General features: G+C 38.8%; 2 long non-coding RNA genes, 2 other non-coding genes and 2 pseudogenes across 4 annotated transcripts; 2 read left to right on the forward strand and 4 right to left on the reverse strand.

Annotated features, from left to right (window-relative positions):
* Positions 1-16,445: 16,445 nt before the first annotated feature.
* Positions 16,446-16,536, reverse strand: LOC142170855 (small nucleolar RNA snoR109). The gene has a single exon (XR_012700468.1). It is a non-coding gene; the product is annotated as a small nucleolar RNA snoR109 (small nucleolar RNA).
* Positions 16,537-17,003: 467 nt separating this feature from the next.
* On the reverse strand, positions 17,004-17,081 carry LOC142170857 (small nucleolar RNA snoR109; annotated as a pseudogene).
* A 98-nt stretch (positions 17,082-17,179) lies between these two features.
* Positions 17,180-18,933, reverse strand: LOC107827805 (large ribosomal subunit protein eL6-like; annotated as a pseudogene).
* Positions 17,776-17,869, reverse strand: LOC142170856 (small nucleolar RNA snoR109). The gene has a single exon (XR_012700469.1). It is a non-coding gene; the product is annotated as a small nucleolar RNA snoR109 (small nucleolar RNA).
* Positions 18,934-19,097: 164 nt separating the features above from the next.
* Positions 19,098-22,816, forward strand: LOC107827806 (uncharacterized). Its single transcript, XR_001657613.2, has 4 exons — positions 19,098-19,224; positions 21,317-21,364; positions 21,678-21,761; positions 22,420-22,816. It is a non-coding gene; the product is annotated as an uncharacterized LOC107827806 (long non-coding RNA).
* Positions 22,817-61,490: 38,674 nt separating this feature from the next.
* Positions 61,491-62,085, forward strand: LOC142170807 (uncharacterized). Its single transcript, XR_012700395.1, has 2 exons — positions 61,491-61,738; positions 61,866-62,085. It is a non-coding gene; the product is annotated as an uncharacterized LOC142170807 (long non-coding RNA).
* Positions 62,086-72,089: the final 10,004 nt, after the last annotated feature.

The raw sequence follows: 72,089 nt of genomic DNA on the forward strand, positions 1-72,089 counted from the left end.
TGGGCCATCTTATTCACATGTTACTACCTAGTTACATTATACTAAGCATGTTCTCAGTTTGTCAAATTAAAAAAAAAACTTAGCAATCTAATTTTAATCCTCGATCATTTACATGCTGAAATTAACCAATATTATTTAACTAAACAATATTCCTACCAAGTTCCTAAATGGCCTATTCGTTTGAATTTTTAACTAGACAGAATTACTACACCATTTATTTATTTTTAGGCAATATATAGATAGTTCATCCGTTAAGCTATCGTCGGATGTTCCACTATATATATTAAATAGCTACATGATTCTGATTTTTGCAAGCTAAATAATTTATACATACAAATAAAATTCAGAATATAATTAAATTAAATTTAGAATTTCAACTCTTCATTTTCGTATTCATGCTTCATATTTCGGTTTACAATAATCAGTGTGTCAGTTGTGTACCTGATATTGGAAGCAAAAGAAAAGGAAGATGAGAATCAGCAGCAGTAATAACAATACAGCACAACAACAACAATCCAACAACAGTAACAACCCAGGAACAGACCAGTGGAGTAGTAATCCTAAAACAAAAGCTTCAAGCTTTTATGAAACAACAACAATTAATGCTGATTTCAAACAATGAAAGAAAGCATTAGATTTTTTTTTTGTTTTTTTTATTTGAAAGTTTAAATATTTTTCGGAGTTTTTCTTTCTCTCTTAAATATTCAGCTCTTTTTTTTTCTCTCTTATTCTCTCTATTCTTCTCTGTCCGTTCTTTTTCTTCTTCTTCTCTGTATCTTTTTCTTATTCTCCTCAAATCTGATTCCAGACCTCTTATTTATATCCCCAACCCTTTAATCAATTAAAATCAACCACTTTCTCCTCCCAAACTCATTATCTTCCCACTCATCCCCATTTTAATCCCACTAAATTAAATAAATATATTAACCACAACCCATTACATCTTGTCCCTCATGCTTATCATAAACAATTACCATATTCCCCTCCACTACATTATGTCTTGTCCCCCATTATATTAAACAATTATATCACCTACACCCCAATACATTTTGTCCCCCATGCTTAATTACTTTAATATTATCTTAATTTTAATGGAAAGAACATTCAAAATAAATAATTATTCAGAAATTAAATTCCAAAAATACCCCTCTGCCCTTACTGAAATTACCAAACTACCCCTGAACGTACTGCAATTACCAAACTACCCCCATCAGCTATAAACAACTTCACTTAATCAATTTCAACCAAAATATAACAAATATGACCAATTTCTAACAGTGTTCATCAACAAATTCAACCTAAATGATGAACAACAAAGAAACAACTAAAATTATATTGATTGAACAACATCTTTAACAACAAACAAACCTAATTTCAGATTCAACACCAACAAACATGTATATTCAGATTTCTAAATTCAATAATCATTTGAACTTAAAATTAAATCTAACAACATTACAACCAACAATTTCTATATTAAAACTAAAAAAAATCATGAAGCATGCTGAAGAAATAATCATAAATGATAAACAATAAACAAGAAATCAAACTATACAAATTTCGGATTCAAGATCAACCAAACAAAGTATGAACATGAATGAAAATATTCAATAACAATAACAAACAAACTTTATTCAAACTTCGAATTAAACTTAAACAAAACAAATAAACATATTCAAATCACTAATCTTCAAATAATCAACTAATCTTTCTTAAATTAAATCCAACAAAACTTATAACAAAGATACATGATCCAAAAATTAAAACCAAAACATAACTTCGCATTAAATTACTAAATTAAAAACGAACTTCAATCAAAGATGAACATGAATTAAATCTATTTTTAAACAACAAAACATGACGGATTCACATGATTTAAACTAAATCTAACAATATTGAACAAACTAAAAATTTAACAAAAACGATGAACAACGAACAAAACAAGAATCAAACATTTAATGATTTTAACTTCGAGAAATATAAAAACGAAATATGGACAAAAATAAAACTCAAAACCAACTAACCGGAGATGAACAACGACGAACTCGATTGTATGGACTGTTTCGACAAACCTCAACCAAAGCTCGAACAAACGAGATGGTTTGAGTCTCATTTTCGGACTGGACTGAAGCAGTAGCGATACACAGTCGAGCTTGGACGTGACGAAGAAGAAAGCAGAAGCAACTGCGTGAGCAGCAGCAGCAGAACGGAGGGGAACGTGCAACCACACATCAGTGAAGCAGTAGCATCCGCTACTGCTGGACATTGGAGCTTGAACTGAAGCAGAAACCCGTCGATGCAGCAGCGACCATAGGGTCATCCATGGACGTCGAGCTCGAACTTGAGCTTGACGCAGAATGACGAAGATGAAGCAGAAGCAGCTGGCGATGATGCTGCCATGGCCAGCAGATTAACTCCCAGAAATGTGAGCAGCAGCAGCAGTTCGTCGAGGAGGAAGACGGGGAGAAGAAAGCTGAAGCAGAAGCAGCGGGGAGCAAAAACGGAAGCACGGAGGAGTTGGAGGTCGACGAACCATTCGTCGTCGATGACTGGATGTAGCAGCTGGTCGTTTGGACATGAGGTTGAGGGTAAAGGGAAGCTGCCATGGTTGTGTGTGTTCTCAAGTTTGGAGAAGAAGAAGCAAAATGAGGGGGGGGGATACCTTAGCTTTTTTTAGGGTTTTCTTTTTATTTGTTTTGTAAAAAATGAAAAAATGAAAATGAATAGGGGGAATTGGGTTGTTGGTACTGGGTCGACCCGATTTGGAATGGACCGGGTCGTGGGGAAGGTTGGGCAATTATTTGGGCTTGTGGTTTGAAATTGAAGAAGAGGCCCAATTTCGATTTTTTTTTGTATTTTTGCTCTCTTTTCTTCTTTTATTTTTCTAAAACTAAATTCTAAAAATCCTTAAATTATTATTAAGAACTAAAGTAAGTTATAAAAGCGCAAATTAACTCCCAATAACAATTAACGCACAATTAAGTAATAATTAAGCATAAAATTGTATATTTGGACATTAAATGCTAAAAATGCAAAAGATGCCTATTTTTGTAATTTTCATTTTTTTGTAAAACAAACTTGATTACTAACAATTGTAGAATTAAATCCTACATGTAAAATGCGACATATTTTTGTATTTTTATTAATTTAACAAATAAACATGCACAGACAAATACAAATAATTATCCAAAAATATCACAAAATTGCACACCAAGGAAAATCATTTTATTTTTGAATTTTTTGGGAGTAATTCTCATATAGGGCAAAAATCACGTGCTTACAGATATCCCTCTTCTTTTGTGGCATAGCTCGGAAACTGGCATTTCCCCGACCTTTTAGTCTCATATGAATTTCCCAAATCATGCCTATTGCTCTCCGCGTTATTCTTTCTTGATTTGTCCACGGGCCTTGGCCTTGAGGTCTATAACCTTTGATTTCGGCGAGGATATCCCTCTTGACACTCGTCCATCCTTTTGTCAATTCCCTCTAGCTGGGGGATATCTTTCTTGACACTGGCCTCGCGCTTGTTCCTTGCTGACTATACCACTTGGATATACTAGTCAAATTTCGTCTTGCATAATTAGAAAGCTGATGGCAGATTTTGAAGTCATTTCTCACTTGTTCTGACCAAACAGACTCTACTGGGGAATTTTTCTATGAAAGGAGAAAGATAAAAAGGAACAGAATAAAAGACAAAGGAAAGAGATGACTCTCTAATGAGGAAACTATAAAACAAAAACCTATCAAATGTGGATACCAACTCTAATGGTCATGGCATGCACATATGGCCTATCCTCCGTCGTTAATCGCCTTTCACAACTTTTGTCTGGTGATTTCCATCTGATTCTCAATCTTTATTCGGCTTGTAGTGCCCGAAGGGTTTTCACTGTCAAGCCTCTCTCATTTTGGTTTTTCTCTCAGCTTTTATCGCCTTATGGTGCCCGTGAAGATTTTCACCGATAAGACTCTCTCATTTGTATCACTTTCCAGCTGGGGATTGGGGTGTTACCGCTAGACTCTCTCATATTTCTTTTCTGCTGGGATCAAAGTCTTTTCTGCTGGAGATCAGAGTGTTCACCGGTAAGACTCTCTCATTTGTCTAACTTGGCATTTTTTGAAGACTGATCAGAAGGTCTTTCTTTGGACTGTAATGTAGGATTTTGGATAAGGCTAGAAAGAAACGGTATTAGCGGCTCAAAAACGAATCAATTTTGGTTCAAAATTTACAACCTTCAGAACCAGATTTCTTTACATCAAACACAACTTCTGCCCTAGTTTCTTGCTTGGGGATTTTTATTTTTGTTATACTATGTTACACTATGCACACTATGCACACTATGTACACTATGACCGAGCCGTGAGGCGCCTACGTATCCTCTTTGAGGAATCAGGTCAAACGTAGTTCCCAATTCCTCTTTTTTTTTTCTTCTTTTTTTTCATTTAATTATTATTTTCTTTTCTTTTCTTTCTCTTTCTCATTTCTCCTTTTCTCCTTTTCTCTTTTGTTGTTTCTGTTGTTTTCTTTTTTTTTCTTTTTCTTTTTCTTTATCTTCCATGTTTATGTTTTCTAGTCTTTGATACTGATTCCGAACAAGGGGTACGAAAGAAAATCAATAAGGTTCAAAAGGGGTAACGAAAGATAAAGTGTTTAGGTAGCAGAACAACTTCGTCATTCCAGTCTTCAAAACATGCCAAGTGCAAACAACACAATTAAACAAAGATTTGTAGCCTCTTCTGATGGTGCTGGACTTGACAATTATATTCACACATTTGCTTTTTCATTTGTCATTTCTAAAGCACCGTTGGGCAACACCCTCACTCTCATTATCATGAATGACCCTCATGTCAATTTGGCGGATCTTGCCTTTAACGGTTTTCTTTATGTTTTACTTGCCCCAGTTCCACATGACTCGAGCTCCGAATAATCTCAAACTGTCCTTATTTCTTTTAAATGTTCCGATCACCTCTCAATGGTTTTATTATTAATTTTTAAGACTAGGCCCAAACTGTGTGCACATGTCATGTCACTAAAATTGGCGCTGAACAAAATGATAAAAGAGCTAAACAAAAAGATGACTGGAAATAATAAAAGACCGGATTTTGCATTAAACTAACGGTGAAATGGTTTGATTAACAAAACAAACAAAAACAACTGGGGTACAACCTAGGAACAAACCTAAAACGAACCTAGACAATACTAAACAAACCATTATGACAAAAATGGAAGGATAAGGGGGTTTGACACAAGACAATATCCGGATTACAACCCTGCAAATAACCCGGACAATAGAAATGATAACAAAATAAACCACCAAAACTCCTCCCTGACTAACCAAGAAAGGAGTGTCTTTCCAATTGCCAAGCTCGGCATCTTAGCCACTGAATTCGGCATCAACATTACTGGGACCTCCACCAGCTTCCATCTCGTTGTTCTTAACAAATTGCTTTTGGGTTCCCTTCGCAAGCTCGTTCTTAAGAGCCACCTTTGATGGCACTGAGAACTCTGCAACGCGCGAACCTTCGAGGATCTCAGAAGACTTCTCATATTCCTTTTCAAAACAAGTCATATTCGACATATGCATCTCATTACGACTAGGCGACGGACTTTGACTACTGTCTATTCATCTGGATTTTTCATAACAATGTCACCTGCATCAATAAGCTTCTGAATTGCTTTCTTTAGCTTCCAACACTTCTCTGTGTCATGCCTCGGGGCATTTGAGCAATATGAGCACCTTTGAGAAAAATCAAGCTTCTTTGACAGAGGGTTTGGCATTTTTATCTGAATCGGCTTCAACATGTCCAATTGCTTCAACTTTTGGAACAAACCGGCATATGATCCTCCAACAGGGGTGAAAGCCTTTTCTTTTTTCAGCAACCTCTCCTTCTTAAATGCTTGATTGGGCCGAAAACCTGATCCAGAGGGCTTTCGGTAGGCTCGTGAGGGTGGATAAGCATTTTGTAGAGCTGGGTACTGGGAAAGTGAAACATGTTTTTGGGAGTCCCGTGTAGAGAAGTAGTGTTGGGGAGGGGAGTAGCGTTGACGAGTGATGGAGCTACTCGGGTGGCTGGGAAAGCTATCATAAGTGGGTTGAGATGGAGAGTATGGGGGATCATCTGTTATGGTGTTGGGTGCTTGGGTAAGGACAGAGTTCAAGAAGCTAGGCGGTGGCGGGGGTGGTGCTCTCCCAGTCATCCATGCCTGATACATGTTTGCCACATGCTGTCTCAACATTTTTACCTCTTCTACCAACCCATAGTCCTGTTCAACCAACCGCTTTCGGGCATCGGTACCAACCCACTTAGCTCTGTTGTTCTCTGCCATTGTCTTTTGCCTTTGTGTTTGCAGGGAAGCGTTACTTTCAGAACCACAACCAACCACCTTTCTAAAGATTGAAAAGGGAACAAAAATGAGAGAAACCGGTTAGCGTTAGGGTTTTCAACAGATAGGAAAAACACACATTGAGGATGCAAGGCAACTAGGCAGTTAACCCTCTTTCTAATTGTGCTCTCTTTTTTTCTCTTTTTTTTAATGGTGGTCGAATCTTATGTTGATTGCCTACGTATCATGTCCCCGCATGAATCAGACCTTGCATAGTTCGGACCAAAAAAGATAAACAACAATAATTTTTTATTTTTTTTTGGAATTTTCAATTTTCATAATAAAATAAACATGATTACAACGGTTTAAAAACTGACCATACTAACAGATTTTGACGAAAAGACGACCCACAGACTTAAAAATCAAAACATACCACACCCTAATCAAAAGAATTACAAACTCAAAAACAAACGGCCAGATTCCTTTCCCTATTTGGTAATTTTAACCAAATGGTTGTTTTTGCAAACGTGGCCCCTTCCTAATTTCACATGAATTTTGAAGCCGTGGAGGATTATTTTATGACACTACAAACTGGTCCGTTCTTTTACGAAAATAGCCTTTCGACAACTGAAAGATACTCTAAGGCTACCTAGGCAAGAACGGTTTAATACATCTCTGAAGCTGGAATGGCTTATTTTGACTAAAAATCTAAGCGGTATTTACTTGACCACTGACTCTTTTTTTTTTCAAATTAAAATAAAAAAGGTATGGTTTTGCAAAGACGGCCTTTTAGCACCTTGGCGGCGAAGATTTTAAGGTTGTGTAGGTCAACTGGCCAAAATCTAAAAAAAAATAACCCAAAGGTGGCTGTTTATGCAAAGTCAGCCTTCCGGCACCACTTTCGGGAACATTCGGCTATATTTGACAAACAGCGGCATCACCCGACTTATTTATGACAAAAATTAAAATTTTGACACATTTTTTTGTTGCTATTTTTGCAAAAAGGGAGGTTGGACCCGATGAGGGCTGCCTACGTATCTCACATCCTGTAAGAATCAAACCGGCGTAGTTCGGGCCGATCAGGAATAAATGAAATAAACTAACTTTTTTTTTTCCGAATAAAATACTTACAAAGAAGAGAGAAAATATTTTTGGATTTCGATTTGTTTTTTTTTTGTTTTTGTTGTTTTTTTTTTGAAAAGAAACGACGACTAAAGAAATATTTTTTGAATTTTAACTTCTTTTCCCTTTTTTTTTTGGAAATTTCGAAAAAACTTCTAAAGAAGAAAGGAAATATATTTTGGACTATTACTCTGAATTTATGAAAGAAATACTACAAAAGAAAAGAAAAATATTTTTGAATTTTGAATTTTTTTTTGAATTTTTAAACAAATATTTTTGGATTTTGAGAGAGATTAGAAGGAAATATTTTTGTATTATATTTTTTTTAAATTGAGGTTTAAAAGAAAGACTTTCTAAAGAAGCGAATAATGGAAAATATTTTTTGGATTTTTTTGAATATGGTGGGCTGGAACCGAAGAGGTTTGCCTACGTATCTCACATCCGGTGAGGATCAGACCCGTGTAGTTCGGGCCACGACAATAAACTAATTCTGACAACAAACTTGTTTAAACAAATTATACTAAAAAAAAACATTTTTGTTTTCACAAAATTTTGGCAGAGTTCGTCGGTAACTCAGAATTATCTTTCTACACTGCTATTTTTTCTCTTTTTCACAATTTTTTCAAAAATTCCCGATTTCAGAAGCCGGTCAGCATGCAGATCTGAAGCAAATAAATGTGCAAAACAAACATGATGCAGGAGGATGGTCTTTTTCATTTTAAGTTGCTTGTCCTAGACGAACCCAGCCCCTATGTTGAGTCCCCTAAGTAAAATGCAACATGATGCAAATAAGCGTTCCTACTAGGATCCGGCATGAGGTTTTGTTATACTAGGTTTATCCTGTGTGTTTGTTCTAGACCTGGCTTACCCGAGCGGACAACTCGAGCCGAGGATGGGAACTGCGTACCGGTAACCAAAAGATCATCCGATTTTACAACTCCTCCGAATCCTCGTTCTATTTTGGAATAGAACACTAACAGAAAGAAGTCACGACCAGCGTGCACTCCTCAAGAGAGAGAAGATAGGGATTTCGTAGCAGTTTATATATACAGTTTAGATAATATCAAAGCGGTAAGAGTAACATTTTGCATATTTAGGCTAAAACATGTAATAAAATCAGATAATAAATGAAGCCAAATAATAACAATTATTTTAAGCTCGAATTTTTGAACCCTGAACCAGTGGTTCTGGGTTTTCTCCCTAGCAGAGTCGTCAGAGCAGTCACACCTCCTTTTTTGCTCGCGCCGCCCGCAAAGGGGCGCGGAAGGGAGTTTTTTCCAATTAAAGGACAATCGAAACGGGATTTATTTATTTATTTCAGAGTCGCCACTTGGGAGATTTATGGTGTCCCAAGTCACCGTTTGAATCCCGAATCGAGGAAAAGAATGACTCTGTTTAACAGTCTGCGCACTAGAAATACGGATAAGGAATTCTGTTAACCCGGGAGAAGGTGTTAGGCATTCCCGAGTTTCGTGGTTCTAGCACGGTCGCTCAACTATCATATTCGGCTTGATTATATGATTTTATACAATTATGAACTTATGTGCAAACCTTGATTATCTGATTTTATACAATTGTGAACTTATGTGCAAACTTTAAACTCTTTACCGCTTTTATTATTATTATTATTTTAACAGAGAACTACAACATTGTGAAAAACGTATCTCGAACCACGTCACATCAATGTACCCGTGGTTATTGACACATTTCAACTCTGTTGAGATTTGGATTTGGGTCACATAAATGTGCACCCGAGTTTAAGAAAGTAAATTGTTAAAGGCGCGCCTAAAGCGACTAGCGTATCATTATTTTGGGTAAGGCCGTGAAATTTGCTAAACGACCGATCCCGAAGTCTATACAATTATTAACCATTTATTGAGGGCCCCGCAACTTGTGCGTTTTATTGGGCGAGGCTCATCTCATTTATTTTAAAAGGATAATCCTAAAGTGCCTACATTTTTCTATTAAATTTGTCTCTAAAAAATGAGAGAGCAAAGATCCTAATTTATTTACATGCTTACGAGTTGTTACAGTCGGGTTCCGAACGCAATTTGTTAAATCAGAATGTAAGCACAATATGGACAACCCATTGGCCAACGTGGACCCATGCCCAACGTGTATGGCACAAAACTGGACCTGGGTCATCTCATTCACATGTTACTACCTAGTTACATTATACTAGGCATGCTCACAGTTTGTCAAATTAAAAAAGAACTTGGCAATCTAATTTTAATCCTAAACCATTTACATGCTGAAGTTAACCAATAGTATCTAGCTAAACAATATTCCTACAAGTTCCGAAACGGTCTATTCGTTTAATGAGCTAACTGTTGAATGTTTAAGAATAATCTAAATCAGCTAACATGCTTTTTTTGAGACATGATAATCATCAAACAATAACGAACTATCTGAACAGAGTTACTACACCATTGTTTTTAGCAATACATAGACAGTTCGTCCACTAAGCTACTGTCATATGTTCCATTATATATTAAACAACTACATGATTCTGATTAGAGGAAACTAAATAATGTATATACACAACTAAAATTCAGAATATAACTAAGATAAATTCAGAACTTCAACTCTTCATTTCATATTCATGCTTCATGTTTCAGCTTACAGTAACCAGTGTGTCAGTTGTGTACCTGATATTGGAAGTAAAAGAAGAGGAAGATCAGCAGAAATGCAGTAGCATATAACAACAGCAACACCCCGCAACCAGTAACAACCAGCAACGAGAAACCAGTGACAGATTTGAAAATCAAACAAAAATCCAGCAATAACCAGTGAAGTAGTAGAAATAACCAACCAAACTCAAGGAAACAAATCAAATGAAAATCCAAAAACACCAACAACAATCAACGGGCAGAAACAAAGTGAATCTTTTTTAGATTGAAAGACCAGTTAATGTTTAACCCTTAATTCTCTCTTAATGTTCAGAAAATTCTTTCTTTTAAACTCTCTTCAAATTCGAATCCTCAAAAATCTTTCAATATTTCCGAATTCTTCTCCTAATATTCAGCTAATCCCTCCCCCTATTTGTGTCCAGCTCCTCCCTATTTATTTACAAACTTCAAGCCTTTAAACTAAATCCCACTATCTTCTACCCATTCCCCTTTTGAATCCCACTACCTAATGTTTTGTTTCCCACTATATTAAACAATGTATTAATTCCCACTAACGCATATCTTTCTCTTATTTAATTCACTTATTGCCCCACTACCGCATGCTTTGTCCCCCACTATATTAAACAATGTATTAATTTCCCACCATTATGTCTTGTCCCCCACTACATATTATTTTATGCACTATTTTAATATATTAGCGCTTAGTGGACAGAGCACTCATTAATTATTTTTAAGACTCATTTAAAATCCAAAAATACGTCTATGAAATTACTGAAATTACCATTTTATCCCTGAAAATACTGCAATTTACCGTTCTACCCCCATCAGCTATAACCAATTCACCTAATCAATTCTACCCAAAATACAGCAGCTATAACCAATTCCTAATCAAATTTCATCAACAAATTTAGGCTAGAAACTCAATATTTTTGACTGAACAATATTTTTAACAACAAACATACTTTTAGATTCAATAACAGTAATAAATTGAACATAACAAATAAGTAGATTCAAATCACTAAACTCAATAATCAATTGAACTTCAAATTAAATCTAACAACATTACAACCAACAACTTCTATATTAAACTAAACAAGAACATAAAACAAACTAAAGAAATAATCAAAAAAATGATAAACAACGAACAAGAAAAGAATCAAACATATACTGATTTCAAATCCGAGAATATCAAACAAAATACGGACAGAAATGAAACTTAAACCAACTAACCGGAAATGAACAACGACGAACTCGAACGGAAAATAATCTGCCCGGAAACTTTGAAACCAAAATAACTCGAATCTGCCCAAAATTTTTTGTATGTTTTCCGGTTGATTTCAGGCGATGAAGCTGGTCGACGAAGACGACCACGAACACCACTGTTTGGGATGAGGAGATGAGGAGATGAAGCAGCAGCAATGGCTATGTGTTTGGACGTGAGGCTGGAGGTCGTTTGGACTGGCTGGAGTTATGGTTGTCGAGCAGCAGCAGCGATAGTTGGACTGCTGTTCGCTGGACGTTGCAGAAACCGATGGGGTTCGTTTGGACGTGAGGCTGTTTAGCAGATGGTCGTTTGGGACTTATGGGGACGAAGAAGAAGAAACAACAGCGATGGTGGTTTGGGTGGACGATGCAGGCAGCCGTGGGAGGTGAAGCAGCAGCCATGGTGGCTGACTGGAGCTCGACGCAGCTGAGATGAAGAAGAAGAAGCAGCAGGGGTGGTCGACGAGAGGGCAGCTATGGTTGTTTGGACGTTGGGTTTCAATGGCAGACGGGGAGGGTCGTTGGTGGCGATGGACTGGTTGAACGGAGGGGGGCTGTTTGGACGTGAGGATGGAGATGACGAGGGGGTGGTTTGCTGGGTTGGGGTCAGCCATGGGAGCTTGGGATGAGGGGAAGGGCAGAAGCAGCGGGGGAAGCCATGAGAGCTGGGTTTGGAAGGAGAAGAAGAGAGGGGCGGGCATATTTTTTAGGGTTTTTTAGGGTAATGAAAAAAATGAAAAATGGGGGTTGGGATTAGTTTGGGTTATGGGGCGGACTGGGTCGGGTTGACCCGGTGGGGTTATTTGGTTTGGGCCATGGTTGATTTAAATTAGAAGGTGGCCCAATCCGATTTTCTTCCTCTTTTATTGCTTCTTTTTTTCTTCTTTTATTTTTCTTAAACTGAAACTAAATTCTAAAAATCCTAAATTATCATATAGAACTAAATTAATTTATAAAAGCGCAAATTAACTCTCAATAACAATTAACACATAATTAAATAGCAATTACGATAAACTCACACAATTTGGACATTAAATGCTAAAAATGCAACGTACATTATTTTTATGATGATTTTTTTTTGTTCTTGTAAAACAAACTTAATTGCTCCTAATTGTAGAATTAAATCCTAAATGCAAATGCGACATATTTTTGTATTTTTAATTAATTTAACAAATAAACATGCATGGACAAATACAAATAATTATCAAAAAATGCCACAAAATCCTCAAAATTGCACACAAAGGAAAATTATTTTATTTTGAATTTTTGGGAGTAATTCTCATATAGGACAAAAATCACGTGTTTACAATAATTACCAAATCAAACCAATTGTGTCGGGTTATTAAATCTAAAGACCAAACCAAACCAATAAAACTCGGGTTTTTCACTCTCGATTTTTCTCGGGTTTTCGGGGTTTTTCGGGGTTTTTTTCCGGTAAAATATTCATAGAACAAAATATATAAATTGTGCTCAAAATATTTCTTTAATCCTAGTAAGATACAACTATATAAAGTATTCTCCAAGAAAATAATACAAAATATGAGATATGTCATGATATTATCCTAAAATATTCAACAATAAAGACAATAAAATTATGTAATATAAATATTGCTAATTAAAAAGCCATAATAAAAATAAACATAATTTAAAAGTACTAAGTCATGCTAAAATAAGTAGACTAATAAGGGAGTATTAATTACATGACTAAACGTTACAGAAAAAAATAAAAATAGGTTATGCATTTTTATCTAAACTATTGCAAAACAAAAAATAGATATTCAATACATTCCCGTTCGTAGTATTGAATTTAATGTCTTTTGTTAGCATTAGTATTGATTTGATTTTGGTTTGGGCTTTTGTTAGCATTATTTAATTTACTAATGTTAATGGCTACAAAGCTTATTGGAACATTCAAAAGTTCTAAGTCCAACCTTGAAATAATACCTAAAAAGATAAACTTATGAAATTTTTTAAGAAATATTTATAAATTATATCACTATAAGTATATTTATATATGAAATATATCTAAAATTTCTATATATGTAATGTCAGGTTGGTTTGGTTTCGGTTTGACTTTCTTTAGTTAAAACCAAACCAAACCAATTATGGTCGGGTTTTTTTCCCAACACAAACCAAATCAAATCAAACCATAGTCGGATTTTTTTTTCTCGATTTGACTCGGATTATCGGATTGGTGTGGTATGTCGGTTTCCTTTGTACACCCTTACTTTAAGTGTGCAAGATGTTTTCATCTTTCAAGAATGTTTATAAGAGTGAATTCTTTTTTCTTGTATTCCTGTTTATGGTTCTTAATTCAGTATTTTTTGGACTTTTAATTGATTTATATAATTATTTATATTTCGTGCCGAAAATATTATAGTTGATGATAAGGGTTGTGTTCACCCCTGTCGTAATATGAAAAGAAAATACCTATCCAATGTGGAAGGATGTGGTGCAGTGGATGAGACTACTCTTCCCTTAACTAGAGGTCTCGAGTTCGAGCCCTAAGTATGAAAAAATCCTTGGCAGGGAGCGCTTAACCTCGAATGAAGCCCTATGCGACGCGAATCCGGATGTAATCGGGCTCCAATGCGGGTACCGGACACCAAGTTGGAAACCAAAAAATCAAACAATGTTAACTAATTGTGATTAGGTGAACATAAGAATACTTAAATATTTTAGTATAATTAAAGCCTATTTAAATAAACATATCATATGCTTATTGATTTGATGCATGTCTTGGACACGAATAAATTCTTTTGTACAAAAGATAATGTACTTTTTATCCAGAACATAAATCTTAACCGCTAAACAAAAAGTTCGATTGTGATGTTGCATGATGTTCTTTCATCTGGATGAAAATTACATATTCCTAGCTTTATTATAAACATTATTTTGTGTTAGTGCTAACTATCTCCTCCGTTTCATTTTATTTGTTGTAGTTCAACTTGGTACAAATTTTAATTAAAAAAGTAAGATTTTTAAATTTTGTGGTCTTAAATGAGTTGTAATATTATATAGCTATAAAACTTTTAAAGCCGTTGGTCATAAATCTGTCATCTACTTCAGGGGCGAAGCTATATGTTTTGACGGGTGGTCAACTGACCATCCTTTGTCGGAAAATTACACTGTATATTAGGTAAAATATTAGATTTTAGAGGTATATATTATATATTGACCATTCTTTGTCGGAGAATTTTTTTTTACTTCTTTTAATTTTGAACACCCTTGAATAAATTTCTGGCTTCACCGCTGATCTACTTCCGTAGGTATAAAATGCTTCTTATTAAAAAAATATAGAAATGTGTCAATTTTTTTTTTTTGAAACAGACAAATAAAAGACTAGTGCCAAACAAAGTAAAACGGAGAAAGTACTTTCTATGAATTTTGCAAATGCCTCTATTTAGGGAACAAATTTTCGTAGAATGGCGATATCTATAACTCGAGAGTCGAGCATAATACAAAGAAAATTTCTAGTCCTTTTCCCCCACCACTTATATGTATAAAAACAATCCTTTCTATATAGATAAAAGTTTGAATTCTACTATTAATTTAAGAGAATTATTAATTCAAATCCCTTGTGCCCATTTTTGAATTTATTCGAATTCCTTTGTCATTTGAGGTAGATTTCACGTATTTACTTATTTATTGTTCTGATTTTGGAGATTACCTTGTGATTTTTACCAGCTTCCCTCCCCCGATGTCATTAGAAGTGGAAGTGGTGTACCTCTAAGGGTCGTTGGTTGAAAAGATGTTATCCTAGAATTAATTATTCCGGAATAACTAATCTCGGGATTAGTTATTCTATCTTTCTATAGGATAAAAAAATACTATAATCCCGGAATAATTAATCTCGGGATTAATTATACTGTAATTTTCTCCAAACCAAACATGGGATAAACTCTTCTTAAATTTAGTCCCGAAATTAATTATTCCTTGTCCCTCGTACCAAACGATCCCTAAAGGTTCTATGACTCAGAGGTCATTTGGTAAGCATGCATTAACTTTTGGTATTACTATTCTCTTTTTGGTATACTTTTTCAACCTATGTATTACTAATGCAAGTATTAGTTAAACAACCTATTTGGTATTATCCTATGTATAACTAATACATAGCAAACCATGTCATTACCAATACCAAGGCTATTAATGCATGTATTAGCATGGTTAAAGATAAAATTGTCCTTTAAGCCCCTTAAAGCTAGAATATGGAGCGCACTTTGTAAGCAACTAATTTTCTTAAAAATTATGCAATGCATCTTAATTTTTAATACATCACACCAAACAGTTGATAAGAAATAATCTTTGCATAACTAATGCTTGTATTACCAATCTCTGCATTACTAATACACCTTATTCGGCATTATTCTCATACCCTACCAAACGACCCCTTACTCTTTTATTCTTAAAAACAATTATCTTTATTTACTAATCAGAAAATGCAATCAAGAATCAGACTACAAGTTTTGAGCACTTGTTGCTTTAAAGGAAATAACAAGAAACTATTAACAGGACTGAGTTATCGATGAATTTATGCATTATCACAAAATATAAGTACACCAAATTTAGGGTGACAATAGGGAAACATCACTTTTCTCCCTTGGAGAACTATCTACTTCTCACTTTACTGGATCTTGATCAAATTGGTTTTGTAATATTGATATCACAGCAGCAACTCAACTAAAAAGGGCACTCCCGGTACACTAAACTCCCGCTATGCGGGGGTCTAGGGAAGGGCCGGACCACAAGGGTTTACTGTACGCAGTCTTACCTTATATTTCTGCAGTCTTACCTTATATTTCTGCAAGAGGCTGTTTTCACGACTCGAACATGTGACCTCCTGGTTTCAGCAACTCAGCTGTCTGCCTAAAAGTACCCAAAAAACAACTGAAAAAGAGAATACTATAGTGTTTTCTTGTATGCACCTATAGACGCAAACTGCTGGAAGTCAAAACAGTGAGCCTGGAAAGTGCAGAGATGATTGGTTTTAGAGAAAGGCATCTTGAAAAGGCTAAATTCTACGCCATTTCTCGTTCTGCCCTTCTCATCCAACAATCTACTATCACATAAACATGAACATAGAACAAGTGAACTACAACTAGCATAGGATATGTAGGAAGTTCGGTAAGCAGATATGTCGACAGCAGAACAACAACCGGCTAGTAAACTTCTCAATATGAATTCATGTAGCTATAGCCACATTGGCAATCAAAATCAAGGGTACTCAACTTCACCCTTCTCTTGGTACATGTAGCTTTCAATCATGCATTAGAACTTGACCATTTCTAATGTCTTTCAGCCTAATATCACATAAGTACTACAACAACAACATACCCAGTATAGTCCCACAAGTGGAGTTTGGGGAGGGTAATATGTACGCGGACCTTACCCCTACCCTGTGGAGGTAGAGAGGTTGTTTCCGCCTTTCCTGAGAGCCTCGACTCTAGGACAAAATAAAAAGGAGCAGTATCAACAAGCTGTTGTGATACAGTAAAATAACTAAAGCGAAAGAAATAACAGGTAGACATATTACTCCACAAACAAAAATGCAAGGCTAATACTGTTGCCATGACAATGGCAAAGGAATACACTCAACTAACCCCTAACCTTCTACCCTAATATCACATAAGTATTATCTTTCTAAAATGAATTACAACTAGTATTTGAAATGTAAGAAGTTCAGTAAGCAGATATGTCGACAGCAAAACAAAAACCGGCCAGTAAACTTCTCAATTTGGTACTCAATTTCACACCTTCTCTAGGTACATATAGCTTTCAATCAAGCATTAATATTTGATCATTTCTAACTTTAGAGGCAAATCCATCATCTATGCACAAACTGTAGATCAAGAAATGTCTTTGATTGTTACAGTCAACATAGCTAGTAATAAAGAATATACAGTTCCAATGGCAGAAATCTCAAATCGTATGGTCTAATTTAAGATGATTCTCATCAACAAAATCCTTAATAAGAACCACTAACGCAAGTTAACGGGACACAAAACAGAGATAACAAGAATCAATTCATAGGAGCATTATAGAATTTCTTTGCCTAAAAAACTAGATCATGTGGTTTCATGCCTGACTTGAGTGAGAACCGTGAAGACAAATAATCCTTCAAATCAGGAACACCCTCAATAGCCTTGATCAATGCTGCATCAACAGCTTTCTGGTCATCTTTCTTTTCCTGTGGAAGCACATTTTTCTCCTGCAAGGAAAATAATGTGAACACAATGCTCCATATCAATTTTAATAGAATTCTCCACATCAGCAACAACAACAATATACCCAGTATTATCCCACACCGTGGGGTCTGGGAGGGTAGTGTGTATGCACACCTTGCCCCTACCTTGTGAGGATAGAGAGAATTCTCCATATCCATTCCACTTTATGTCCATTTCATTCCATTACAGTTAAAATAAATACAAATAGTATTTGAAATGTAAGAAGTTTGGTAAGCAGATATATATCGACAGCAGAACGACAACCGGCCAGTTAACCTCTCAAAATTGAATTCATGTAGCTACAGCCACATTGGCAATCAAGATCAAGGATACTCAATTTCACCCTTCTCTTGGTACATGTAGCTTTCAATCATCATTATAATTTGACCTTTTTCCAACATCATAGTCAGATCATCATCCACTGACAAATTCATTTACATGTACGCAAGCAATGACACCCTTCCCGACATAAGTTTAAATTGCTTAATTTGCCTAAACATCAACCTTTGTCATTTAAGATAAACTAAAGGCTTTTAAAAAAATAGAGACTCACTACGTTTGGAAGAAGAGGATTGGAGTAATTGGTAAAGTTGCTGCCATGCAACCAGGAGGTGACCTCGGATTCGAGCCGTGAAAACAGACTCTTGCAGATATGTAAGGTAAGACTGCATATAATCGACCCTTGTGGTACGACCCTTCACCGGACCCCGCACATAGCGGGAGCTTAGTGCACCGGGTTGCCCCTTTTAGAGACTCACTACATTTCACATTATATCAAAATATGCAAAAATATGATTTAAACTAAAAAATATTAAAGCAGAATATTAACAAATGAAACAAAACACTTATTTCTCTTCAAGGAACTCGTCTTCACCTTTCTTCTGTTTCTTCTCAGCCACCTTATCAAAATATTTATCATCTATTTTCTCAACATTTACCCCACTAACATCAACTTTAGTCGAAGTAGCAATAACATAAGCTTGATTAACACGTCTTAACGGAACCCCATTAAGTTTAAAAGGACCAGTAACAAGCAAAACCCCAGATTTAAGCTGTTTAAGAACACAGCTCTTTTACCCTTAAATCTTCAGCTAAGATAATGAGCACAGTTCCAGGTGTAATACTTGATCTTAATTTTGTGGGTTTGGGTTCGTTTACAAGGGGTTTTGCCACATCATCTGCTGGGTAAAATTTTGGGGGATTTGAGGTGGGTGGTGTTGGGGTGGGTTTTTTTGGGTGTTGAGGGAATTTTCCGTTGTTTTTTTTTTCTTGATCGCTCATATGCTTTCTTTTGTGGTACATTTTGGAACGCGAGAATTTTCCCACGCCGGGGATTAGGTCTGAGTTGCGAATAGTTTTCTTGGGCGCCATTGGAGAAGCTTTGAAGGAAGAGAGAGCTAGCTGTAGTTCTAACTCGCAGATGTATAGAAAAGGGAATATGGTCGACCAAGGGTAAAAGAGTCATTTAACCATGTCATAAAATGTGTTGTACGTATTCACTCCAATGCTGATTTCACTTTTATTCTAATACCAACACTAACTCATTCATTTCTTTCATCTCTCTTGTTCAGTCCAACCAACAACAGAGAAATATGATTCTTGCATAAATTTGGACTTTTTTTTGACTTCTCATTATTTTTTTATCGGGGTGTGGCAATTTCAGGTTAGCATTTGTATCAATCTTTTGCCCTAATCTTCTTCAGATTCTCTTCAGATTTTCAATTTCATGGCTTAATTCATGGTTGTTTTCTTATTATTCTATCTAACTTTCTCTTCAATGTCTTTGAGCGTTATTTTCTTCCTTTGAATCTCATTATTTTGTTCTGGTCATCTGTTTGTCCTATGTTGTTTTCTATTTTTTATCGATATGATGAAATTATTGATCTCTGATTCACCGAAGAATTTTACTGAGTAAATGATTTGCAGACTGACCAGTTAACATGTAAATAAAAATCACCCTAAAGCTTAATTCTCAAATGATAGAATATAAATATATGCCTTTTACGGCAGCAAGGTATACTACAAGGTAAATCAGTCCTCTAAAGAATGATCTCTTATACATAATTTGTTTGTTCAACGGGATGCATTAGCAATTGATGACGGGACCAAGGATCTTTGGTTGTAATGCATCGTTGGTTTATTTATATAAGACCACATCTTACTAGAATGGTCCATTTGCCTAAGTATATGGAGTTCTGAAAGACTTTTTGATTTCTATAATCTTATGTTAAATTGCATTGTGCTTGAGGAATGTGTTTTATATCTCTCAGCATTGAAAATATTTTTACTACAAATGAAGAGTGTTTTCTATTCAAATTTAAACTTTAGTAGAAGTTTATTAATTCACTGACTTTTATATAAATCTGATATAAAGAGCAGCCTAATGACTTGAGTTATCCCTTGATGGAGTAATATTGTTTTAGATACATTGCAGCAAGCTGCTTCTCTATTTTTTTAGTACCGTCACATGGACGTGTCTGATACTGAATAATCTTAGGTGAAGCACTAGATTTTTCTTGCTAAAAATGCAGAGAATCAACTACCGCTTGTTGAAGAATGAGTAACTCTTGATAAGGTACCACTAATTTTAATATATATATACTTTATCAAAAAAAAAATTAATATACATGTAATGCCGATATAAAATTTTATTTAGTTTGAAGTTCAGTCCCTTGGAAAATTAGTTTTTGTATTGCGCCTTTTTTTTTAATCTAGTTATACTAAAGAATAGATGATATAATCAGAAAAGAGATATTAATTTAAAGGAAAATATTATGAAATCCATATTTTTCTTGCATTATAGATTTATTTTTATTTTGTTTGTTCATTGCTTTTTTTATTTATTTAATAAAGCACACACTTTTATTGCACTTTGCGATTAGCCCTCGAGCGCCTTTTAGAAATTTTTGCCTTTAACAATAGTGGTAACGACAATCATTTATTATCGTTTCTCTTTTCTCTATATTCTTTCCAACTTCTTGACTTTGCAGATCTTTTAAGAATTTACAACCTTCATTCCCACTTAGAATTTACCTCATTGAAACGTCTTTATTCGCTCATGAAATACACTAGAAAAGTCACTGATGTTGCTTATAATTTGCTTGATGTAATTTTTATTTTCTACATAGGTCGTGTGAGTCTTCATACACTAGCATATACTATTTACACTTTTGGATTTAAGTTCTTCATAATGTTATACTATTCTCTGATATTAAGTTCTATTTGTGAGTTACAACACAATAAATCTATAGCACACTATACTATTGTCATGAGATATTTTATATTCTATGAATTTATGTACTAAGACTGAGGACAAACTAAAAAAAGGATGGTTTAGCATGATTATTGTGGAGTGTATTTGGTAACTGTGACATGATCTAACTTTATTTTTTTTGTTCATAAATCATTGCAAAGTGATTATAACGTGTTACAAAATTGATGCGCTTATTAGGAAAAAAATATTGCAAATTGATAATAAGAACAAGGTAAGAAATTGAAAAAGAAAAACATAATACTTAGACTGGGTACATTTCATACATGTGATGCTGTTGTGGACAGAATAATACAGAATAGTCATTGATGTTACTTGATTTATCAAGCATTCAAAATTCATATTGATTAACTTCTAATTGGAAGTTTTAAGATTAAGCACCATTTTAAGTTGACTATATCTTGAAGGACATTTTCTGTTTAATTACATCTTCTCCAATATTTCATGAAATCTAACTTGTTTTCATTTTTTGAATTTGGTATAGATTGATTATTCACTAAAGAGCGAAGTTCAAAGGAGTCTAATGAGTGAGGTATGTATATTAGTTTTGAGCAATAACAACTCCCTGAACATATTTAGATTTAAGGAATGTGCTATGTAGCAATAATGTCTTGAAGAGTTGACTCTGCACAAATAATTATTTGGTTTCTTTGAATATCTGGCTTATGGAACTTCAGTTTGACACTTGTAGTGTTATTTAGTAGAAAAAAGTAGGTTCTTTTGCCTTCTCATTTCCCCTCCTTTTTGTGATGAGTAATAAAAAGAAAATTTATTTACAAGCACCAATACTGAATGATGTTGAGATAAAAAAGAGCAGTCTAATATACAAGACATCTCGTATTCAGGCAGGATCTGAAGAAAGGTCGCACCCCAAGAGGTGTTGATGTAGACGGCCTACCTTAATGCAAGCATTAGTGGCTGCTTCCACGGTACGAACTCGTGACCTATAGGTCATATGGAGATAAATTTACCATTTGCTCCAAAGTTCCACTTCTAAGATAATGCTGAGATGATATAAAAAATTCAGTATAAGTCCATATTTTATTTTTATAGTGGTGATAGAAACTGTATGAATGTATCTACTTTCATAACCGTGTATGTTCTTGATAATTTGCTACTCATATGATTGTGATTATTTCTTTCTTTTACTTAAGGGTAAGTAAAATGTATCGACCAACTTTTTTGGAGATCATTTGCATTAAATTTTGGCATATCCATATAATTTTAGGAGTTAGCTTATCAAAGAAAAAGAACCAAGGAATAGCATTTCTCCAATTTTTCCGTAATTGTTGACCGATTTAATCTTAAGGATAGGAGGATCTTATACTCTTTAATTTATGATGCATCCTTAAATTATAGTAATAGTGTCTTCTCCTTTAATGACATTGTTCGATCTTCTCTAAAGGGGGTGTACCTCGACACTTGGGTATAGTCTTCTAGAGTAGTTTGTTTTCCCTTGGGGTCTCTCTCCCCCTCTTGTCTCTAACTTATCTTTATATCATGGTATTTTTCAAATTTGTGGTGCGGGACTTGTATTAATTAATATTTTCAATAGAAAAAATGTTTAATATTTTGTTCTCTTTTCAGAATAGGAGCAAGAAGCTCTTTTGATGGAGGTCAAGACGAATACAAAGTGGTGATGTTTTCGGCTTCCAGCAATGCACAAATTTTTACAATACTCTTTATGGTTCTTAATGGGATTATGTGATTTATGTTGTTCGTACATGCATGGTGTAAGTACTCAAAAACATAATACATCTGGTTGATCATGTGGTATAAAATGATGGGTAGGAGATGAGGAATTAGTCATATGCTTTGATTAATAGAAAAGCACAACAAAATGAAATATTCGCTCAATTTTACACACGTCGGTCGGCCCCTAGGGAAGTAATATATAGTTTTATGTTTCTATCACTATTGATCAGAAACAGCATTGTTCTGTTGTGTTTGTGAAATTATTGTTATCCTTAACCATTTATTGCTATTTCGAGTCTTAATCACATGTAAACACACGATTACAGTTTAAATTGTTGGGCCCGTGCTATGCACGGGCAAGAATCATCTAGTGTTATATAGAGGAGTAAACTAGGGGTAGTGACCGAAATGGCAGGGAGTAAACTAGGGTTAGTGACCGAAATGGTAGCCGTTCATTTCTCTAACTGGAGGACTAGTTATTTTCGGCTTGTTTATGTTTAACAGATCCGGATCCCGCCCATATTGCTGCCAATGACGGGGCAAGTGCACCGATAGCCATTCTTAGGGATGCTATTTAGAAATTAGTCGGTACTTATTTTTGTCCTGAAATTTGAAATTACAAATCTTAACTTCAAGACAATTCAGGACATTTTTTTTCCTGAAAATTTAAACTGAAAAACTGAAATTCAAAACGCACTAGCTAATTCCTAAATAGTAGCCCTTTAGAGTGGCTACCTTGTGTCATTTCTACACTAATGACACCAGGTAGTCACTCTAAAGGACTGCTATTTAGGAATTAACTAATACGCCCTGAATTTTAATTTTTTCGGACAAAAATGTCAATTGTCCTGAGAATTGTTAGTTTAAAATTTTACGACAAACTAAATATTGTCTAATCTCTAAATAGCATATGTGGGAATGGCTATATGTGCACTTATCCCTAAGTTTGGCCTTCAACGTGGCCCACGGATTTGTCATTATTTCAAAAAATAATTTCCATCAAATCTAGCATGTAGAGTTTCTTAAATAGTGACGGTTTGACGTATTATTTTTTGCAAACTTAAACAACTAAAACTGCTCCAAATTATTTTTAACGGACTACTTTGAACCTAAAACCAAACACAAGGGACCATTTTTGTCATTTTCTTTTACATAACAACTAACATTAGACTGTTGACATAGTAAATTTTTTAAGGGGTGGTTTGATATGTGGGGTAAGAGATAACAATTTTGGGATTAAATACAAGATTATTTTATTCCCCGTTTGGTGGAATTTTTTGATTCGAGAATAGCAATCCTTAATCCCATAATTGGTATTATTCTATCCTATACAATTAGGAATTATTCTATCCCAATTGAGTGAAATAACATTTTTAGAATTAATTAATTATGGGATAAATACTAAAATGACAAAAATATCCTTCTCCAAGACTCTTCCCCCCAAAGTCTTTTAAACAATCCATGGTTAAAATTAAAAATAAAAGTTTATCCAAACTTATCTACTACTTCTATATACCAAAAACATTTATATTATACCCCGTATATCCCTTTTTAATCCTAAGAACCAAACATCTTTCAATTAAAATATATTCACTAAATAACCCGATCATTATTTAATTTGTGTGTTATAATCCCGGGATAATTTATTCCTCTACAAAATGACCCCTAATAGTTAGTAGGTGTATACGGTCAAAATTGGGCTTGCCTAACTTTGTATGGCTGACCGAAATCGGAGTGGTAAATCAAGGCTCGACCTCGGTTATATCGGACCATGGTACATATATGGATTGGTAAGCTCGTGGATCAATGGCCGATCAAGATTGAGATCGAAACGGGAAAGATATCGAACGAGATCGAAGGAAGCCTGCCAGGTCGAATAACAAAAAGCCAAGATATTCGTGATCGGGCAAGGATCGTGACGGAAATCTCGGCACGCATCAAGTCAGGACCAGTTATTTAGCCAATCATGGAATTTACTTCCGTAATTAGAATTATACTCTAAATAGGATTCCTTTACTATATAAATAGGGCCCTAATCATCTTATAATCATCTTACATTCTGATATATGAAAGCAATACAACACTTTCTCTCTAGTTTATATTCTTGTTCATTAGCTTGCTTATCTCTTAACTGTTCTGGTTCTGACCAGTTCGAGGGCATTTTAGCTCCAGGGCTGAACTACGTTTTCAACACTGGTTTGCTTTATCTTATTGTTAATTTCTATTACTAATCTTCACATTTATCAATTGGTATTATGTGAAATCACGTGTCCTTAAAACTACATTATAAGTTTAATTGTCATCCAATTTTTAGGGTAAACAATTTGGCACCCACCGTGGGGCTAAGGATAATAGTGATTGCCTGGTATTAATTCTCATAACATACATTGCTTTGCGCTTGTTCTCGTTAGTGTCTTTGATTTCAGGAATCAACATGTCAAACTCTCAAGTAGCACCCACTCACACAGACAACGACCTTGGTCTTCATGGAGAGAACGAAAACATAGTCGCCCGGGAAAACGGAGTACCTCCAATCAACCCCGACGGACCGCCGGTCGTGGACCCAGTCGATGTCAGCTCCCATATTGCCATTCATGGGAATTTGGGTGTCGGCCTTGATAATAGCATCCACATAGATGCTCGAGCAGCCGATCAGAACGCATAGAGCGATGAAGAAGGCGGAATTAACCTTCGAATGATATTTGAGATGTTGCAGACTCAATAAGCTGCGATAGCATAACTCCAAAATCAAAATCGAGCACCAAACAGAATTGAGCTCGAAACATCACAAGAAGTTGTTCATAGAGCCGAACATATACCAGAGAGATTGAACGTCAATGAATCGGGGACTGACCCTGCCATTATGAAGATGCTCGAGGAGCTCACTAAACGGATTGAATCAGGTGAAAAGAAGATTGAGAAAAACGACAAAAGGGTAGAAGCTTACAACTCCCGAGTTGATCAAATTCCGTGGGCACCACCAATATTGGAAGGACTAGATTCTAAAAAGTTTGTGCAAAGACCATTCCCCCTAGTGCAGCTCCGAAGCCAATCCCCAAGAAGTTCTGTATGCCCGAGATTCCCAAGTATAACGAAACAACCCATCCGAATGAACACGTCACCTCGTATACATGAGTCGTCAAAGGAAATGACTTGGAAGATGACGAAATTGAATCTGTACTGCTGAAAAAGTTCGGGGAGACTCTGCCGAAGGGTTCCTTAATATGGTATCATAACTTACCCCCTACTTCTATTGATTCGTTTGCTATGTTTACAGATTCTTTTGTAAAAGCACACGCCGGAGCCACTAAAATTGCAACGAGGAAGTCGGACCTTTTCAAGGTAAAACAGAAAGATAACGAGATGCTCAGGGAATTCGTATCTCAGTTCCAAGCAGAGAGAATGGATTTGTCTCCAGTCACCGATGACTGGGTTGTTCAAGCTTTCACTTAAGGTCTCAACACTCGAAGTTCTATAGTTTCACAGCAGTTGAATCAAAGTTTAATCGAGTACCCGGCTGTCATTTGGGCCGATGTACATAGTCGATATCAGTCGAAGATCAGGGTCGAGGATGATCAACTGGGGACTCCTTCGGGGCCTGTTTATCCTAGCAGGCCCATGGATAGGATCAAAAGGGACATCGATAGAGAGTCGATGTCGAATAGAGATCAATATCAACCGTACAATGGAGACCGTAGAGGCAGCGGGCCTGGGCGAAGCTTCACACGAAATGAGAGGAGAAATGATCGTGGTCAAAATTCACGGGGGCTTGATGCCGAGGAAGATCACGTTAAATATCCAACATCCGAATAAAGCAGGGGATCTTAAAGCAGGCATTGCACTCTTTTTCCCTTAGACCGGTTTTTATCCCAAATGGGTTTTTCCGGCGAGGTTTTTAATGAGGCAACTATTGTTCGTGCTAACTTAGAGCAATTCAACAGTATTCGGCATTCCCTACAATAAACCTCGAGTACTGGGGGGCATTACCCTCGAATGTTTACTTTGTTGCAAGAAAATTATTTGGTGACAGTGGGGTATCGATAGGAAAATGTTGTAAGGGTAAACAGTTAGATTAACCATGCCCATATAGGTTACTCAAGCCCTAACATCAAACATGCGCGCATGTGAGAGAAGTATTTTTCCTTACTGATATCTCATGCCTTTAGAAAAATTTTCTATTTCATACTCTTGATCTATTGTGTAAACAGGCTTAAAGGTCGATCATGACGGAAGTTCGAACAACTAAACCCACGCTTGAGGACTGCCGTCCGAAAAACAAACGAAATCGAACTACTTAAATTTCGAGACCATAAGACCTTAAAGACGACCCTCAATTTTACAAGCCAGGCCACCCCACTCGGGGACTGACACTTCGGGCAAGCTCGAAGTGAAGTGAAAAATAAGCCCAACGGGCAAGTTCCAAACTAAAGAGGCTACGACCAAATTAACGCGGATCGGAGACGTTTAAAATTCGTAATAAATACAAAGGCCTGAGGGCTACTTCTACTTCGAGTTCGAACAAGTCCTCACTCGATCATAAAAGCCCAAGGGCTATCTTAACCCGAGTTCGAGTAAACTCTCATTCGGGGACTATCTATAAAGCCTAAGGCCTAACTTTACTTCGAGTTCGAGCAAATCCTCACTCGACTATAAAGCCTAAGGGCTAATTTCACATCGAGTTCGAGCAAGTCCTCACTCAATCATAAAAGTCCAAGGGCTATCTTAACCCGAGTTTGAGAAAACTCTCACTCGGGGACTATCTATAAAGCCTAAGGTCTAACTACATTTCGAGTTCGAGGAAGTCCTCACTTGATCATAAAAGCCCAAAGGCTATACTAACCTGAGTTCAAGCAAACTCTCACTCGGGGACTATCTATAAAGCCTAAGGGTTAACTTCACTTCGATTTCGAGTAAGTTCTCACTCGATCATAAAAGCCCAAGGGCTATCTTAACCCCAGTTCGAGTAAACTCTCACTCGGGGACTATCTATAAAGCCTAAGGGCTAACTTTACTTTGAGTTCGAGCAAATCCACACTCGACTATAAAGCCTAAGGGCTAACTTCACTTCGAGTTCGAGTAAGTCCTCACTCGATCATAAAAGCCCAAAGGCTATCTTAACCTGAGTTTGAGCAAACTCTCACTCGGAGACTATCTATAAAGCCTTAGGGATAACTTCATTTCGAGTTCGAGCAAGTCATCACTCGATCATAAAAGCCCAAGGGCTATCTTAACCCGAGTTTAAGCAAACTCTCACTCAGGGAATATCTATAAAGCCTAAGGGCTAACTTCACTTCGAGTTCGAGCAAGTCCTCGTTCGATCATAAAAGCCAAAGGGCTATCTTAACTCGAATTCGAGCAAACTCTCACTCGGGAACTATCTATAAAGCCTAAGGGCTAACTTCACTTCAAGTTCGAGCAAGTTCTCACTCGATCATAAAATCCCAAGGGCTATCTTAACCCGAATTCGAGAAAACTCTCACTCGGGGACTATCTATAAAGCCTAAGGGCTAACTTTACTTCGAGTTCGAGCAAATCCTTACTCGACTATAAAGCTTAAGGGCTAACTTTACTTCGAGTTCGAGTAAATCCTCACTCTACTCTCAAGCCTAAGGGCTAACTTTTCTTCAAGTTCGAGCAAATCTTCACTCGACTGTTAAGCCTAAGAGCTACTCAAACTCTGGTTCAAATGGTCATTCGGGGTTGATCTCGGTCGAAAGAATAAATCCCCGAGCATGGATTTTTTTAAAGGTCTCCCTCCGAGACCGACACTTGGTGCGCTCCTTAGCCCGAACCTGAGCAGTTTCCTTTTGCGGAACAGTTTTAGATGTTTTGGCCATTTTGTTTTCGCGAGCAAGGAAGAATAGAGATTGGAATATTTGGTATTTCGGGAAGAACAAGCAAAGAAACTCAAAGACTCAATTCGTTTCTTGTCATTACACTCTAAAAAATGAGGGGACTATCTGTATACAGTCAAAATTGGGCTTGCATAATTTTGTATGGCTGACCGAAATTGGGGTGGTAGATCAAGGCTCGACCTCGGTTATATTAGACCATGGTACATATATGGATTGGTAAGCTCGTGGATCAATGGCCGATCAAGATCGAGACCGAAACAAGAAAGAGATCGAACGAGATCGAAGGAAGCCTGCCAGGTCGAATAACAGAAAGCCGAGATATTCGTGATTGGGCAAGGATCGTGGCGAAAATCTCGGCACGTATCAAGTCAGGACCGATTATTTAGCCCATCATGTGAATTACTTCCGTAGTTAGAATTATACCCTAAATAGGACTCCTCTACTATATAAAGAGGGCCCTAATCATCTTGTAATCATCTTATATTCTGGTATATGAAAGCAATACAATACTTTCTCTCTAGTTTATATTCTTGTTCATCAGCTTGCTTATCTCTTCTGGTTCTGACTAGTTCGAGGGCACTCTAGCTTGAGGACTGAACTACGTTTCCAACACTAGTTTGCTTTATCTTATTATTAATTTTTATTACTAATCTTCACATTTATTAATTGGTATTTGGTGAAATCACGTGTCCTTAAAATCACATTAGAAATTTAATTGTTATCCAATTTTTTGAGTAAACAGTAGGATTTAACGTTCATTTCTTTGTCTCTCTTTGCTTTGTTTTCCTATTCATGAATTCTTGCTACAAATTTATAGTGATTTTCCTGATATTTGTGAGTAACTTTATATGTTATGTTATTTATTTGATGCAAGAACCATGCGCATTCTTTTTTTATTTTTTTGTATTTTTCCCTAGTGCAAGTGAATTCGCCCGAGGTTCATATAATAGAAATGGACAAATGGTATCGTTTAGGCTACATTGTACTATCGAGGTTCATAAATCGATTACATTGTACTATATATGAGTCTATGACTCCAACTTTCTTTGTGTTATCTGAAATACCAATTGATTCCGTTATGTGTCAATGGTTCGGTTCGGCCGATTATTTTATAAAATTTGTACCATACCAATTTTTTGGTTATTCTATTATGTATAACCAAAACTAGACTTTTCGCAACCGTCCCAATCATGTCGGTTTCTCTTCGGTATCGGTACGGTTCGGTTAATTTTCGGTATTTTTTTAAATATCATGTAAAATTCACCAGTAGAAGTAGAATGCAATAACATACGTTCTTTTATAGGACTTAGCAAAACTCTCTAGACATTTTTACTATTTAAAGGGTGATAAATTTAAGAAAAAATAAAAGATGGCTAGAGTATAGATTCATCAACTATTCTACAACAACGTAAAAGAATCCAAACAAAGGCAAAGAAAATATAAATCACACGAGTTAAAAATATTAACCAAGATGAGACTCAAGGATGAAGTCTATAGAAGATTAAATATTCAAAAAGATAAATCTAAATTATATGAAAGGAAACATATTCAATACATGTAGTTTGCTACTCATAATCGCTAGAATACTTTGTGTCTTGCTGATAAAGTTATTTGAAATAAATTAGTTTAAGTAGAAGTAGCATAATTGGTTTTAGGAATTAGCATTTTGAGTTTAATTACTTGTTGGCTTGTAATAGTTTTCATAATTCCAAGGCCCAAAGAAAATTTAATGCATTATTATTTTTAAACTTACTAGATAAATATATTTTCCACATATAAAATTTATTCGGTGCGGCTCGGTATTTTTTCGGTTTATTTTTATAAAATAAAAAACCTACCCTAATTATCGGTGCGGTTATAGATTTATATAAAAACCTACAGTTTCTTAAAAAGAAACCTAAAATTCGGTTCGATACGATACGATTCGGTCGGTTTTCGAATATCCATTGGCACCCCTAGTTATCATACCAACAAGTTTGGCAGGAATGTACGTTTGCTTTGCTTTTATCACCACTCTTGGCAAAGCTAGGTTTCATTAATTGGACAATTCTTGTTTTTGTCCATCTAATGGTTTTCTTTGGTGACTATGCTTCACTTAGAACATGTCAAGACAACTCTCATAAGAAAACCTAATGTTCATTCATACACATAATAACACTCATAAATATTGAGCTGACGCACGGGCTCAGCACAATTCATGAATAATATATAAAATAAATATTGAGCTGGTTCTATACAATTCAATAATCTCTCTACGTACGATATTCATATTTTAGGCATAACATGACACTATAGATTTTTTCTTTTACGGACTTTTAGTGCCAATATTTGACGAGGTAATTGCAGAAGACACGATCTCATCATAATTGCACTCCAATGAAACTAAACTTACATATACAAGAATATTATAATGTAGAATGAAACGCTTAAAAAGTTTTATCAAATACTTCTTAAATATATAAGAAAACATATAATCATGTGAAAAAGAAATCTACTATCTCTCAACAGTAAATACCATGAACTTGGGTAAGTATCTAATATCCACGAAAGACAAGTATAAACTATATATGATATTAATCAGGGTTGTAGTGGCGTGGTAAGTACTACTTCATCCTTAATTAAAGGTTTTGGGTTCGAACCTTGAGTATGAAAGTCGCCTTTGCCTTTGTTAGGGAGACGCTTAACTTCCAGATGTGGGGCTTTCTGAGGCAAATTCAAATTTAGTCGGGCTCTATTGCGAATATTGGACGTTGGATGTTGTTTGACTTAAAAGATATTAAAACCTTTTTGAACAAATCAATCAAAGATGAAGGGGTAAATCTTAGTGAGACATAATTAATTCCAAATCAAAAAATTAACAACAATAATTGCACATGAGATAAAAGAAATATGATTGATCTTATTAGGATTCAACGTTGTGTCTTTCCTCAATCAATGGGGAAGTAGGCATACATATTTTCTTCGAGTTTATTTCTTCTTTTTCTAGAATACAAGAAGAGAGCTTTTTGTTTTCTCTTAGAGAGATCGCTGAAGCCCCCCCTACGGAGAGAGCTTTCCCTGGCTATATATAGTCAGAGCATCCTTGCCCTTTGCTTAACTCGATATCTTCTTACCTCTAATGTGTCTTGGTCATGATTTTAGGCGTCACTCTTACCGATTCGTCAGATGTCATAGAGGAGAAATAGAGTGGGCTCTGTTGACTTTCACTGCCCAGTTACTGAGGTGGGGTGTCGGTCAACTTGGTCGTGACTATCAAATTTTGACCAATATAGTTAGTCCCTTCGTTTGTCGGGGTCGTCCTATGTCGGACTCGACAGATGAATCATGTTCGTTACGAATTCAAGAGAAGTCTGACCTATGACTTTCCGTTCCTTAGTCAAATTTTGTGGGTTTTTAGCAGAGTGGCGGCGTTTTTTCGATCCCCATTGACCGTTGCGGCGGTTTCAGAATCGAAACATCATTTGGTATTGAAGCGTTACGTTGTTTCGTGGTTATCACCATTATGACACACGTTTCTGGGAGACTGAAATGTTTCGTGCCCTTTCAGATTCGATTGGCGACTTTTGAATTTCATGCTCGGGGGATTTATGTCTCTTATAAATAGAGGAAACTTGTCATTCGATTGACACACTTCATCTTTCACTTGGGAGAATCCTGTTGATATACTTCCTTTCCGATACCTCGAATTTCTTTGTGCCCCCCTTGTTTACTGAAAACTTTCATCTCTTCTTTCCGTTATTTCTTTGGCGTACTTTGTGACAAGAATGGCTGGTGATTCTTCTCGTGACAATCTCCCTGCTGTTGATCCAATACCGGAAAGTGCTGCTCAGATCACCGGAGGGGCAGATGTGGTGGAGGATGAGGGGGTCCCATCAGTGATTGAGATCTTACCCCGGCCTGGGAGAGAGCCGACTGACTTCACTACTCCCGCCGGGGTCGAACCAGAACCTGTTCACTCTATTCTGAGGGAGAGGGATATTGTAGAATTGAAAGAAAGGTGGGGGATCCCCAGTTATATCGATATGCGACCGGCAGTGGGAAAAGACATAGTTCACTTCGACCGCCTGTGAGCACGTGATTTTTGCCCCATATGAAATACTCCCACAGAATCCCAAGGAATAGATTTTTTTCTTTTAATTGTTTGCCATTTAAGGAATTATTGTAGAATTTTCTTAATTATTTGCATTTTTTCTGTGCATGTTTAATTTTATTTAATTCATGAAAATATAAAAATACATTGCATTTGCATTTAGGATTTATTTTTACATTTTTAGGTTAATTAGTAAATTAGTTGTTTTACAAAAATGAAAAAATCACAAAGAATAACTCATTTTGCATTTTAACTTTTTAATTTTTGAATTTTATAGTTTTTCTTTTAATTTAGGAGTTATTTAATTTTTGTAAATACTATGAACAGTAATTAGCTTAATTTGGTAGATTAATTTAGTTTTAAGAGTTAATTTAGATTTTAAATTAATTTGAAAAAGAAAAAAAGAAAAAAAAGGGAAGAAAACAATTTGAAATTAAAAAAGAAAGGAAAGAAAATGAAGAAACGCTTTGATTTTGGGCCAAGTCGTACCAGCCCAAGTAATTTTCCCCAAAACCATTCGGATCCGGCCCAAAATCCACGTTGCTAACCCGGTCCATCCTTTTAATTAACCAAACGACACCGTTTGGAGTTCAGCCACTTAGATTCAATCCCAGTCTTCCGTTCCATATGATCTAACGGCGGAAACACTTCCCCCATATTTACTTAAAAGTGTCCAAACACCCTCCAAACAACCTAGTCCAAACACCCCTTTCTGTCCCTCATCGTCTCCAACTCAAAGACATGAAAACCCTAAATGCGGCCTGCAAATCTCAGCCATTCCCACTGGCGTCTGAGCTCCAAACCCCATCAAAATTCGACCATACAACCTCCTTTGCCTCCCCACCCTATTCCAAATCCACCATCGATTTCCTCCCAAAATTACCCAATCCCCTCGAATTTCAAATCTCAGAAGGCAGAAGATTCAATGTGTTCTCCCTTCTCTGATTTTTCCTTCATGTGTTTTTTCCTTGATAATATCACGCATGAATCAACTGGCTATTTGTTTAGTTTCAAGGCATTTCATGGCAGCCAACTTTTGGTCAAGCAACCCACGTTCCAAGCTTCTGCTTCATCTTACTTCTAGGCAGATGTTGAAGGTTGTGATATGGAGCACTAACCGTTGAAGAAATTCCAGTTAGTGCTCATGTTACAATTCTCGCCATTCACCAAAACCCCTTACCAGTCATCAATTTCCCCGAGTCGTCAATCCCTTTAGTAGACCCTGGTATACTTCTCTCCTTTTGTTTTATTTTAGTTTTTATTTTCTTTTCTTTTGATGTTCTTCACCTTAGTTTGGGTTTAAGTCATATTAGTTTTTGTTTGATTAAATCAACATCAATAGTCTAGTAAAGCGATTTTTCGTTCATGATAATTTTTCTTTTCCTTTTATTCCTTTTGCTTTTTCTGTTTGTTTTTTTGAAGTTTCATTGTTCAGAGTTTTGTGGTTTTGTAGGTTTTTTTTTTGTGAAATTGCTTTGGTTCTGAATTGAATTTGGGTTTGATGAACGCCAAAGCCCAAAGGGGGGGGGTCAGTCCGGGTTTTGCAAGCTCAGGTCTTTGTTTTGGGTTTTAGGGTCAATTTGACCCATATGATTGGCTGAGGGTAAATAACAAGGGTTACAAGGTTAGTCTAGGGAAATTAATTAAGAGAATCTCTTATAATTGATTTGGAAACTTCCTGGAAGGTGAGGTTTGGGATTAACTTAACAAGCAGGCCGGAAAATCAGGGTAAAAGTGAACAAGTTGAAAATATAAGAAGGGGTAATGGGTAAAATTAGAAACCAATTCTGCTACCCTAAAAGTATTCTATAAAAGGCATATTTCCTTCTCTTTCAAGTCAGATTTGAGAGATTAAAAAAGCTGAAAAATTTAGAAACCAACGGCTGAAAGAATACTCAAAGAACACTGAAATTCCTGCATTCTTTGTTCAAGATTTGCTTGGGGTCTGCTTTTATTCTTCTTAACTTGAAACCTTCAAAAGGTTTCCAGTTCATTTGGGATTCAAAAATGGTTTAAAAGCTGGTTTGTTGCTGATTGGTGTTGCTGACTTACTGCTGCTGCTTCCTCTTAACCTCAAGCTGTTTTCCTTGTTTATTTGCTTTATTCAGGTACACCTCTCGAATTCTGAAAAATGTAAAAGTGGCTTGTTGGATTTGAAGAATGAAGATCCGCAGATTTATTTTTACTTAATGCTTTCTTTTGTCTTTTCATGTGACTTGTTAGTTTATTTCTTTTGTCTCAACATACTAAAAACTGATGTCATACCATGGACATTATAACTTGTATTGGGATTATATTTGGACTTTTGTTTTGTTTGTTTGGTTCCAGCTTGCTTTAAAACTATTTTTGCTGAGTTTTTCGGGTGTTTGTATTATCATATTGTGGGCTCAATTTGGGATAAGTAGCACTACTTTGGGGGTTTGAGTAAATTGGTGCAATTTCAGTGATGTTTAATTTCAGATTACTCTTCATAAATGATTTGGCTGTTTAGAATTTTGTTCTTTAAAATGAGTAAACTCAAGGGCTGCTGGGTCATTGTAATATTTGATGCTTAGAGTGTCTATTGTCAAGATTACAATGTATGAAAATCATGGCAGTAACTTTGGTGTTCAAACGAATGGCATTTCAATTTTCTTCATTTTTGTATCTCAATTAGTTAGTGTACTTCTTGCTTACTCTACTGAAACTGTTCAAGTTTAATTGGGTTTGGACCACAGAAGGGTCGTTTATAGCCCAAAGCTCTTGGTGTCCAAGTTGATTTGCCTTGCAGGGACTCGATCTTGAGTCCAGACCTTTTGGCGTCCACCCCTTCACCAAATTTGGGCTCACTTGTAAATTAGGAATTATATGCCCTATCGTGTTTAGGCCTATTCACTTTTCGAGCTTAAAGCCTCATCTAGCTGCCCTTGCTGGCCCGGGCCATCTTTCAAGTAATAAAAAATCGTTTTCATTTAACTCGATCCCTTCAGCTATTATGTATAGTTTGAATGTAACTTAAATTTGAATTCCCCTAGTCTTTTAATCAATTAATTAGACCTTTGTAGTTTGGGGTGTGCCATGTTACCAAAACCAATAATCTTATGGCCCTCAAAGATTAATTAAGAAACCATTTTAATAGAAGTAATTCGAGGCGTGCCATGCCGAATAAAATCTCAAAACCCATACACCTCATTTAATTAATATTAACTCTTTAAAAATCGAGGTCTGCCATCAATTGAATTTTCCATGGACCTCGTAAACATTGTTTTGAACCTTCGTAGTTGCTTTAGGCGCATTCTTTAAATTGATTTTCTTTAAATTATTAAATCCAGGTGTGCATTTCATGTGACCCGATTCTAATTTTTTAACAATGTTAAATAGAACGTGTCGCAAATCATGGGTGCATTTCATATGGCGTGGTTCAAGGCGTGTTTTAAATAACGTTGAATCTTCCTAAAAATAATTAAAAGCGTTTAATAAGTTAAAATGTACCATAGGCTAAAACATGTATTAAAATCAGATAATAGGCCAATTATAATAGTTTAAGCGACTGTGCTAGAACCACGGAACTCGGGAATGCCTAACACCTTCTCCCGGGTTAACAGAATTCCTTACTCGGATTTCTGTGTTCGCATACATAAACAGAGTCAAATCTTCATCGATTCGGGATTCTAAACTGGTGACTTGGGATACCATAAATTATCCCAAGTGGCGACTCTGATTTTTAAATAATAATCCCGTTTCGATTGTCACTTTAAGTTGGAAAAAACTCCCTTATATCCCTTCCCGTGGGTAGGAAAAAGGAGGTGTGACAGCTCTGGAGACTCTGCTGGGGATCGAACCCAGAATCTCTGGTTCAGGGTTCAAGAATTCGAGCTTAGAATAATTGATATATTTGGTTTTATTTATTATCTGGGTTTTTTCACATATTTGGGCCTAATGTGCTAAATGTTCCTTTTTACCGCTTTGATATTGTTGAACTGTATATAAATTGTTACGAATCTCTCCTCTCTCTAGGTCTTCTAAATCATCTGGGAAGTGTGCACTTCGTGTGACTTCTTTTCTGTTAGAGTCATATCCCAATTTTATAATGAGGTTCGGACAAGTTGCAAAGCCGGCGAAGCTTCTGTGTTCCCGGTACACTGCCTCCTTCGGCTCGAGTTGTCCGCTCGGGTAAGCCAGGTCTAGAACAAATAAACCCATATTTTCAAACCTAGTATAACATAGCCTCATGCCGGATCCCTAGTAGAAGCGCTTGTTTGCATCATGTGCATTTTGACTTTGGGGACTCAACACAGGGGTTGTGTCCGTCTAGGACATGTGCACCTGAAATCAAAAGACCATCCTAATGCATTTTGCTTGCTACTTACTCATTTATTTGACTCGGATTGCATGTTGACCGGCTTCTAGAATAAGGGAGAAATTTAGAAAAACCAAATTGAGGTGAAAGAGAGGAAATTACCCGCTTGTGAAAAACCTGGTGTCCAAAATATCCCGAAACTCTATCAAAATTTTCAGAAAAAGAAAAAGAAAAAACAAGTTATTTCTAAAGTTTGTGTTTTCTATTGCGTCAAAAATTGACCGAACTACGCAAGTTTGATTCTCACCGGATGTGGGATACGTAGGCAACCCTCATCGGGTCCAACTCCCTTTTGCAAAAATAACCAAAAAAATATGAAGTGTCGATGTTTTGTCATAAATAAATTAGGTGGCGCCATTCTTGTCCAGAATAGCCAAAAATGCTCCAAAAGGTGCTAGAAGGCTGTTTTTGTAAGAATAGCCACCTAGAGTCCTTTTTTAAAATTTTGGTTGATTAACAAAAATAGCCCTAAATTTTTTTCTTTCTTGAGGTGCTGAAGGGCTGTATTCGCAAGAATATTTTTTGTGAAAATGGGTGTTTCTCTCTTGAGTCAAAGTAAACCATAATCTTTTAATCAATCACCTTAAATAAATGTGCATGATGAGCACAATTGAAAATAAACCTTTCACAGTCCGCGAGGAAATCCCATTAGAACTACATATGTGGTGGAATGATTTGGGAGAAGTCAGCAGAAAAACGGTGATAAATGCTTTGGGTGGTCTTGTTGGGATTCTGAAGATTAATCCAAGAAAGGATATAATTGAGGCTTTGATACCCTTCTGGGACCCAGCACATAATGTGTTCCATTTTTCTAATTTTGAGTTAACTCCTACGCTTGAAGAAATAACGGGTTACACTGGTTTTAGCCGGAATCTCAGAAACCAATACCCGGTGGCACCTAGAACAGTGACTCCTCATAAGTTTCTAGACTTTCTAAGCATTAGTCGGGAAGTTTAAGACGGAAATTTGGCCAAGGGGTTCTGCACATTCTACTTCTTGTACTGACGTTACGGGATTCCCCACAGTTTTAAAATACCGGATACTGGACTTACTCATTCGGGGAATAAAGATAAGTGGGAAGCTCGGCGGGGACTGACTTTTATAGTGGCATTCCTGGGTGTTTTTATTTGTCCAAGGAAAAATGGAAACATAGAATTGGGGCTCGTGGGAATAGCCGACTTCATGACTAAAAAGGCAAATTACACCATTGTACCGATGATCTTGGCGGAGATTTACCGAGCTCTAACTGTTTGCCGGGAAGGAGGGAATTTTTTTGAAGGATGCAATATGCTTCTATAACTCTGGATGGAGGAATACCTGTGTCACTACCCGGGGTACATGAACCTGGTATGACCGATCTTCAATGCATTGAAAAACATGAACAACGGGTGGAGGGTTATGAGTTTCCGGATGGTATGGAAGCATGGTTTGCACACTTGAGCTCCCTGACCGCGAACAAAATTGAGTGGACATTTGGGTGGCTCTCGGTCAATAAAGTCATTTATATGTCATCTGAGGTGTGTTTTCTTCTATTGATGGGTCTCCGGAGCATTCAGCCTTATGCCCTGCACAGAGTTCTACGCCAGTTAGGCAGGTACCAGACCATCCCACATGATGAGGATTCGAGTCGGCAGGTCATCGAATTGGAACCAAAGGCTGCTTTCCCAGAGGAAAGGGTGCATCTAATTTGGCATCAATATAGGTTCTTAGAGCCAAAGACTCAGGTACGAGATCTATCCAGAGGCGAGTTAGAGCCTAGTTACACAGCTTAGTACGGTAAAAGATCCCAAGTCCATCTAGAGCCCGAATGGCCCGCAAAAAGGCCCCATGTCCAACAATTTACTAATGGAGCACAGGAGCAATGAGATTGGTTGGCAAAAGAGGCAAGCTACAGAGCCACCATAAGCAAATTGGAAGGACAAATCCGGGATCTTAAATTTGACAAAAGTGTACAGGCCGCTGCCGATAAAGGGTAAAAGAAGAAATTTGTTCAAGAAAATAAGGCCCTTCGAGCACAGATCCAAAAAATGAGAATGGCTGCTGAAAATCAGGAAAGGAGCCAGAAGGATAAAGACTCATAAGTAGTCTCAAGAGGAAAATAGCTGAGTGTAAGGATAATCTGAAAAAATCTGAGGGTAATCTGGCGAAAGCCCGAGCACAGTTAGTGAAGAACGTAGAGGGGCGAGTAGAGTTTGTCCGACAGTTGAAGAGGAAATATGAGGGAACGGCCACCAATTTGAAGAAAAGGCTAACTACCCTCGAAAATGAGATGGCCAAGCAAGATGAGAACTTTAAAGCAGAAAGGGAACATTGCTATGCATTAATGTCCCAGTTGGAGGAAGATATGCAATAGTTGCAAGGTCAAAACCATCGTGATGCCCAGGTGCTAGAAGCTAGAACTCAGCAAATAGGGCGTTTACTCCAAGAAAAGGGTATCATCACAGAGAGGGTTAGAGCCATTGCTGACTACATCGTCATGAAGTGCCATGAATGTGAAGACATGACTAGAACCACCTTCTTTGCTGCGGTAATGACCTTTGTTCGCCAAATAATGAGTGACCTGTAGCGTCTTCAAAGGGATCTTGCGCATAGGCCCGTGGCGAGACCGACTGATGTCTTGCGGGCCCTTTGAGTAGTTGAAGCATTGATGTATTCATGATTTTCATTTTATTTAGTCTGTTTTCGAGTTTATATTTTTATCTTTCTGTTGGAGCCTATTAGTCCCCCTTTTCGAGTCTGTTAATTTTTATGATTAAATTCAGTAGGATGAGTCGTTGTAATCAGAACGTTTTATTTTATGAAAAAATTGAAAACCCCAAAATGTTTTTTATTTTTTATGCTTATCCCCCAGAACTACGCTTGGTCTGATTCATGCAGCGTCATGATACATTGGCAATCCCCATAGGATTTGATCATAACCATGAAAAAAAAAGAAAGAGAGAAACAAAAGAAAATAGAGAAAACAAGAAAAATGGGGAAAGAAATAATGGAAAAACAAGAGAGGAAGATGAGAGAATAAAGAAAAGCAAGAATCAAGCAAAGAAAGGCAGGAACGAAAAAAAGAGAGAAGTTGCAAAATGAAAATTAGGGAAAGCCGGGATGATGCAAGCAATCGGTCAAATGTATATTAGAAATGGTTAACTGCTTAGGTGCATTGCATCACCAACGTGCGGTTGCCTATCAGTTAAGCCTTAATCGCTAACAAGTTTGTTGTTGTTATCAAGTTCAGGCAAGTGGTTAGTTTGTTTGGCATTATGGCAACTCACCCGTACAACACCAGGTCCAAAGACAAGTTGATCATGGCTAACCAAGAACTGGATGCAAGTGTTATTGATCCGTCAATGGAAGGGGAAGAATATGATGTTAATCTGAAAGAGGAGTTGTATAAGTTAAAACACCAGATAGCAGAGATGTACCAGGCATGGGTAAAAGGGCATCCGCCACCATCCTACCCCGCCAACCCTACTTTCGTCCCGCCGTTGGATCAATCCCAAAAACCTCCCACTATTGATTCATCTCCAGGCTTTCCCATTTACCACCACTACCAAGGTACCACTTCCCAAACACCACAAACACTACCACCCAAACAAGTCTCATACCCTCCTCCACCAGCCACCCCTGTTTTCATGGCATCCCCACCCGCTACACTCCATCGATCCTCTAGTGAGCCCTTATTCCAGACCTAGGATAACAAATACTACCCCCCGGAGCCTACTTTCAAGGCCCCAGAGCCTTACTTCTACACTTCTCGTTTAGACCTCCTAGGTGAGACTAAGAAACCACCTAAGAACCTAGAATAGGAGGAGATGTTCATGAAGGTTAAAAGCCTGGAATAGTCATTCAGAAATATGCAGGGATTGGGAGGTCAGGTGAGCATGGCCTACAAAGATTTGTGTCTATTTCCCGATGTTCAACTGTTGGTGGGATTTAAGATGCCTAAATTCGGTCTATATGACGGGCACGGAGACCCGGTGGCCCATTTAAGGGGATTATGCAGTAAAATGAGAGGAGCCGGTGGAAAAGAGGAGCTATTGATGGCATACTTTAGCCTGAATCTGAGTGGCGCGGCGTTGGAGTGGTACACTCGTCAGGATCACAACAGATGGTATACATGGGATGATTTAGCCCAGGCATTTGCTTGTCATTTCTAATACAACCTCGAGATTGTTCCAGATCATTTGTCTCAGACTAAGATTGAGAAGAATCCTAGTGAAAGTTTCAGGGAGTACGGTTTTCGTTGGAGAGAACAAGCAGCGAGAGTTGACCCTCCGATGAAGGAGAGCGAAATGGTGGATTATTTTCTGCAGGCTCTGGAGCCCACTTACTTCGGCCATCTGGTATCGTCCATAGGCAAGTCCTTCAATGAGGTAGTGAAGATGGGCGGCATGGTGGAAGAAGGGCTTAAATCAAACAAAATCATGAGTTACTCGACTATTAAGGTAACTACCCAAGCCATTCAAAATTGTACTGGGGGAGTGATCAGAAAGAAGAAGAAGAAAGAAGATGTGGCAAAAATTGATTTGGGATCATGGTTTGAACCCAGGGGCCCGTCATACCATTATACTCATCCTCGACCCCACCACCAAACCTATACCCAAACCCCGTATAATCTACCCCAGCATTACTTCCCATCACCAAACCCTCATATTTCTATCCACCAGGCCCAGACATATACTCAACCTCCTGCTTATGCACAATGGCGTGCCCCAACCCCACAAAATACCTACCTAACTCCACAAAATGCTTATCCACCCCCACGAGCCTACTGAAACCCTACCGGCCTAGGTTTCCGACCCAATCCAGCATTTAAAAATGAGAGGATGCAGTAGAAGAAAACCTTTACCCCATTGGGGGAGTCTTATACCCATTTGTTCTACAGACTGAGGCAATTGGATATGCTGAGACCAATTGAATCGAAATTGCCAAACCCTCCCCAAAGAATCTTGATTACTCTATAAGCTGTGAATATTGTTCTGGCACTCCGGGGCATGATACGAAGAAGTGCTGGCACTTGAAAAATGCCATCTAGGAGCTCATTGACATAAACCGGATTGAAGTCCAAACTCTAGAGGCACCCAATATCAACCAGAACTCATTGCCAACCCATCAGGAAACAAACATGATCGAGATAGTACATAAGGGAGGGGAGCCCAAGAAGCCTTCACAGACCGACATGGTAATTCGGTCCAGTGAGGTTAAGTCGGTTAAAAAACCAATAGTTGAAGGATCAGCGAACAAGTTGAGCAGGGCAAATGGTGAACCATCTATGTTAGTCAAGGAAGGCCCCTCAAGTGATGTCGCGACAAAACAAGAAAAGTCAAAAGTGGTTGTGCCAGGAGTGGTAAACAAGCCTATCATAATTGTAGAGGGTGCCCGTACGGATCCTGTCATCATCAATCATGTAACCTAGTTGTCGATAGTCAACAACAAGGCTATCCCGTGGAACTATGAACGAGTGATAGTGACCTACAAGGGAAAGGAAGTGAAATAAGAAGTAAATGAGGCCCATGGATTAACTCGTTCGGGGAGATACTTTGCCCGGAGGAGTTAAGGAAAGCTAAAACATCCAGAGATAACCCAGTTCTAGTGAAGAAAGCAGTGACTGAAGAAGAGGCGGAGGAGTTTCTGAGAAAAATGAAGGTACAAGATTATTCCATCGTGGAGCAGTTGAGAAACACGCCTGCTCAAATTTCATTATTGTCATTGCTAATCCACTCAAACGAGCATCGTCGGGCCTTAATGAAAATTCTGAACGAGGCTCATGTTCCCGACAAAATTTTAGTAAACATTTGTCCTCTTTCTACTTTGAACAAGTTAAAAGTTGATGATGAGAGGATTCACAATAATAGCATCTGCGTTCGAGGATTTGACGGTGGAGGGAAAGATTCAGTTGGTAATATAGTGCTGGAGTTGACAATAGAACCGGTGGAATTCACCATGGAGTTCCAGGTGCTGGATGTAGCCGTCTTTTATAATTTGCTGTTAGGTCGAACTTGGATTCATGCCGCCAAAGCAGTCCCGTCCATTCTGCACCAGATGGTCAAGTTCGAATGGGATAGACAAGAGATCGATGTGCATGGTGAAGATAACTTATGTGCTCACAGTGATACCTCTGTCCCATTCATTGAGGTTGAAGATGACAAAGGGCCCCGAGTTTATCAGGTTTTTGAAATAGTACCGGTCAAGAAAGTTCCAGAAGGGAAATGTGTTCCAACTCCAAAGGTAACCTCCACATCAGTCATGGTGGCCTTTGAAATGCTGAAAAATGGCTTTGTGCCCGGTAAAGGTTTGGGTGCATCTCTGTAGGGTATCATACAGCCAGTGTCCCTCCCTGAAAATTTGGGTACGTTTGGTTTTGGGTTCAAACCTACAGCGACAGATGGTAAAAGGGCTAAAAGGTTGAAACAGAAGGCGTAGGCACTTCCAAAGCCTGTTCCGCATCTCGCTAGTTTTTTTGTCAAGCCCAGTGCCAAAAAAGGCCTAGTGGCGACAATTCCAAGTTTTGTGGTTGACGTTGATGAGGAGTTAACTGAAAGGTTCCATAGGTTGTTTGACGATGTGAACATGGTAGAGGTTGGAGAAGGTTCTAGCAATGCGGACGTGCAATTCGTTGGGCCGAATACAAAGCTTAACAATTGGAAGGCTACTCCTCTCCCTACCCGGAAGGAGTTTTGGTAGTTCGTTTTGTTTTCCTTCTAGCTGGGTCATTCTAGGGTTGTGACCCAGACTTTTATTTTTCGCTTGTTGATGTACAAACTCTGTTATCCTTTATTTTCAATGAAATACAATTTCCCTTTTCCGCCATTCCTGATAGTTTTATTTTTGTTTTCTTTTCTTCTCTGTATAGTTTTTTATGTTGATTTCAATGACATGAAATGCATGAGGAATCTTTGACCCAGTATTAAAAGTCAATCTAATTATGAAATAATAATCCAAGAAATAGAGTGTGATGATGAATCAGAATATGATGAGGATGAGGCCTTTGAAGAGATTAGTAAGGAATTGAGTCATTTTGAAGAAAACCTCAAGCCTAACCTGAATGATACAAAAGCAATCAATCTAGGGGACCCAAATAATGTCAAAGAAACTAAGATAAGTGTCCATCTTGAACCACAAATCAGGGAAGAAATAATTAAAGCATTGTTTGAGTATAAGGATATTTTTGCATGGTCATATGATGACATGACAGGCTTGAGTACCGATTTGGTGGTCCACAAATTGCCAATCGATCCAGCATTTCCTCCGTTAAGTAGAAGTTGAGAAAGTTCAAAATCGACATGAGTGTGAAGATTAAAGAAGAGGTCACAAAGCAGCTTGATGTTAAGGTCATTCGAGTCATGCGGTATCCCACTTGGTTAGTTAATGTTGTGCCTATGCCAAAGAAGGATGATAAGACCAGAGTGTGTGTTGATTACCACGGTCTCAACAAGGCAAGTCCAAAGGACAACTTCCCACTGCCAAATATCTACATTTTGATTGATAATTGTGCCAAATATGAGATTGGGTCTTTTGTGGATTGCTATGCGGGCTATTATCAGATCTTAATGGATGAGGAAGATGCGGAAAATACGACATTCATCACGCCATGAGGAACATATTTCTACCGGGTCATGCCTTTTGGTTTGAAAAATGCTGGGGCAACTTACATGAGGGCGATAATAACCATATTCCACGACATGATACACAAGGAGATCGATGTTTATGTGGATGATGTGATCATAAAGTCCAAGAACCAGTCTGACCACGTCAAAGATTTGAGAAAGTTTTTCCAACGGCTCTGCAGGTACAATCTTAAGCTCAATCCTGCAAAGTGTGCATTTGGTGTACCATCTGGGAAACTGTTGGGGTTCATAATTAGCCGTTGGGGCATTGAATTTGATCCGTCAAAGATCAAAGCTATCCAAGAGCTACCACCGCCAAATAACAAGACCGAGGTGATGAGTCTGTTAGGGAGGCTGAACTATATAAGCAGGTTTATCGCTCAGCTTACGACAACTTGTGAGCCTATCTTTAAGCTGTTAAAAAAGGATGTTGCGGTCAAATGGACTGACAAGTGCCAGAAAGCATTCGATAAGATAAAGGGGCACTTGTCAAACCCACCTGTGTTGGTCCCGTCGGAACCTGGGAGACCTTTGATTCTTTATTTGACAGTCTTGGATAACTCATTTGGTTGCGTGTTGGGTCAGCATGATATCACTGGCAGGAAAGAGCAAGCCATCTATTACCTCAGCAAGAAGTTCACATCTTATGAGGTCAAGTATACTTCTCTTAAGAGGACATGTTGTGCCCTGACGTGGGTAGCACAGAAGTTAAAACATTATTTGCCATCCTACACCACTTACCTCATTTCTCGCCTGGATCCTCTGAAGTATATCTTCCAGAAGTCTATGCTTACAGGACGGCTCGCAAAGTGGCATATCCTGCTCACAGAGTTTGACATCATATATGTGACTCAGACAGCGATGAAAGCCCAAGCTTTAGCCGATCACTTGGCCGAGAACCCGATGGATGACGAATATAAGCCTTTGAAGACTTATTTCCCTGATAAAGAGGTAATGCATATTGACGAGGTCGAGAAGGAGGAAAAGCCCGGTTGGAAACTCTTCTTTAATGGGGCCGCTAACATGAAAGGCGTTAGGATAGGAGCTGTACTCATTTCTGAAATAAGGCATCATTACCCTGCCACTACTCAGCTCTGTTTCTATTGCACCAACAACATGGCGGAGTATGAAGCATGCATTTTGGTTTTAAGGCTAGTTGTAGATATGGGAATCCAGGAAGTCTTGGTCTTGGGAGGCTCGGACTTTCTGGTGCACCAGATTCAAGAAGAATGGGAGATGCGAGATTTAAAGCTTATATCGTATCGACAATGTCTGCATGATCTTTGTCAACGGTTTCGATCTATAGAATTCAGGCACATTCCAAGGATCCATAATGAGGTTGTCGATGCCTTGGCTACCTTTGCGTCAATGTTGCATCATCCGGATAAAGCTTATGTTGACCCGCTGCATATTCAAGTTCGTAATCAGCATGCTTACTGTAATATGATTGAGGAAGAACTTGATGGTGAACCATAGTTTCATGACATCAGGGAGTATATTAGGATGGAGGTATATCCAGTACAAGCCACAGGTGATCAAAAGAGAACAATTTGTCATCTGGCAAGTGGATTTTTTTGTAGTGGGGGAGTTTTGTACAAAATGACTCTAGATCTTGGATTGTTAAGATGCATAGATACTAGACAAGCCACGACTATCATGACCGAAGTGCATTTCGGAGTCTGCGGACCGCATATGAGCGGGTATGTTCTGGCAAAGAAAATTCTCCGACCAGGTTATTATTGGCTCATCATGGAGCGAGATTGGATCATTTTTATGCGCAAGTGTCATCAATGTCAAGTACACGGATATTTGATTCATTCTCCACCATTTGAATTTCACACAATATCCGCACCATGGCACTTTGTTGCTTGGGGTATGGATGTCATCGGACCAATTGAGCCAGCAACATCCAATAGGCACAGGTTCATTCTGGTGGGCATTGACTATTTAACTTAGTGGGTGAAGCTAAAACTTTCAAGTCTGTGACCAAAAAGGCAGTGGTTGATTTTGTTCATTCAAATATCATTTGTCGATTTGGGATCCCAAAGGTGATCATCACAGATAATGGTGTCAATCTTAACAGTCATCTGATGAAAGAAGTGTGTCAACAGTTTAAGATTACACATCAAAATTCCACCCCATACCACCCCAAGGTGAATGGAGCAGTTGAGGCAGCCAACAAGAACATAAAGAAGATACTTCAGAAAATTGTCCAGGGTTCCAGGCAATAGCATGAAAAGTTGCCCTTTGCATTGTTGGGCTACCGCACTACTGTTCGCACTTCAGTAGGTGCAACTCCTTATTTGTTAGTATATGGAACTGAGGCAGTGATACCCGTAGAAGTTAAAATCCCATCCCTTCGGATTGTTGCTGAGGCCGAAATTGATGATGATGAGTGGGTCAAAACCCGTCTGGAGCAGTTAAGTTTGATTGATAAAAAAAGATTGGCAACAGTGTGTCATGGCCAGTTGTATCAAAAGAGAATGACAAGAGCATACAATAAGAAGGTGCATCCCAGGAAATTTGAAGTGGGTCTGCAAGTATTGAAACGCATTCTTCCACATCAAGCTGAAGTGAAAGGCAAGTTCGCCCCAAATTGGCAGGGGCCGTTCATCGTAACGAGAGTGTTATCCAATGGTGTTTTGTATTTAACAGATATAGAAGTCAAACGTGTAGATATGGCTATCAATTCTGATATAGTCAAAAGATATTATGTATGATTTCTTTGGTTTAAATTGTGTTTGTTTGTACTTGGCATGTTTTGAAGATTGGAATGACGAAGGCATTTTGTTCTGCTATCTAAACACTTTATCCTTTGTTACCCCTTTTGAGACTTATTTATTTCCTATTCATACCCCTCTTTTGGAATTAGTAGCAAAGTTCAGAAACACGAACGCAAAAGGTGAGTAAAGAAAGAAAGATAAAAAAAGAGGAAAGAAAAAAAAGGAAAATAAAAAAGAAAAGAAGAAGGAAAGAAAAAGAAAATAAAGAAAAAGAATCACAACCACAAAGCAATTCATATGTCATGAACTACGTTCGACCTGATTTCTTTTAAGGATACGTAGGCAGCCTCACTGTTCGGTCCCATCAAAATAAAAATCCAAAAGTCCCCAAGCAAAGAAACTGGGGCAGAAAGTTATGGTTGTTGTAACAAATCTGATTCCAAAAGTTGTAATTTTGAACTCATTCAAGTAGTTTTGAGCCTTTGTGATACCCTTTCTTTCTAACCCTATCCAAAATCCCACATTACGGTCTAGAGAAAGACCTTCCGACCAGTCTTCGAGAAATGCCATATCGATCAAGTAGAGTTGATTCATATCAGGAGCAACACTCCGTTCTGAGGAAGAAAATGAAAAATGAGAGAGTCTTATTTGTAAAAACCCTCACGGGCACCGTAAGGCGATGAAAAGCTGAGAGAAATTTAAAAATGAGAGAGTCTTATTGGTGAAAACCCTCATGGGAACCATAAGGCGGCGGTGAGTTGAGAGATGAACAAATGAGAGAGGTTTGTTGGTGAAAACCCTTCAGGGCACCGCAAGCCAAAAAAGGTCAGTGATTCGGCGAAGAAATTGGATTATGGAAATCTTGGGGCATAAAGTATGACAACTGAAAGGTGATTGGTTGAACAGGCTGCGCTGATTAATCCGAAATCATGATCATTGGTGCCAGTTGTTCTGCTCAGATAAGTCTCTTTTTTTCCCCCTCAAACAGTCATCCAGTTTTAGATTTTCTTCTTTATTCCTAACTCTCGAAGTCATTGCATTTCATTTCTTTTAGTTTTATTTCTCTAAGATTTTTTTTCAAATATCAGTTTTGTTCGAGCAAGTGAGAAGAGATTTCAAAGCTTACTACCAACTTCCAAAATTGCACAAAGCAAAGTGCGGCCAAAGCATACCAGATATAGCATGGTGTAAAGTGGGAAATAAGGTGTCAGTGAAAGTTCCATTGGTCGAATGGTTTAGTAATGTTGTGGGAAATACAGAAGTTCAGGAAGAAAGGTTAGAAATGCAAAACAATGGTTTGAGTGTAGAGCACTCGGGTCATCCAAGGTTCTGCGGTTAAGAGCCAATCAAAAAGTCAAACAGTTCTTAGCCAGTTCAAGGCAACCAATCAAAGTAAAGAACAGCAGGGGAGAGGCCACCTTCAGCAAGAATGCCATAAACTAACTACCACATTTTAAGTTGACAAGATTTTTCTTTGATTTGAAACAGGGGCAGAAAATTCCGTTTGTTTCGGAGAAGCCTTTCGTAAAGAAAGCAAGTACCAGACAGGTTCGACTGTAAATCCTCAGGACCCTCCTGGACAATGAGACCTAGCTAAAACGCAAAACATTCATGCGTAACAAGATCTAGCATAAGTTTTACCTTGAGGAAATATAAGTTGGCTTGGAAGTTTCATTCTTAGGATAGGATTCAGTTCGAAATTTTCAGGACCCTCCTGAATAATGAGATTTAGATTTAAGACCTCCATTAGATAACAAGATTTAGCGTAAGTTCTGTTGTAGGGAGATATAATTTTACCTTAAAGTCGTCACTCTTAAGATGAGATTTGATTTTAATGTTCAGGACCCTCCTGGATAATGGGATTTAGTTTAAGATCTTCACAGATAACAAGATTTAGCGGAAGTCATACCTTTAGGAAATATCATTTATCTTTAAAACTGTCATTTAACTAGGAGTTTTTAGGACCCTCATGGATAATGGTATCTAGCTTTAAAAATTCTTTGAGATGTTTTGGTAACATGATTCAATTAACACTCACAGATGTGCCTAGCTACCAAACTGGGGCAAAAAATTCCGTTTGTTTTGTCTGTTTTGTTGAAATCAGGCACCCACCTGGAGAACAGGGGAAGACAACACGAGTTTCAAAAATGGAAAGCAATTCAGGCCCAAGTAATTAGGCACCCACCTGGAAAAACAAGGGAAGACAGTTCAAAGGAAAAACAGTCGCAAGAGGAAGTATTTCAAATTTAGCAATCAGGAGCCCACCTGGAGAACAAAGAGAAAACAAATCAAGTTCCGAGGAAAAATAATTAAAGTGTTGGAAATCAGGAGCCCACCTGGAGAACAAAGGGAAAAGCAATTCAAGTGTCGACAATCAGGAGTCCACCTGGAGAATGAAGGGAAAGCAGTTCAAGTGTTGGAAATCAGGAGCTCACCTAGAGAACAAAGGGAGAAGTAGTTCAAGTGTTAGAAATCAAGAGCCCACCTGAAAAACAAAGGGAGAAGCAATTCGAGCGTCGGTAATCAGGATCCCACCTGAAGAACAAAGGGAGAAACAGTTTAAGTGTTGGTAATCAGGAGCCCACCTGAAGAACAAAGGGAGAAACAATTCAAGTATCGGTAATCAGGAGCCCACCTAGAGAACAAAGGGAGAGCAATTCAAGCGTTGGTAATCAGGAGCCACCTGAAGAACAAAGGGAGAAGCAGTTTAAGTATCGGTAATCAGGAGCCCACCTGGAGAACAAAGGGAGAGCAATTCAAGCGTAGGTAATCAGGAGCCCACCTGAAAAACAAAGGGAGAAGCAGTTCAAGTGTCGGTAATTAGGAGCTCACTTGGAGAACAAAGGGAGAGCAATTCAAGTGTCGGTAATCAGGAGCCCACTTGGAGAACAAAGGGAAGCAGCAGTTCAAGTTCGGAAATCAGGCGCACACTGGGAAAACAAAGGGAAAACAAGTCAAGTGTCGGAGGAAAGCAAGATAATTCAGATGTTGGTAGTCAGGTGCCCACCTGGAGAACAAAGGGAAAGCAGCAATGTTCGAAGGAAGACGATTCAAGTTCAGCAATCAGGTGTCCGCCTGAAAAACAAAGGGAAAGCACCTCAGAATGCAATTCAAGTAGCAATAAAGGAATTTCACCTGGAGAGTACGAGTCAACGGAGCAACAGGAATGGCAAGATCAAGTTTGAAGATGTAGATAGGATTTTTGTAATTCATAGATCATAGTTTAGTCTAGCATCTTGTATTTTGGCTTGGTGTAATAAGGGGTTCAACAAGCAGTAGCAGCAGTGAAATCACAGCTTCTTGGTAGTCCCAGCTACTGAAACTTCCCGAACTACACTGACCTAATTCTTTTATAGCCAGGGATATGTAGGCAACCTCTGAAGCAAGGTTCGGTCAGGCTCTTTCCAAAAATGCTTCTCATGAAGTTTCAAACTGGCAAAAATCCCTCATAATTGCTCATTTTATCTTTGCCAAAGACCCTTCGTGTCTCCGAGTAAAGAGGGCAGCTGTGACCATGTGATTTTTGCCCCATATGAAATACTCCCACAGAATCCCAAGGAATTAGATTTTTTCTTTTAATTGTTTGCCATTTTAGGAATTATTGTAGAATTTTCTTAATTATTTGCATTTTTTCTGTGCATGTTTAATTTTATTTAATTTATGAAAATACAAAAATACATTGCATTTGCATTTAGGATTTATTTTTACATTTTTAGGTTAATTAGTAAATTAGTTATTTTACAAAAATTAAAAAATCACAAAGAATAACTCATTTTGCATTTTAACTTTTTAATTTTTGAATTTTATAGTTTTTCTTTTAATTTAGGAGTTATTTAATTTTTGTAAATACTATGAATAGTAACTAGCTCGATTTGGTAGATTAATTTAGTTTTAAGAGTTAATTTAGGTTTTAAATTAATTTGAAAAAGAAAAAAAGAAAAAAAAGGGAAGAAAACAATTTGAAATTGAAAAAGAAAGGAAAGAAAATGAAGAAACACTTTGATTTTGGGCCAATTCGTACCAACCCAAGTAATTTTCCCCAAAACCGTTCGGATCCGGCCCAAAACCCACGCCCCTAACCTGGTCCATCCTTTTAATCATCCAAACGACATCGTTTGGAGTTCAACCACTTAGATTCAATCCCAGCCTTCCATTCCATCCGATCTAACGGCTGAAACACTTCCCCCATATTTACTTAAAGTGTCCAAACACCCCCCAAACAACCTAGTCCAAACACCCCTTATGTCCCTCATCGTCTCCAACTCAGAGACGTGAAAACCCTAAATGCCCCCTGCAAATCTCCGCCATTCCCACAGGCGTCTGAGCTCCAAACCCCATCAAAATTCGACCATACAACCTCCTTTCCCCCCCATTCCAAATCCACCATCGATTTCCTCCCAAAATTACCCAATCCTCTCGAATTTCAAATCTCAGAAGGTAGAAGATCCGATGTGTTCTCCCTTCTCTGATTTTTCCTTCATGTGTTTTCTCCTTGATAATATCACGCGTGAATCAACTGGCTATTTGTTTAGTTTCAAGGCATTTCATGGCAACCAACTTTTGGTCAAGCAACCCACGTTCCAAGCTTTTGCTTTGTCTCACTTCTGGGCAGATGTTGAGGGTTGTGATATGGAGCACTAACAACAACTACCCAGTAAAATCCCACATAGTGGGGTCTAGGGAGGGTAATGTGTACGCAGACCTTACCCCTACCTCGATAGGGCCGAGAGGCTGTTTTCGATAGACCCTCAGCTCAGAAAGATGAAAATAAAGTAAAAAACAAGAGGAGAGAATTCATTAGTAACTCCAATAGAAATCGTAATAGTAACAGACACATAAAAATCGAAAGATGAATGACATGCAATAATAGTAACCATAATCTAAGGCCCGGGGCTAAGATAAACAACAAGAATAGTGTGGGTCCAACATAAACTGCAAGCCATCTAAGACCAACCCTAATCCAACCCCGCCTCACCCCCGGAATGAAGTAAGGAAAGCTTTACTACCCCTATCCTACAATCCTAATGCTTGACCTCCAGGACTTCCTATCAAGGGCCATGTCCTCGGAAATGTGTAGTCGTGCCATGTCCTGCCTGATCACCTCTCCCCAATACTTCTTAGGTCTCCCTCTACCTCTTCTCGTACCTACCATGACTAACCACTCACACCTCCTCACTGGTGCATCGAGGCTTCTCCTCTGCACGTGCCCGAACCATCTAAGCCTCGCTTCTCGCATCTTGTCATCCACAGGGGCGACGCCTACCTTCTTCCAAATATCTTCATTCCTAATCTTGTCTATCCTAGTGTGCCCGCACATCCACCTCAGAATCCACATCTCTACTGCTTTTATCCTCTGGATATGGGAGTTCTTAACCGTCCAACACTCTTCCCCATACAACATGGCCGGTCTAACTACAACTCTATAATAATTACCTTTGAGTATCGGCGGCACTTTCTTGTCACACAAGACTCCAGATGCAAGACTCCATTTCATCCAACCTGCCCCTATGCGGTGAGTGACGTCCTCGTCGATCTCTCCGTCCCCCTGAATCATCAACCCAAGGTACTTAAAGCTATCTCTCTTGGGGATGACCTGTGGCCCAAGCCTCATGTCCCCGCCTACATCCCTCAACTCAGCGCTAAACTTGCATTCCAGGTACTCTGTCTTAGGCCTGCTCAATTTGAAATCCTTAGACTCGAGAGTCTGTCTCCAAACCTCCAATATCTCGTTAACACCGGCCCTCGTCTCGTCAATTAGAACTATGTCGTCAGCAAATAACATACACCATGGCACCTCCCCTTGAATATGGTGTGTTAAAGCATCCATCACCAAGGCAAATAAGAACGGGTTAAGCGTTGAGCCTTGGTGTAATCCCATAACAACCGGGAAATGCTCCGAGTCGCCTCCCACCGTCCTAACCTTAGTCTTAGATCCATCATACATGTCCTTGATCACTCGTATGTAGGCTACCGGAATGCCCTTCACCTCAAGACATCTCCAGAGCACCTCCCCAGGAACCTTATCATACGCTTTCTCCAAGTCAATAAACACCATGTGCAAATCCTTCTTCTTATCCCTGTACTGTTCCACCAACCTCCTAATAAGGTGGATAGCTTCCGTAGTGGAGCGGCCCGACATGAACCCAAACTAATTGTCGGATATAGACATCGTCTTCCTCACCTTCACCTCCACCACCCTCTCCTAGACTTTCATGGTATGGCTAAGTAACTTGATACCCCTATAATTTTCACAACACTGGATATCACCTTTGATCTTGTACAACGGTACCACTGTACTTGACCTCCATTCCTCCGGCATCCTCTTCATCCTAAAAATTACATTGAATAACCCAGTCAGCCATTCCAATCCTGCTCTACCACACATTTCCAAAACTCAACCGAAATTTCATCTGGCCCGGTCGCTCTACCCTACTCATCTTACGTAACGCCCCCACGACCTCCTCCGCCTTAATGCGCCTGCAATACCTAAAATCTCGGGGACTCTTCGAATGCCCCAAGTCCCCTAGAGTATATCCCGGTCCCCCTCCTCATTCAGAAGACCGTAAAAGTACGTCTGCCATCTCTGCTTAATCTGGGACTCTCCCATCAATACTCTACCATCCTCGTCTTTGATGCACGTTACTTGGTCCAGATCCCGGGCCTTCCTCTCCCTCGCTTTAGCCAGACGAAACAACTTCCTTTCCCCGCCTTTCTCCCCTAATTCCTCGTATAGATGGCTAAACGCTGCATTCTTAGCCTCCGTGACTGCCAGCTTTGCCTCCTTCCTAGCCACTTTGTACCTCTCTCTATTCGCAGTCCTCTCCTCCTCGCTTGTGCTCCCTGCTAACTTCGCGTACACTACCTTCTTCGCCTCCACTTTAACTTGGACTGTGTCATTCTACCACCAGTCTCCTTGGTGCCTGCCGGAAAAACCCTTCGATACACCTAGCACCTCTCTCGCCGCCTCCCTCACATAGTTCGCCGTCGTCAACTACATAGTGCTCGTGTCTCCACTACTCCTCCAAGCTCCCATAGCAGATAACCTCCCCTCCAACTCCCGGGCTTTATCCTTGGTTAAAGCTCCCCATCTAATCCTCGGTCAGCCATAAGCATACCTCTTCTTCCTCTTCATCATAATGCCGATGTCCATCACTAAGAGCCTATGCTGAGTCGCGAGGGTCTCTCCCGGGATAACCTTGCAATCCTGGCATAACCCTCTATCACACCTTCTGAGGAGAAGGTAATCGATCTGAGTTTTCACCGTCGAACTCCGAAAAGTGACCAGATGCTCCTCCCTCTTTGGAAAAGTCGAGTTCGCAATCACCAGCTCGAAAGCCTTAGCGAAGTCTAACAGCGAAGTACCTCCTCCGTTCCTATCCCCAAAGCCAAAGCCACCATGCACCTCGCCATAACTACCAGCAACCGCCCCAATATGGCCATTAAAATCCACTCCAATAAATAACCTTTTAGTAGGTGGAATATTACGCACAATCTCATCCAAGCCCTCCCAAAAACGCCTCTTAACCTCCTCATCCAAGCCCGCTTGAGGTGCGTAAGCGCTAACGACATTGAGGATGCACTCACCGATCACCAACGTAATAAACATCAGCCTATCATTCACTCTCCTAACCTCAACCACAGACTCTCTAAGATCCCTATCCACCAAGATACCCACTCCATTCTTATCCCTCACGACTCCAGAGTACCACAACTTATACCCATCCACATTTCTTGCCTTCGTCCCTGCCCACCCAGTCTCATGGACACAAGCTATATTAACCTTTCTCTTCTAGAGAATCTTTGCCAACTCAATAGACTTATCCGTCAGCATGCGTATGTTCCACGACCCGATCCTCAATCTACAAGCTCCCTCTTTCCCCTTACCCTCCTTTCCTCTAGTCCCAACTCCTAACCCCCTCCCCACCCCCTACTCACCCCCGGTACCCCTAGAGGACATGACCTTACTCTACCATCCCACACCACAACCATTATACCTACGACAAACTTTGGAAAACACTAACACAAACCCAAACTAGAAAATAACCGGTTGCAACTACAAGTATTCTAATAATATGCTTAAAGTGATGCTAACTAAATAACCACAAATTAACTAACATAGAGAAAGAGACAAGAAAACAGGAGGTACCAACTCCCGATGGAAAGAACCTGGAAATATGACTTGATGCGCCCGGTGATGCTCCGTTCTACTCGCCCATATGCCTCGCACTTGCCTGGGCAGCCACAACAATTCTCTCGAATATAACTCGGGTGCTTTGGAACCCGATGACCAGCCCTTTATGACTGCCAAATGGCCTGCTCTACTTTGCCCGTGAACCTCCCAACCGTCACCAAACAGCCACCAAAAGTGCTACCTGAAACACATACAACACACCACGGGACCAAAAAAAGAAGGGGATTGTCACCGAAACGGTCGCCTGAAAACAGTGTCGGTCCGAGAAACAATGGTACGACGAGGAAAAGTTTGAAGAAAGGGAAACCTAGAGGAGGGTGGTCTGGTTGGGTCAGAAAAGCAGACGGAAGATGAGACGGCGCCGGTGGGTCGCTGGTCACCGGCCTAGCTGCTGCTAGATTTAAAAGAAAGAGGAAGAAAGAGAGGGACGCGGGGAGAGAGAAAGGAGAAAGAAAGGAGAGAAAAAGAGAGGGACGCGGGGAGAGAGAAAGGAGACGAGTACTTACCTGGATGAGTGCCGGCGACGCTGTGGGTTTGCCAGTAGATTTACCGGAAAGGATGAAGATGTTACCGTTATCGGAGAGAGAGAAACCATATGAGAGGATTTAAGTGTTTATAAATTGGTATCAATTGTCACACCTCCTTTTTCCGCCCCCGCGAGGGGTGAAGGGAGTTTTTTCCAATTGAAGGACAATCGAAACGGAATTTGTGTATTTATTTCAGAGTCGCCACTTGGGAGATTTAGGGTGTCCCAAGTCACCAATTTTAATCCCGAATCGTGGAAAAGAATGACTCCATATTACAGTCTGCGCACCAGAAATCCGGATAAGGAATTCTGTTAACCCGGTAGAAGGTGTTAGGCATTCCCGAGTTCCGTGGTTCTAGCACGGTCGCTCAACTGTTATATTCGGCTTGATTATCTGATTTTATACAAATATAAACTTATGTGCAAAATTTTATCTTTTTACCGCTTTCTTACTTATTGTTATTATTTTACGAGAATTGCAACGTCGTGGAAACATATCTCGAACCACGTTACATCAATGCACCCGTAGTTGTTTGGCATATCTCGACTCGATTGAGATTTGGATTTGGGTCACATAAATGTGCACCCGAGTTAAGGAAAATAAATTATTAAAGGCGCGCCTAAAGCAACTAGCGTCTTGTTATTTTGGGGAAGGCCGTAAATTTCGCTAAACGGCCTGTCCTCGAATTCTAAGTATTTTAATATATACATTTAGAGGGCCCCGCAGCTTGTGCATTTTTTGTTGTCGAGGCTCGTCTCATTCATTATTAAAAAGAATTTGCAACGTCATGAAAATGCATCTCAGACCACGTCACAATCAATGTACCCGTGATTAGAGACACATTTCGATTTCGTTGAGATTTGGATTTGGGTCACATAAATGTGCACCCGAGTTTAAGGAGATAATATTATTAAATACGCGCCTAAAGCGACTAGCGTATTATTATTTTGGGTAGGGCCGTGAAATTTGCTAAACGGCCCTTCCCGACTAAAAAAATAATTCTTAAACCTTTACTGAGGGTCCTGCAAATTTTTTTTTATTATTTTTTATTTGACGAAGCTCGTCTCACTTATTTATTTATTTATTTATTTTTAAAAGGAAAGTAATTACATTTCTATTTTTATTTGTCTCTAAATAAAGAAAAATCCTAGTTAATTACATGCTAAAAAAACCGTAACTTATTTAATTAATAGATTACAACAAATGCTAACGAAAATTATACTTGAACTTGTAAAAATGAAAAATTGTTTCGCGCCTTATTCCATAAGCTAATATTACTAAAAATGGAATTATGTATATAAAAACGTACAAGATTGACTAACGTTACTACAATTAGCCATTTTTAACTGTGGTGAGGTTAACTAAATGATCAAAGCTATAGACTAATTCATTAACCCTAATGGATTCGCAATTTAACTATACTTTATTGAAACTACTCTACATTAGTGTAAGTATACTTAATTATTAATACATAAAATTATCGACTACGACCTTTATTTATTTATTTATTTACTTTTATTATTATTATTGGAGCTATAATGTTGACACTACCCAACCACCTTATTTTTACATTTTTATCAAGTCCACAATCTATCTATGTGAGATTATTTGTAACATGAATTAATGCCAATACTGATGAGAGTATAATCACTTAAGAGGACTAATGGAAATTAGTTTTAACCATCTAAACGAAATACTAATTGGGTTTTGACTAAGTACTCTATCTCATTTATGGACTACTTGAATATATGCATGGAAACAAACAACTAACTAGAGATATGCTACTTATCATGATTTACCCCATTAATCTAATAAAATTGAAAGGTTCATGTTATATCAGCGCATGACCATTTATACGATTCCTTCTCTTTTCAATCCAATTATACAAAAAAAATAAAAAAATAAAAAATAAAACAGTTCATAAAAAAAACTAAATAGACCAGATTGTCTACTATCTGCTTTATTGAAGCGGTTCGATTTTATTGCTGCATTTCAACTTCAAAGCTTTATCACTACAAAATTCGAATGTGTACCTGGAATTCGAACTACAAATAGAGAAAAGAAGTCAGGAGCAACAATGTACAGCAGTAGCACAGCAACAGAATCCCACAGCAAATAACAACAACAAAACAGCAATAACCAATGTAACAATGGTCAGAACCAAATTGAAAACCCCAGAAAGCTTGACTGAAAATCAGTAGTACTAAACGCAATCCAACAGATGGCAATAACAAAGTTCTGATTTCAGCAGTAAAGAAAAGAACCTCACTTTCAGTTTTTAGCTCTCAAAGACTGATTTTTAGTTCTGAAAAATTAGCCTATCTCTCACTTTTAAGTTCTGAAAATTTCTGTTCTCTCAACTTCCAGTCTCAATCTTTTTTTTTTCCAGTCCTCTTCTCTATATCAACTCCCCTTATTTATAGGCTAGAACTAAACATTATTTATTCAAAGCTTTTCACTTTCAGCCTGTATATTCCCTCTCATGTGCATCTATACACTCTTATCATTAATCTCATGCTTATTTTCTGATTTTCCACCCTTAAAGATACCAGACAGGGTGTATTTAGCACTACTAATTCCCTTTTCATTAAATAATTCATTAATTATACACTGAATATTAACTGGCAGGCTACTAATACTAATCATTTTAAATCTTTTAACACCCAAAAATATCCCTGAAAAATCCCCTATTATTATTGCCTTGCCCTCACTCTTAGCAATATGTATTTAAACCTCTTTGATTTACAACTACACCAAATCACTACACAACTACAACCAATCCTTAAGTCAAATTCACACAAAAGATTCAAGCATCAAAACAGACCTAAGAAGTAATTCATGTTGTATTCGTCCAAACAAAGCAATCATAAACTAACTATTTAACGAAGTTGTTCAAATCGAAGGTAGCTTATAACGCACACTCAAACAAACAGAAGAAAAACCTTGACCAAATAAAAGGTCTTGAAGAAGAAGGAGAACTAACGAACAAGACAATATTTACAAAAACAAACACTTTAAACAAAGATTCAATAATCCGGAAAAAAATAGAACGAACAAAACAAGATTACGAACAACACTTAAAACCAAAAACCCTAATGGAAAATAAATCAAAAGAACTAAATAATCTTGAAAGAAAAATCTAAAACTTGAATGAACCCAAGTCAAACTCGGAGTTGAACTATTGGAGGTCGAACGAACCGTTTCGCGGACGTTAAAAAGGACGAAGCAGCAGCTGAACGTTTTGGATTGGCGACGCAAATGGAGGGACGAGGGTAGTGATTGTGACGTCGAGGAGTAGCAGCGATAGCTGCTGCTTGACGGTGGTTGCTGGGCGATGCAGCAGCGATAACTGCTGCTTGACGGGTGGTTGTTTGGTGGTGGAGTTTGGACGTGAGGGAGTAGGGTCGGGGACAGCGGCAGGTTGGTTTGGGTGGAGTTGGAGCTCGTAGCGGGCGGCAATGGTGGATGTGGTCAGTGACGACGCAGTAGCAACAGCTGTGGTCGTCAGCTTCAATGGAGGAGTGGTCGACTATGGTTGCTGGATGGCGGGCAGTAGGGCGACGGGCTGCTGGGTTGTTGCTGTTGGTCGTGGGACGGAGAAGGAGTAGGGGCGACGGTGGTTTTGGTGGGGGACGGGTCTGTTTGGTGGTGGTTCCGACGTTGGGGGTGTGAGGGTGGTTTTTTGGGTTAGGGTCTTGTTAGGGTTTTCTTCTTCTTCTTTGAGGAAGAAGAAGATGAATAGTATCCGTGTTTTTCAAAGTCTAACCCTTCCCAAAATCTTTCAAAGTCCAACCAAAAATCTGTTCAAAGTCCCCCCCTTTTCCGTAGCCTTGTTGAGTTCTTTTTTATCAAAGAAGAAGTCAACATGCGTGTCCCCCCCTTTTCCAAATTTCTTTGCTTTTTTTTTAAAAAAATTCCTTCCCCCTTTCACGTGTTGTCCCCCTCCCTTTTTCCCAAAATTTTTCAGCCTTTTTCATTTTAAACCCCCCCCCATGCCATGCTTTGTCCATGTATCAAGGGACATGGACCCCACGTGAGTAGGGGTCCAAGACATGTGTCCCCCCATGCGCGATGGGTTTGGATTATTATGGGTCAAGTCCGAAAATTAGGCCTAAAAACGGGTAGTTTGAACCCGAATATTATTCTTTTGCCCGAACCCGAGATTAAGAACACGACGTTGCTTAACTACTCCTTTGTAAGCAAAATAGCTACCAAAATAAGGCTAATATTTAAAGCAAAACTATTTTTTTAAATATTTTTTCAAGATTAAAATAGCTACAAAACATTAATAAAACTTATTTTTGTAATTTTCGTTTTTTAATATAAAGATAAAATATAAAGTAATATTTTGTATTTTTTCAAAATTAAAATGACTACATGACATTAATAGAACTATATTTTTTGTAATTTTCGAATTTATATAAAGTACCAAAATAAAGTACAATTTTTGTATTTTTTCAAGTTTATGAGAAATACATAAACTAAAATTTATATATATATTTTTGTAGTCTTCTTTTGCGGCGAAATAAGATAAAATAGTCAAAATAGCTATATTAGACTCAATTCAAATATTAACGTCTTGTAGCCCTCTTTTCTTTCTTTCTTTTTTTTTTTGATAAAACTAAAATTCTAAATTGAGCTACAAACTAAATTGACTCCAAAAATACTAATTAAACTCCTTAAAAAAATTATCATACACAATTAAACATCTATTAAAATAAAATTGCTTAATTTGACATTAAATGCTAACAATGCAAAATATTCCTATTTTTGTGACTTTCATTTTTTTGTAAAACAAACTTAATTAAATACTAAATGAAAATGTGATATATTTTATATTTTTATTAATTAAAACAAATAAACATGCACTCATAAAAATACAAATAATTATACAAAAATACCACACAAAAATAACAAAAATTGCACACAAAGGAAAATTATTTTATTTTGAATTTTTTTGGGAGTAATTCTTTCATAGGGCAAAAATCACGTGCTTACATCAATGTGCTTATCTGATATGATATGGAGCACTAACCGTTGAAGAAATTTTGGTTAGTGCTCATGTTACAATCCTCGCCATTCACCGAAACCCCTTACCAGTCATCAATTTCCCTGAGTCGTCAATCCTTTTGGTAGACCCTGGTATACTTCTCTCCTTTTGTTTTATTTTAGTTTTCATTTTCTTTTCTTTTGTTATTCTTCACCTTAGTTTGGGTTTAAGTCACATTAGTTTTTGTTTGATTAAATCAACATCAATAGTCTAGTAAAGCGATTTTTCGTTCATGATAACTTTTCTTTTCCTTTTTCTGTTTGTTTTTCGAAGTTTTATTGTTCAGAGTTTTGTGGTGTTGTAGGTTTTTTTTGTGAAATTTCTTTGGTTTTGAATTGAATTTGGGTTTGCTGAATGCCAAAGCCCAAAGAGGGGGGTGGATTAGTCCGGGTTTTGCAAGCCCAGGTCTTTATTTTGGGTTTTGGGGTCAATTTGACCCATTTGATCAGATGAGGATAAATAACAAGGGTTACAAGGGTAGTCTAGGAAAATTAATTAAGAGAATCTTTTATAACTGATTTGGAAACTTCTTGGAAGGTGGGGTTTGGGATTAACTTAACAAGCAGGTTGGAAAATCAAGGTAAAAGTGAACAAATTGAAAATTGAAGAAGGGGTAATGGGTAAAATTAGAAACCAATTCTGCTGCCCTAAAAGTGTTCTATAAAAGGCATGTTTCCTTCTCTTTCAAGTCAGATTTGAGAGATTAAAAAAGCTGAGAAACTTAGAAACCAACGGCTGAAAGAATACTCAAAGAGAACACTGAAATTCATGCATTCTTTGTTCAAGATTTGCTTGGGTTCTGCTTTTAATCTTCTTAACTTGAAACCTTCAAAAGGTTTCTAGTTCATTTGGGATTCAAAAATGGTTTAAAAGCTGGTTTGTTGTTGATTGGTGTTGCTGACTTACTGCTGTTGCTTCCTCTTAACCTCAGGCTGTTTTCCTTGTTTATTTGTTGTATTCAGGTACACCTCTCGAATTCTGAAAAATGTAAAAGTGGCTTGTTGGATTTGAAGAATGAAGATCCGTAGATTTTTTTTTACTTAATGCTTTCTTTTGTCTTTTCATGTGACTTGTTAGTTTATTTCTTTTGTCTCAACATACTAAAAACTGATGTCATACCATGGACATTATAACTTGTATTGGGATTTATATTTGGACTTTTGTTTTGTTAGTTTGATTCCAGCTTGCTTTTAAACTATTTCTGCTGAGTTTTTTGGGTATTTGTACTGTCATATTGTGGGGTCAATTTGGGATAAGTAGCACTACTTTGGGGTTTTGAGTAAATTGGTGCAATTTCAGTGATGTTTAATTTCAGATTACTCTTCATAAATGATTTGGCTGTTTAGAATTTTGTTCTTTAAAATGAGTAAAGTCAAGGGTTGCTGGGTCATTGTAATATTTGATGCTTAGAATGTCTATCGTCAAGATCACTATGTTTTGAAATCATGGCAATAATTTTGGTGTTCAAACGAATGGCATTTCAATTTTTTGCATTTTTGTATCTCAATTAGTTAATATACTTTTTGCTTACTCTACTGAAATTATTCAAGTTTAATTGGGTTTGGACCACAGAAGGGCCATTTAGAGCCCAAGGCTCTTGGTGTCCAAGTTGATTTGCCTTGCAGGGACTCGATCTTGAGTCCAGACCTTTTGGCGCCCACCCCTTCACCAAATTTGGGCTCACTTTGGGCCCAAGCTTGAGTTCACTTGTAAATGAGGAATTATATGCCCTATCGTGTTTGGGCATGTTCTCTTTTCGAGCTTAAAGCCTCATTTAGCTGCCCTTGTTGGCCCGGACCATCTTTCAAGTAATAAAAATCGTTTTCATTTAACGCGATCCCTTCAGCTATTAGGTATAGTTTGAATGTAACTTAAATTTGAATTCCCCTAGTCTTTTAATCAATTAATTAGACCTTTTTAGTTTGGGGTGTGCCATGTTACCAAAACCAATAATCTTATGGCCCTCAAAGATTAGTTAGGAAACCCTTTTAATAGAAGTAATTCGATGCGTGCCATGCTGAATAAAATCTCAAAACCCATGACCCTCATTTAATTAATATTAACTCTTTAAAAATTGAGGTGTGCCATCAATTGAATTTTCCATGGCCCTCGCAAACATTGTTAATTTGAACCTTCGTAGTTGCTTTAGGCGCGTTCTTTAAATTAATTTTCTTTAAATTATTAAATCTTGGTGTGCATTTCATGTGAACCAATTCTAATTTCTTAACAATGTTAAAAAGAATGTGTGGTGAATCACGGGTGCATTTCATGTGGCGTGGTTCAAGGCGTGTTTTAAATAACGTTGAATCTTCCTAAAAATAATTAAAAGCGGTTTAATAAGTTAAAATGTACCATAGGCTAAAACATGTATTAAAATTAGATAATAGGCCAATTATAATAGTTTAAGCGACCGTGCTAGAAACACGAAACTTGGGAATGCCTAACACCTTCTCCCGGGTTAACAAAATTCCTTACTCGAATTTTTTTGTTCGCAGACATAAACATAGTCAAATCTTCCTCAATTCGAGATTCTAAACCGGTGACTTGGGACACCATAAATTATCCCAAGTGGCGACTCTGATTTTTAAATAATAATCCTATTTCGATTGTCACTTTAAGTTGAAAAAAACTCCCTTATATCCCTTCCTGGGGGTAGGAAAAAGGAGGTGAGACATCACCCCAGGTACTGTGTGTTCTATGCCTACCCCTTTATTGTAGGGTAAGCATTTCCTCTTCCCCTGTTGGTGGTGGATTTTTGCCGTTTCTACGAAGTATGCCCCGCCCAATTTTTGCCATATTTATACAAGGTATTCCTTATGCTGCTCAAGTAAGCTGAACTCGCCGGTCGTGAGGTCACTTTGGACCATATGCTTAGCATCTTTGCTCCTCAACTTATTCGTGGTTTGATGATTCACATGCGTCCTCGAGGGTCGAAGGGTCTGGTGGTAAAGATGGACGATAGGACTAACCGTCGTTTATATGAAAATTACTTTTATGTGCGAACTGAGCATATCGTGGCAGACCTAACGAGATTCCTTGAGAAATGGAACTTTGCACGTAAGTTTGTATTTTTATTCATCGAAGTGCTTGACTATTTTCTATGGGTACTAAATTTTATCACGTCTTTGCAGCTGGGAGATTGCCTCCTCCGCCTGTCGAAGGTATCTGTGAATGGGTGGAGGCCATACTTCCACATACGGTGGGGATTCGCACCTGGTCGACCTTTTATGAGAGGTTCGGACGCAATCCCCTTACAGGTGAGATGACATCTTTGTCTACTGTTCTTTCCCTTTTTATTTATCTTCTCATGCGTCGTTTGTCGTTGTCAGGGAGAGTGCGAAGAGCAAGGACCCATGCGTTAGTTTTTCGTCAGCCGGCCGTGTCTGCTCACCCTATTATGGTACCCATTGCCTAACCTTCGTCGAGGGCTGCTTCAGTTGAGTCTACGGCCTTGGTTACTCCTGCAAGGGCCGTTTCTCAATATGAGGTTCCGATCGACGTCGTTCGCCCAACGGGTGAGTCACCATCTACTGGAGAAGAGGAGGGGCCGTCAAAGAGATGGAGAGTGGAGTTTGAGACGGCACCCCGACAGTAATTTATCTGGATGACTCTCCCCTGATGGGCTATGAAGAGGGCGTTATTGCGGCTCCCCCCGTAGGGATGGAGAAGACTGTAGAAGTTGTCGATGTTCATGATCGACAATCGGAGACTCGTGCCGCTGCCTTGGCTCAATCAGAGATCCCTATTGTTATTGGTGTCTGACAACCTATCGTGATGGAGAATCAGACTTCTGGGGCCGCCATCGTGATTTTAGATGTTCCGTCATCTTTTGCAGTGGGTCGGGCTCCAACTTCAGCAGTAGAAAAGGGGAAAAGGCGTGGTGGTTGAAGACTATGAATCTGAGTCAGACCTGGACCTCGATGATGTCACGATGTTTGAGGAGGGCCTTACTCATTTGGTGGTTAATGCGGGGGGCTTGGCTCGTATTCTTCAATTCCCTTCCGGCGTCAATCTCTTGGGGAAGGGGAGGATCTGGGGCCGCAATTCAGCGTGTTATGCTCTGAGGCCGAGAATGAGTCCCTCCCGTCTGTTCCTAATACTGATTTGATGGATGAAGTGGCCGCCATGGGCTTAAGGGTACATTGAATTTTACTTTCGCTTTCTTTTTTCGCCCTCCTCGGAAGTACTAGCCTAACCCCGTCTTTGCATTTTCCAGACATATATGGTGGAAGTGGAAAGCATTCGTAGGGCTAACACCCGGGCAAAATGTTTCTTGAAGATGCTAGAGAAGTATTGTTGTTACCGCGATAGATGTCACGAGATGCATGAGCGGCTAAGGACGGATCCCCGTAATCGGGCTCTTGGTGAGGAGTTGGAAAAAAGGGACCAGGAATTGATGCAAACTATCAGCAGTAAGAGCGCACTCGAGGAGCAACTTTGAATTAAGGATGAGGAGCTCGAGTTGGGTAAGGGGGTCGCGCTGAATGTAAGCATCTGCAGGGTAGGTTGAGGTCGATGCAGTTGGAGATGGATCAGAACTTGGTCAAGGTCGAGGCGATGAGTGTGGAGCGGATGAGAAAATTGACTACACTGGAAAGCAAAGTCGTTGGGTTGGAGAGCATTAAGAGTGTCTGGTCCGAGGCTTTGGCGAGGGCCACAGCCTTGGAGAACACCATCCGCTTCCTCCAATCCGAACAGGAATCAGAGAGAGCGACAGCTACCCTCAGGGAGGCAAGGCTCGAGGAGCGTATCGACATGATTGATCTAGAGGCATCGGTCTGGGAGACCGGGCCGTGACTCTAGAGGCAGAAAATGAGCGATTGTTGGCTCAGGTTGAGTCCTCCTCCGCGACCGTCCCCCGCCATATGCACGAGCTTTGGGTTTATGCTGAAGCTCAGTTGGACATATATAAGAGTTTGTGGGAGGCGGGTACCGTGGTTGAGACTGCTTATGAAGAAGCGCAAGTGAAAGCACGGGAGGCTCACATCAACTGTGGATATAACGTGGTGACACACGAAGCTAATGAGGATGCAGATGACGGTAATGGAGAGCCTCTTGGAGACAGTGATGATGATGGCGATGGTGTTGGTGCTGGTGATGGCGCCGAATGAAGAACGTTGTCTTTGTCTGTTTTTATTTTCAATTGTTTGTCGATTGTCGTTCGTTCATTTTTTTTGGGTTGGCTTGGTCCATATGTAAGCGGTGATAGCCCGCATTGTGACTTTGTATAAAGGAGAGTTTTCTTTTTTCCTTCGTTGTCTGTACTTTTCCTTTATTTCAACTGTTTACGGCTTTAGTGCAAGATAGACGCCTATATAGACAGTCCTAATTTTATTTCCTTCCAATGGTCTTCGGCCTTAGGAGTATTTTGATTGAGGTCAGCGTTTTCTCCTTTTGGCGAAGGCCCTTGGCCCTAAAGGATGTTATTTTGAACTTATCGAAATAATATCACGTCGTTGCTCGATCGAGGTCGAACTCCTCTTTTTTTTTTTTTTATGAAGGCCCTTGGCCTAAAAGGGTGTTATTTCGATCTTATCGAAATAGCAGACCGTCGTCTTTCGATCGAGGTTGAACCGTTCTCTTTTTTTGGCAAAGGCACTTGGCCTTGAAGGGTGTCATTTCGAACTTGTCGAAATAACAACCCGTTATCTTTCAATCAAGGTCGAACTCTTCTTTGTTGGTGAAGGCCCTTGGCCTTAAAGGGTGTTATTTCGAGCTTATCGAATAACAACCCGTCGTCGTTCGGCCGAAGTCGAACCTTTCTCTTCTTTGGTGAAGGCCCTTGGCCTTAAAGGGGTGTCATTTTGAACATATCGAAATAACAACCCATCGTTGTTCGATCAAGGTCAAACTTTTCTCTTTTTTGGTGAAGGCCCTTGTCTTTAAAGGGTGTTATTTCGAACTTATTGAAATAACATCCCATCATCGTTCAGTCGAAGTCAAACCATTCTCTTCTTTGGCGAAGGCTCTTGGCCTTAAAGGGGTGTTATTTCGAACTTATCGAAATAATAGCCCGTCGTCGTTCGATCGAGGTTGAACTTTTCCCTTTTTTGGCAAAGGCCCTTGGCCTTAAAGAGTGTTATTTCGAACTTGTCGAAATAACAGCCCGTCATCGTTCGATCGAAGTCGAACCATTCTCTTCTTTGGCGAAGGCCCTTGGACTTAAAGGGTGTTATTTTGAACTTATGAAATAACATCCAGTCGTCATTCGATTTATATCGAACCTTTCTCTTCTTTGGAGAAGGCCCTTGGCCTTAAAGAGTGTTATTTCGAACTTATCGAAATAACAACCCATCGTCATTTGATCGAGGTTGAACCATTCTCTTCTTTGGCGAAGGCCCTTAGTCTTAAAGGGTGTTATTTCGAACTTATCAAAATAACAGCCCATCGTCATTCGATCGAGGTCAAACCCTTCTCTGTTGGTGAAGGCCCTTGGCCTTAAAGGGGTGTTATTTCGAACTTATCAAAATAACAACACATCGTCATTCGATCGAGGTCGAACCATTCTCTTATTTGGCGAAGGCCCTTGGCCTTAAAGGGTGTTATTTCGAACTTATCAAAATAACATCCCATCATCGTTCGGTCGAAGTCGAACTTTTCTCTTCTTTGGCGAAGGCCCTTGGCCTTAAAGGGGTGTTATTTCGAACTTATCGAAATAACATCCCGTAGTCATTCGATCGAGGTCGAATGTTTCTTTTTTTTTGCGAAGGCCCTTGGCCTTACAGGGTGTTATTTCGAACTTATCGAAATAACAACCCATCGTGTTCGATCGAAGTCGAACCTATCTCTTCTTTGGCGAAGGCCTTTGGACTTAAAGGGTGTTGTTTCGAACTTATCGAAATAATAGCCTGTCGTCGTTTGATCGAGGTCGAACCATTCTCTTCTTTAGCGAAGTCCCTTGGCCTTAAAGGGTGTTATTTCGATCTTGTCGAAATAACAGCCCGTCGTCGTTCAATCAAGGTCGAACCCTTCTTTGTTGGCGAAGGCCCTTGGCCTTAAAGGGGTGTTATTTTGAACTTATCAAAATAATAGCCCGTCGTAGTTCGATCGAGGTCGAATCATTCTCTTCTTTGGTGAAGGCCCTTGGCCTTAAAGGGTGTTATTTCAAATTTATCGTAATAACAGCCCGTCGTTGTTCGGTCGAAGTCGAACCTTTCTCTTCTTTGGCAAAGGCCCTTGGCCTTAAAGGTTATTATTTTGAACGTATCGAAATAACATCCCGTCGTCGTTCGATCAATGTCGAACCTTTCTCTTATTTGGTGAAGGCCCTTGGCCTTAAAGGGTGTTATTTCGAACTTATCGAAATACTGAGATCAAAGTCGAACCCTTCTCTTATTTGGTGAAGGCCCTTGGCCTTAAAGGGTGTTATTTCGAACTTATCAAAATAACAGCCCGTTGTCGTTCGATCGAGTTCGAACCATTCTCTTCTTTGGCGAAGGCCCTTAGTCTTAAAGGGTGTTATTTCGAACTTATCGAAATAACAGTCCGTCGTCATTCGATCGAGGTCGAACCCTTCTTTGTTGGCGAAGGCCCTTGGCCTTAAAGGGGTGTTATTTCGAACTTATCGAAATAACAGCTCGTCGTCATTCGATCGAGGTCGAACCATTCTCTTCTTTGGCGAAGGCCCTTGGCCTTAAAGGGTGTTATTTCGAACTTATCAAAATAACATCCCATCATCGTTCGAGCGAAGTCGAACTTTTCTTCTTTGGTGAAGGCCCTTGGCCTTAAAAGGGTTTTATTTCGAACTTATCGAAATAATAACCCGTCATCGTTTGATCGAGGTCGAACGTTTCTCTTTTTTTGCAAAGGCCTTTGGCCTTACAGGGTGTTATTTCGAATTTATCGAAATAACAACCTATCGTCGTTCAATCGAAGTCGAACCTATCTCTTCTTTGGCGAAGGCCTTTGGCCTTAAAGGGTGTTATTTCGAACTTATCGAAATAACAACCCATCGTCGTTCGATCGAGGTTGAACCATTCTCTTCATTGGCGAAGTCTCTTGGCCTTAAAGGGTGTTATTTTGAACTTGTTGAAATAACAGCTTGTCATCTTTCAATCGAGGTTGAACCCTTCTCTGTTGGAAAAGGCCCTTGGCCTTAAAGGGGTGTTATTTCGAACTTATCGAAATAACAGCCCGTCGTCGTTCGATCAAGGTCGAACCATCTCTTCTTTGGTGAAGGCCCTTGGCCTTAAAGGGTGTTATTTCGAACTTATCGTAATAACAACCCGTCGTTGTTCGGTCGAAGTTGAACCTTTAACTTCTTTGGCGAAGGCCCTTGGCCTTAAAGGGGTGTTATTTCGAACTTATCGAAATAACAGCCCGACGTCGTTCGATCAAGGTCGAACCCTTATTTGTTGGCGATTGCCCTTGGCCTTAAAAGGTATTATTTCGAACTTATCGAAATAATAGCCCGACGTCGTTCGATCGAGGTCAAACCATTCTCTTCTTTAGAGAAGGCCCTTGGCATTAAAGGGTGTTATTTCGAACTTATCGAAATAACAGCCCGTCATCGTTCGGTAGAAGTCGAACCTTTCTCTTCTTTGGTGAAGGCCCTTGACCTTAAAGGGGTGTTATTTCGAACTTATCGAAATAACAGCCTGTCGTCGTTCGATCGAAGTCGAACTTTTCTTTTCTTTTTTGTGAAGGCCCTTGGCCTAAAAGGGTGTTATTTCGAACTTATCGAAATAACGACCCATCGTTGTTTAATCGAAGTCAAACTATTCTCTTCTTTGGCGAAGTCCATTGGCCTTAAAAAGTGTTATTTCGAACTTATCAAAATAACAGACCGTCGTCGTTCGGTCGAGGTCGAACCATTCTCTTCTTTGGCGAAGGCCCTTGGCCTTAAAGGGTGTTATTTCTAACTTATCGAAATAACATCCCGTCGTTGTTCGATCGATATCGAACCATTCTCTTCTTTGGCGAAGGCCTTTGGCCTTAAAGGGTATTATTTCGAACTTATCAAAATAACAGCCCGTCGTCGTTCGATCAAGGTCAAACCATTCTATTCTTTGGCGAAGTCCCTTGGGCTTAAAGGGCGTTATTTCGAACTTATCGAAATAACAGCCCGTCGTCATTCGATCAAGGTCGAACCCTTCTCTGTTGGCGAAGGTTCTTGGCCTTAAAGGGGTATTATTTCGAATTTATCAAAATAACAGCCCGTCGTCGTTCGATCGAGGTCGAACCATTCTCTTCTTTGGCGAAGGCCCTTGGCCTTAAAAGGTGTTATTTCAAACTTATCAAAATAACAGCCCGTCGTCGTTTGGTCGAAGTCGAACCTTTCTTTTCTTTATCAAAGGCCCTTAGCCTTAAAGGGGTGTTATTTCGAACTTATTGAAATAACAGCCTGTCGTCATTTCTGGCGAAGGCCCTTGGCCTTAAAAGGTGTTATTTCAAACTTATCGAAATAACAGCCCGTTGACGTTTGATCAAGGTCGAACGCTTTTCTTTTTTGGCGAAGGCCCTTGGATTTAAAGGGTGTTATTTTGAACTTATCGAAATAACAGCCAGTCGTCGTTCGATCGAGGTCGAACCATTCTCTTATTTGGTGAAGGCTCTTGGCCTTAAAGGGTGTTATTTCGAACTTATCGAAATAACAACCCGTTGTCGTTTGATCGAGGTCGAATCCTTTTCTGTTGGCGAAGGCCCTTGGCCTTAAAGGGGTGTTATTTCGAACTTATTGAAATAACAGCCTGTCATCGTTCGATCGAGGTCGAACCATTCTTTTCTTTGGCAAAAGCCCTTGGCTTTAAAGGGTGCTATTTCGAACTTATCAAAATAACAGCCCGTCTTCGTTCGGTCTAAGTCGAACCTTTTTCTTCTTTAGCGAAGGCCCTTGGCCTTAAAGGGGTGTTATTTCAAACTTATCAAAATAACAGCCCATCGTCGTTCGATCGAGGTCGAACCTTTCTCTGTTGGCGAAGGCCCTTGGACTTAAAGGGGTGTTATTTCGAACTTATCGAAATAACAACCCGTCGTCATTCGATCGAGGTCGAACCATTCTCTCCTTTGGCGAAGGCCCTTGGCCTTAAAGTGTGTTATTTTGAACTTATCGAAATAACAGCCCGTCATCGTTCGATTGAGGTCGAACCATTCTCTTCTTTGGCGAAGGCCCTTCGCCTTAATGGAGGTTATTTCGAACTTATCAAAATAACAGCCCATCGTCAGTCCCAGTTTCTAGAGAGTTGGGCATCTTCCATGGGAGTCCCAGTTTGTTTGTTATAGCTTGCAGCAGATGGTGCAACGCTGGTGAATACGAGGTGTTGAAGTTTCGCTTAGGTTCGTGCTGTGTACATATTATAGTTTTCTTGTCTGACTCCTGCTGTCCAGCTCGGAGACGTTGCCGGCAGGAAGTATTTCAGCTGTGTTAAATCAATTTTTGTTCTTCAATCGAGATGTTCCTTTGTACTTTCACCCACGTGGGTCTTATGTGCTTGTTTGGACAAAGAGTGGGAGGTGAGGATGAGCTTTTCTTCGCTCCCGCCCAGTGGTCCGGTGGGGGAGAACAGGTTGGTAACATCGTTTGCCTTATTTAGTATATCTGCGGTTGATGGGGCGAGGATTTCTAAGCTTGGTAATCCTACTCGGCTCTCCTTCCGTTAATGCGCTGCTCCCATGCCTCGTGTGGGTTGGATTCTCCCTTCGTGCTTTTTTTGGTGGGTGATTGTGTTTCGTGGCTTTGATCTGGGAGAAACTAGGAATTTTCACTAAGAAATCCCCATAGACGGCGCCAAATTGTTTGACTCAAAAGATATTAAAACTTTTTTGAACAAATCAATTAAAGATGAAGGGGTAAATCTTAGTGAGACATAATTAATTCCAGATCAAAAAATTAACAACAATGATTGCACATAAGATAAAAGAAATATGATTGATCTTATTAGGATTCAACGTTGTGTCTCTCCTCAATCAATGAGGAAGTAGTCTTACATATTTTCTTCGAGTTCATTTCTTATTTTTCTAGAATACAAGAAGAGAGCTTTTGTTTTCTCTTAGAGAGATCGTTGAAGCCCCCCCCCCCCCCATGGAGAGAGCTTTCCCTGGCCATATATAGTCAGGGCATCCTTGCCCTTTGGTTGACTCGACATCTTCTTACCGCTAATGTGTCTTGGTCATGATTTTAGGCGTCGCTCTTACCGATTCATCGAATGTCATAGAGGAGAAATGGAGTGGGCTCTGTTGACTTTCAC

This window comes from Nicotiana tabacum, chromosome 16, assembly GCF_000715075.1.
Source record: "Nicotiana tabacum cultivar K326 chromosome 16, ASM71507v2, whole genome shotgun sequence".
In the NCBI taxonomy this organism is placed as follows: Eukaryota; Viridiplantae; Streptophyta; class Magnoliopsida; order Solanales; family Solanaceae; genus Nicotiana; species Nicotiana tabacum.